This window comes from Thermobia domestica, chromosome 3, assembly GCF_964235325.1.
Source record: "Thermobia domestica chromosome 3, izTheDome1.hap1.1, whole genome shotgun sequence".
NCBI lineage: Eukaryota > Metazoa > Arthropoda > Insecta > Zygentoma > Lepismatidae > Thermobia > Thermobia domestica.
The window spans coordinates 332,128,479-332,200,567 of record NC_137456.1 but is presented as its reverse complement, the minus strand read 5'-3'; the positions used below and the strand labels follow the sequence as shown (position 1 = coordinate 332,200,567).

Here is a 72,089-nt window from a genome sequence, read left to right as displayed (position 1 = left end):
CCTCATCCAAGGGGATAAATTGAGCCAAAACCAAACACGTGGTTGTACTAAAATTTGGCAATTTCGTACCCATCAAAGGAAACGTGGTGAACCACCCAATTTATCATAATACATGTTAGGGTCCAGTACTATAATACCAAATATATAAAATGAGCAATTTCTAAAATTTAAGGGGTGGGCCAAGGTACCCCTCACAAATTTTAAAAGGAGTGCACAAATGTACCTATGTCTTATGATAGGGAATAAACCCCTATACATAACCATATAACCATATAAGGTAATAGGACCTCATCCAAGGGAATAAATTAGGTCAAAAACGAAACATGTGGTTGTACTAAAAATTTGGCAATTTCGTACCCATGAAAGGGAACGAGGTGGACCACCCAAATTTATAGTCATATATATTCTCTAACATTGTTCCATATCTCCTTTGTCTTTTATGGTTATTAAGTAACCAAGTTAAACTCTTACTATCAGTATATACTACAAAGGGATTTGCCAAGTAATACTCAAATTTTTCCAAAGATAAAGAAAGAGCCTTAAGTTCTAATTCGTATATATTTTTACTCCAATCAGATTGTGGAATTGCCTGACTAAACATAGATACAGGTCTAAGATTCCCTTCCGAATCGTATTGGCTGAGAACCCCAGAAAAATGACGCAAAGAGCTATCACAATGTATTACGAAGTTGGAATTCATATCTGGGACTTTCAAAATGACCTGACTACAAAAGGCATCTTTTAATTTTTGTAGGGCTTCATCATGAACTTTAGTCCATTTAAAAGGCTTTTTTACAGATATTAATTCTTGAAGGGGAGCAATTAACTCTGAATACCCATAAATAAATTTTGAATAGAACGAGAAAAATGAACATATTCTGTTCACTCCTTTTCTTTTCTTTGGTTTTGGTATCTCCTGGATAGCTTTAATTCTCTCAGGGTCTATTGACATGTTGCCATTTTCAAAACGAAACCCTAAATATTTAATACTAGTTTCAAATAGACAGGACTTCTTTTCTGATATAGTAATTCCCCAATTTCTTAGTCGAGATAATACCTCCTCTAATAGAGCTTTATGACTCTCAATATCTTTGCTAAATAAAATTATGTCATCAAAATATATCTCTAAATTCTTACCAATTAACCCTTCAAAGACTTTTGACATCAAATTACTTAAAACAAAAGGTGATAACACTAATCCCATTGGTACCGATTTATATCGATAGATTTTATTTTTTGTCACAAAAGCAGTAATATTTCTACTCTCTTCAGACAGAGGAATTTGATGAAAACAGGATTTACAATCAAGTTTTGAAAAGATATTATTGTCCGAAATACTAGATATTACATTCTCCATGTTAGGAGAAGGATAGCTGTTTACTATCACCTTTTTGTTCACCTCTCCGTATGAAATTACAAGCCGCCTGCTTCCGTCTGAATTTGTTACTAGAAAGCAGGGTGATGTGTAGGGAGAATAATCTACTTCCTCTATAATATCGTCTTTTAAAAGCTGGGCAATAAAAGAATCTAATTCCTTTTGCTTATGCGTTGGAAGCTGATAAGGTTGCAATCGAATGGGAGTTTTATCGGCAAGTTCAATTTTGTAAGTGAAATTTTTTACTCTACCAATTTTGTTTCCAATAACATCAGAATATGAAGTTAACAAGTTATTAACATATTCCTGTAAATTAGAATCACATAGTAATAATTGATCAGGAACCGTATAATTACCATGAGATTCCTCCGGTTTAGTCTCCGGTGGATGCAATATGGACTGATCAAAAACGAATTCCACTCCTGGGTCAAACGTGGTATTAACTCCGCTGTCTCTGGTTACTGATGTCGATGGAGTCAAAATCTGATGAGAATTACCAAAAGATCTAGGTTGAGGTGTAGCTTTCGGACAACCAAGGTCGCATGGCGGCTGCTTTCCACTCACCCCATTCCTAGAAGTATATGCAGAAGCGAGAGAAGTCTGGACACACAAAAGTTCATCAGCTCGGATCATAGGAACCACTAACTTCCGAGCTTTTATATTATATAAATTACAAGCAATGTCTATTATGGCGTTGTATTTTGCATGAAAGTCATTTCCAAGCAGAAGATCAAACTCATTAGAGTCCACAATGAAAAAAAATTCACTAAACTGATGTCTTCCAATTTTAAAATATAGTCTTACTCTCATATCCACTTTAACTTGTACATTTCCTAAGCCGATAGTCTGAACGTTCACCTTTTCTATTTTTATTTTACATTTTTTTCTAAGTTCATCATAAAGATGTCGAGCCAAATAAGAGTTCGTACTCCCAGTATCAATTAAGCACTTAAAACGCATACCCGCAATATAAACAGAAATCGCCAATAGTTTTTTCAATTCACTATCATTCTGATTTACATCTGAGTTATTTTGAGTTAAGTACTGAGATTCTAAATTATGGTTATGAGAAAATTCCGCCTTATCAAGATTATTATAGTTAGATGGTAAAGAATACATAGCTGGAGAAACTAAAGATTTATGTAAATTTCTTGGTTCACGAGATTGCAACACTACTTGCTGTTTTGTATTCTTCGCTCCGATAAAGGAAGATGATTTACGGGGTGGTACCAAGTCCCGTACGCTACTACCTTGATTACGTAATCGATAATAATCTTTCCTATATCTATGCAAGGCGTCATAGTGTTCTGCAGCTAAATACAATTGATTTAAATCGATAGGCATACCTCTTTCAGCTAGAAATTGATGGGCAGAAGGCGTTACCATATTAGTAATTAAACTACAAATGGTGGCTTCATCAAAGGACATATCAAGTACGTGAATAATCGATAATTTATTATCAACGAACTCATATAATGATTGCTCCTCCCGCATGGGAACGTAGAAAAATAGTCGCATGAATTGTGTTCTACCAATAGTGGAAATAAATCGCACCACTAAATGTCTACAAACTGTTTGCCAAGGGGAAGCGTCCCCAATACACGATTGTATTACTTCTTGCATTTCTCCTTTAGTACGAGAAAGACAAGCTACCAACACAAGATCTAAAGGCAAACCCTTACCTCTGACAATACTATCAAGTTTTAATAAAAACTGAAATGTAGACTCAGTATTGGTACCATCTATTATAGGTAGACTATTAATATCATGCAACAAAGATTTATAGATTCCTTCCGAAGCAAATTTCTCAAAATTTAAATTTAATGAAGCTGCCATATTAAATGGTCGGTTTCTATATTTATTTTGAAAGCTCAGACTCCCTCCTGCTTTTAAATTAGGCGAGGAATTCGCAAACCGTGTACTGTGTCCCACATTACTTTGTGGATCCACATTATAATTTTGATCCTGAAACGGTCTACTTTGACCACCTAGTAAAGGTTCGTGAGGATTCACTTGAATATGGGCGGAAGGCCTTAAATGATCAAACATAGGATTACTAAATTCATAAGAATATCCAAGAAATTCATCCCCACTAGAACTTGAAGAATCCGAAAATCTAGACTTTACATGCGTTTCCTTTGACTGTGCCATCCTTACAAGAACACCACAAAATATTAAGCTCAAAGAAACCAAAAGGATAATTACTATTAATTTTACAACCTTACCAATAATTATCTGCTTATTACACAATGACCTACTACACCATAAATTTTGTATCCGACCCCGGCAACACTGTATTAAGTATTTTACGTTAACATTCATATACAACATTTATATTACTCAACAAGAAAAGCATAGTATAATGAAAATATGTTATTTAATTTAGAGGTTAATTTCACCAAAGAAATACACATAAATTTTAGAATATAAAGGGGAACACTTTTGCTGGACCTCCCCGAACCGGACCTCGAAGCCAGCATAAATTTGCCTTTCCAGGGCAGTGTATAAAATTTATTTTTATTTAAAAATTATATATGTAACGGATGAACGATACACATATAATCTTTAAATAGCCCCCACTACCCACAGTCCTGCGAGAACGGACGTCACCCCACTTCCCCCTTTAGAATACAAGAATTTTAAAAGGAGAGAGAAAGGAGAATTCCACTCCCCCACGGCTGAGAATAATGACGACGTGAAGAGTGAGGTTCAATACTGGAAAAGGCTTATACTGTATGCAAAAAATATCACTATTAAGATAATCAGGAATTTGTCTACAACTACTTGAAAAATGTAAAAAAGTTTTCTAACAAAATGGAAAATTTTATTATAACAATCCGAAACGTGTTATATAAATAGTAATATAGAAAACATTCAACAATTTTAACAAGTAATAATATCATTAATCGAAATCGCCGTTAGCAAGTAACATTTTTCCCAAAAGGATTTTTTTTTCCAAGTAATAAAATTTTCTGAAATATTATTATAACCAATCGTAAATCCAAAATATAGAATTTAGAAACCTATATAACAATATAATCAAAAATGTATGGAACTCGAAGTTACTGCAAAGTGGCTTTCTTTGGAATGAAAATGTGGGAGGAAATGATTTCTTAAATATGGGTCAAAATGCATGAATTACGAGCAATAGCTCAACTGTAATTCTATAAAATCCTTTCTTTTTTTTTTTCCTTTTTCAAAGCGGACCTAAGACATAAATCATTCATTTTGAAGTCTCCACTAGCCTTAATATTTTCCGTAATTTCAATATATTAAACTTCCTGACCAGCGACTTTACTTTAGTTTTAACAAGGAAAAACAAGAATCAACATGTTTTAACTCAAGGCATAATCTGCCTACACAAAACCAGTAACATGAACTATTCAATTAACATTTTTTTTCCTTTCTTACTTTTCCTTTCGCAATATTTTTAGAAATATGTGCTTCCAAAATATATTGAATAATTATAATGTTTCTAAATAATAACCATAGTCAGGAATTGTTATAGATTTCAAAAGAAGTTAACTAAACTATACGATTATACGGAAAGAATATTAATTTAAAGACCCATTAATTCATTCAGAGGACCTATCACTCTTACCTCATTTTATACCCTGCGAAGCGCTTCAGTCTTAAAGCCAGAACCTCGGCTGCCACGTGACGTCATCCCGATCGACGACTCACGCAATCTAACCGAAGGTTAAGCAGTGCTTCCAACTCCAAGAGAAATAACCGACTTAACAGTAAACTGGAGTTTCATCTCACAAAATTTTCCTTTTACAAAATTTCATTTTATTATGAAACTTGGGTGGGTTACAGGGTGCACAAATGTACCTATGTCTTATGATAGGAAATAAACCCCTATACATAACCATATAACCATATAAGGTAATAGGACCTCATCCAAAGAAATAAAATGGGCCAAAAGAACAAACACGTGGTACAACGTATTGCTTACGTTTATATTTTGACAATTTTGTACCCCTAGAAGAGAACGAGGTGGACCACCCAAATTTATCATAATACATGTTAGGATCCGGTACTATAATACCAAATGTTTAAATTGGGCAATTTCCAAAATTTAAGGGGTGGGCCAAAGTACCCCTCCCAAATTTTTAAAGGAGTGCACAAATATACCCATATCTTATGAAAGGTAATGGACCCCTATACATGACCATATAATTATATAGGATAATAACACCTCATCAAAGGGGATAAATTGAGCCAAAAACCAAACACGTGGTATAACGTATCGCTTACGTTTATATTTTTGGCAATTTTGTACCCCTAGAAGGGAATGAGGTGGACCACCCAAATTTATCATAATAGATATTAGGGTCCTATACTATAATACCCAATGTTTAAATTGATCAATTTCCAAAATTTAAGGGGTGGGCCATGGTACCCCTCCCAAATTTGTCAAGGGGTGCATTAATATACCCATGTCTTATGAAAGGTAATGGACCCCTGTATACGTCCATATAACTATATAGGGTAATAATACCTCATCAAAGGGGATAAATTAGGTCAAAAACCCCCGAAATTTGAATTTTTGGCAATTTTTTACTCATGAAAGGGAACGACATAGACACCCAATACTGATAGAGGTACATACTATGGTCCTAGGCTACCATACCAAATTTTTAGATTTGGCAATTTCCAAAATTTAAGGGGGGTGGTCCTATGTACCCCTGCCAAAATTTAGGGGGTGGGCCATTGTACCCCTGCCAAAATTTAGAGGGGGTGGTCCTAGGTACCCCTAGGTCATTGACCCCGGGCCAAGGTCATTGACTTTTGACCTATGACGTCACAAAGGTCGGGGTCAAAGTCCAAAGTTAGGCCAAGTCATGCAATTACTACTGACTCTTCCCGAAATCATGGATGCAATATGTGACATTGTTCTTGAAAATTGCAGCATTTCAGTCAGTGGTGGATATAGCCCGGGGCCGGAGGGCCTAAGCCACTCCAATTTTTGAGTGACAAAAATAATTTAAGCTATTGTTTATATAGTTTTTAAAGTGTATAGTAAACTCACGATATACATATTATAGTCTGAGGTCTGGCTGCACCCCGCTTTCTCAGTTTTTCCTTCTCAGCAAAACTTGTGTCAGAGATTCTGGGCATTTCTTTGGAACTCGTCGGTAGCATAATTCAGAATGGCTTGGGTATGCTCAAGTTCTCGACATAATGGGTTCCCAAAATATTTGTCAGGAGAATAAAAGAGGTCGCTCACGAATAGTAACCATAGATGAACTATGGTTGTACCACTATGATCCTGAATCGAAACAACAGTCAATGGAGTAGTAGCGCTCATTTCTCCAACGCCCCAAGAAGTTCAAGACACAGAAGTAGGTTGAGAAACTGTTTGCAACATTCTTTTGGGATAAGTATGGAGTCGTACTCATAGACTACCTCCGCAACGGTCAAATAATTAATCCAGAATCTCTACATTACTTACAAAACTGAAAGAAAAATTCAAATTTCAACGCACTGGAAAATAAAAAGAAAGGAATTCTGTTTTTTTTTTCAGGAGAATACATCTGTCCATCAAGCCCCTGCGAACACAACTGACATTGCATAATCTAAGATTTCAATGTCTAGATCATCATTATTATTCCGCAGATTTAGCTCCGTCTAACTATTACGTGTACTTATTTCCCAAACTTAAATAACACTTGAAAGAACGCAATTTTAGATCTGATAGGGATAGTGCTACGAACAGTGGTGCGAGGAAATCTTCAGATTTTTTAACTTTTCTGCAAAAACTAGAGCAGTGTACAAGGTAGTATATTGACTTTCGGGGAAAGTGTAGAAGAAGTAAAACTTTACCATTCCACGTGCACTCCTGGGTTGGGCTACGAATTTTTCAGCAGCTCCTACTCAATATGGTAGACGTCACGTCAGTACTTTGAAACAAAATAAGTAAGGGAGCAATAGTGTAAGCCAATTACTAACTAAAGATCAGCACCCTGACAATACGTTTTATTGGGAATCAATTTAATTCCATAAATTTATTATTATCATTTGCAGGAAGGGAAAACACAACTCATTTTATCCCCTTCAAAAAATTAAGCCCTGGTAGTTGCAAACTAAGCTGTTATAAGCACATCCTCTGAATATTGAAATCTGTGAATAATGTTTCAGAAAAAATAAGTATAGAACCTTTAAATAAAACAAAATATGAAACTGAAAACTTCAAACCTGGATAAATACAAACAAGTTACGTAAGTGGGTTTACCTTTCTTTTGTTTCCAATCGAAGTTGATCCAAAGAGAAGAAAAGAAGTCGACCAAATCTACTATTGCTCGCTAGGCACAATAATTAAAAATCATAAGAAGTATAACTAAAATTTACCTCAAAAGGCGCTAAATTAGAAAACAGAAATACTCAGCCGCTCAAAGAAGAAAGCTTGAGGACTTATCTACCACATAGTAAATGCATGGAAAGTACAGTAGACTACAATTTGACAATGAGATTGGTTATGATACTGATATAAAATACTACATGTAGAATGTTTAAAGATTGTAGGAATCTTGGGGGGGGCAGTCTAGATAGCAGTCAGGGGGGCAGAAGTAGCTACTAGGGGGTGCTCGCCCCCTTGCCCCCCCTCTGGCGTCGTCACTGTTTTTCCCCCTCCTTTTCTGACGAAAAAAATCTAAGCAGATATCAGTTCTGGTTTTGGTGAGAGGATCCGTCTTGCAGCCATAAATCCATTTATCCTAAATTTATGTTTACGGAAAGAAACAACTGCTTTATTTTGACAAAAAATTTCCTTCTTAGACAAGCCAATAGGCCCTTTTTCTGCCTTCATAAAACAAGTTACCGTAAGAAATCAATTTGGTGGGCAGGGGGAACAATATATATAATGCATTGAAAATAGGAAGAAGAAAGTCAGAGTGTCAGAGACAGACAGAAACAGAGAGAGAGAGAGATAGAGAGAAGATATGGTATCCTCTGACCGAAGCCTCGAATTTCTGCACTGAAGGAAAAATCAAAGCGAGCCGTATATTTTTGAACTAGGATATTTTTACCGAGGGTGCAATAACAGAAGACCGGAAACCGCAGCCGCGAATATGCAATATTACCTAAGTTCATTGTTTCGACAAAATTTTCCGAAAAGACAGCTTCCAAATATGTCCTCAATAAGGAAATAAAAAAAATGCATTGTACTGGTGTTTGCTATCCTGCTTTTATGATTTGTCAAGATGTTGTCTCATCATCAGGAGGAGGGTGGATACACAAGACAAAACGTGTCGTTTTTTCCCCTATTTTCCTCCCTCTCCTCAAGAACTTTATGACCAAAGATCTTGGCTCACGACCCCAAAGAGAAAATAAAGAAAACAGTGTAGATAATGGAAGGATCTATTTTATTACATTTTGGGAAAGTAATGACAAAGAAAAACTAACACAATCTTTATTTCTTGAATCTTTTGTCATGAGGAAATCTCCTAAAATAACTAGATTTTGACTAACCTTGTTAACTTAAACCTATCATGAAATCAGTAATTGTGACAACCTGACCAAACCATTTCAAGAAACAAGAACAGCTAACTAAGCAACTATCAGTGTTGCCGAAAAGTCACAACACTTACCCCGTTAACTAGATACTTTGAAACTACCAAAATAACAGTAAAACATAAAAAAAGTCAATACAAATTTCATAATACAAAGGAAAATTGTATTTTTTTTATTTCCACTAGTCGACATAATTTATAGTAAATGTTCAAATAAATGCTAGCCCTAAAGTTTAGAAATAAACTATTAGTTACTGACTTGCCTTCGTCTGCGATTGTCTCTACGATTTCAGGTGATGATGTGTGGAAGGGATGTTTCGATGAGAACCATGCACTTCTAAGGTATCAATTTTGTAGAACATTAACATCTTTGGGGAGTTCATAATTATGACAGCATTGTTCCTTACTGCAAAGTACAGCACGAACGCACAATATTGATTTACCTTTTCTGGTCCCATTCTGTTCGAGGGTTGGGGACGAGCAAGTTCAAAAAAAATTTTCTTTAAATTTGGCTTCATTCGAAATAAAAATATTTTATATCCACTCGAGAACTCGGCTCAAAAAATCTCCAATTCGACTCGATATTTGCTCAAGTTTCGAGTAGTGTCGGGTCCAAACAAGTTTAATTCTATAGTATTAGTAGTTTTTATATTAACTAGTGATGCTCACGAGATGCGACAAGAGGAAAAATTAGTCTATCTTGAGACGTCGTTAATGTATTATCTCGAAACAAATGTGAACTGTTTCTTGAATATCACCAGTCCTGGTCACAAGGCGAGACAGATTTGATTTTGTCTCGCCCAGTCTCTATCTCTCGCCTCAAAAACAAGATTAAACAAAACAAAATACGGAAATTTAACTGTTTGTTTAGGCAAATAGTAAACATTTTCACTTTCGGTATGACCAGGCCTGAATTCAATTTATTTTTGGTGTTTATTTAGCGTGGTAATGGTACAGGAGGAGTTATATAAAGAATAAATACGCGAAATCAGTGGACAATTTACTGAAGATATTTTCATCGAAACAAATGTTGTTGTTCTCCTTCTTTTGCGAAAGCTTCATCCTCAACCATATAATTGTCTACACGTTCAGCCGAATCTTTATCGAATTCATCGTCTGAACCGTCTGAATTCTTGTCAGCTTGTCAGAATTTTTCTCGAAACTGTTTTCGTATTGAAAACATGGTAAGTTCCAAAGGCTTTTGGCAACAACAGATCCTTTCATTTCTTCTTTGGGCAAATCATTTCATAAGAAAATGAAGAATTTGTCATCTGAAGCTGTAAACCTTTTAACTATTTCCAACACGGAAGCTGAAAAAAATTTAGACGACTCAAACGAAGGTGATGAAGGGAATAACTTCCATGGAGATTCGGCTGAACATGTAGACAATACCTATAGAGTTATTCCATGTGGAAACGACAAATTATGCCAAAATCTTCGTGCGGTCGAATTCGAGATTTGAGTGTTTGTCTGAACACTTATCAATATGTGATAGGAAGGAAAATGGAATGAAAATGAAATGAAATCTTTGAGTTTTACGTCCCACGGTTATGCCGGTTAGACTAAAGGAGACGGTGATGATGAGAGATGAGTGAAATGGTGGAATGAAGAAAGTGGGAGGAAACGGGAGCACGCCATTCATGTTGAAGATACGACCATAGTTGAATCTTAAGTTATGTTCATTTTCTTGGAGCTCTATCGAAAATGAATAAATAAATAAATAAATAAATTCAAAATTGCACTATAGGTATGTGGACAGTCTTTTTTTTTTTTTTTTTTTTTTACCACGTAGTAGTGACGACGCAAATACACATTTTGGGTTACGAAATATTTGGATCTTTTTAGTCCAAGTCGATGAATTAAACCATAATTATATTTTCGGAAGAAATATTGAAAAATTTGTTGTGTCAAAGGGAACGCAATTTTGAGAGAATAATAAGTATCATCTGTACTTTCTATAGAAAAAAATCATCTTTTGTGTTTCTAATTCCTATTAGTGCTAGTGGTATATAGTGCATAGAGAACGGATGCTGAGCTATGCCCCCTCTAACTTCTTATCGGAAATGACTAAAACACTCAAATTTGTGTTTCTGAGCCTCACTAAAGTATCTGTTTTCATGTTGTCACTTTATATTGTTGTTGTTGCTCCAAAATTCAAAAAAGAAGAAAGAAAGAAAGAAAGAAAGAAAGAGAGATAGATAGAAAGAAAAGAAAGCAATACATATCAATCTGTAAAACAGATGTGACCATTACAGCCTTTTGAAGCTCCAACGCTACATCAAGATTGTTGTGTTGTCTGCATTCCAGGGTCTGAAACCGCTACAAACAAAATCAAATTTTGCAAACAATTACAAACAATCGTGAACTGAGTCTACTAAAAGGAGTGAAAACAGAAAAACACGACTCTCGTTTGTGATTGCATTCCTTTCTACACCCGGACTTTGTTTACAAGAATGTTTTTGTGGAATTTTACAGCTGCTAAGAAACGTGAAGCCACATAAACACATGCCGGGACAGAAGTAAGTTGAAATACAAATTGAAATTTTCACCACTTATGGAGGAAGCATATTTCTTGCTGGAATCAAAATATTGTTAGTATTCCACTGTGCGTTTTTGTTCCACACGGTTTAGAACTTTATATATATTTCTGGTTATTATAATTCACATAACCGACCGTCTTGCTCGATTTTTCGCTTTCAGGTGGAATGACTCTATACGGTTGAGGACTAAGCTTTCGAAAAATAAGGGGGAGAAGAACAATTGTTTAACTGAAAAATTAAAATGACTTCATTAAGTTATATTTTAATTAATAAATGACTGGTAGATTGACTCTGTCCTAGCTACTGAAGTAGACAAAGTATCTTTCCCTCTCGAATCTCAAACTTTTTCAGACGCAGTCCGCTATATGGATCCGCAATTTTGAATTTTTAAATTTTAATGTCAAATTAGTAAGTTTATAATCAACAAAGTCAAATGCACCAATGTACCAAGTCCAGTTCGCCAATTTTACTTTTTCCAAATTTGGCCCTCCATTTTTTTTAACTTGATGTCAAATTGATAATTAACAAGATCAAAAGCCTCATTATAGCACTTTTTGTCCATTTTTACTGATTTTGAATTATGACCACGTTTCAAGCATTTGATCCATAGTTTATCGATCTCTGTGCGTCGCCCTTTTGGACCGTCGCTCTCCTGGCTGTCGCTTTCTTTGTGCGTCTCCTTTTGACCCGTCGATCTCTTGGCTAACGCTCTCCTGGTCGTCGCTCTTTTGCCATCACTCTCTTTGCTGGGGCTCTACTGTCGGTACACCCATGTTTATTACAAAACTCGATCCTGACATTATTAACTATCTTCTTTTCAATATGTATGATGGTACTTGCAAAAGAATACCATATCAATATCACAAATGTAAACTATGCGAGACCGCGAGAAGTCTCGCGAGACTTCTCGCGCGAGACTTGCTGAAGTCTCGTCTCGCGTTCTCGTCTCGCAAAAGATATCAGGTCTCGTCTCGCGTTCTCGTCTCGCAAAATATTATAAGTCTCGTCTCGCGCCCATGCCTATAAATAAGGCACCACTACCTTTTTATTACCACTACCTCTTTATTATTAAATAAGGCAGTGATTCTCAAACTTGTTGTTACTGCGACCCACCTTAAATAATAAAAGTACATTATGGCCCACCTACATTTATTCAAATACACATAGACATTCTTTCTCAATAACTGTATCATATGAAACTGTACGCATACGTAAAGAGAGTTAAAGTGTTCCCATAGTAAGGTAACGAAGCTGACACTACTCCCGACGCAATACCCTACCCCGTGACAGATTTTGACTCAACCATTCTCCACCCTAACCCAGCATCTCTACTAACTGCACAACAGGGCCCGGTTCTGAGTAACCACTTAACATACTCTTTACCTCATTAACTAAGGCCTCCAATTTTCATTTTCTGACTAGTACTTCATAACATATGTTTCTGCATCAAAATAAAATTTTCTAATTAAAAGGAAAAACTTCTCGCAATCCACCAAAAAAACAGCCCGAAACCCACCAATGGGTTGCGACCCACACTTTGAGAAACACTGAAATAAGGGGTTCCCATCCTTGAATTCTTGAGGATTAAATGTTAGTAGAACAACCTACCACTGTTCCCCTCGCGTCGAGACGTTTAGACTGAAATTTAGTGACAAGTTTCTGAAAGTTGAGAATGAAGGGGTGGAGATATTGAAACTTCAAATTAAGTTTTCCGCTAAACATAGAAGGATTCAAGGGGATGAGGAATCTTTCGCACACTTTTCCTTGCCACAAAAGTGTCCTTTATCTGCCTCTGCCCTTAAAGAAGTATAGGCTTACATATTTCAACTTACATACCTGTTTTCTCGAAGGTATTGTCTTTTAACGTTAGTGTCTTTCCTTTGCATCCTTCAAACAATTGCTTATTATCCTAAAGATATGGTGTTACTTTATTGCCCCAAAATCTCTACATGTTAGGTAATTTATTCTTTTAATGAGTTTGTTCTCTTTGTGCTTTACTCAACAACGATGTAGGCAGTTTTGTTCCTAAATAAATATATATTATTGTTCTAGTAGCTTGATAGTATGCAATAGCTCACTTGTTCTGAAATGGTCCAGAAAGGTAGAGATCCTCGAGTGTTTCTTTTTCTTTTCTTTTCTTTTTTTTTTTTAAAAAAATATTCAGCAGAATTTGTTCATATTTTGTAGATAATATTCCTTTAGTAACGTGGTAGTAGGGAATAACTCATTTGTACTGAATAACGCGAAAGGGATAATTCATAATCGGTTAGGTCTTTTTTTTTCTGGATGATCTTTCCATATGGAACTCCGGCATTTTTGCTCACATTTCGTAAATAAAAGTTCCCTGATGATAAGGCATAACTCAAATGTACTAAAAAGTATACATTATTTCATAATTTATTCTTTTGATGTGTCTTTTTTGATGGGAGGTTTTCCAGGAATAGCTGAGGTAATCATTTTCATATCATAACGGTATCAACTTTATATACTCTATAGAACATTTCCTTTAGCCTTCGCATATAGCCAAACCGTGCAGGGCTCGTTTCGTTCTGTCTTTGCTTTCATAATAAAACCATTTGACATTACGTCACACTCGGGTGATGTAACTTTGATGTCAGGTTAACCTCAAACCCAAATTACAAATATAATTTTATGGTACCAGATCTGGAAACAAGAAATCACTAAATTAAGAGTAAGTTTCAATATTTCGGTATAAGGTTAAAAATGTAAGCATCCGTGAGAAATGACGAGATTTTACAGTCACGGGATATACCTTCAAAAACTCTTGTCCACCATTATTATGACTGAATGAATTTTGATGCGAGTGCTAACCATTAGTCAAAAATAACTGTATAAAATTTTGACAATGAACAGAAATTAACTTGAAATTTAGTCTTCAGCGTTAGACATAATCGTTTTACACATTTATGTTCACTGGTAATGAGTGTTGGAAAATACCATCTACTCAAATAGTTATAGGAAAGTTTTGAGTTAACGATAAAACGTGGCTTTCGCTAAATACTTCATGGAACCAGTTCTAATGGTTTTCATTATTAAAATGTTTATCAGGCTTTATAACGATCAGAGTAGAGCAACAGCATATTCAAGCTGCTCAGAAAACATTCATGAACGGTTTTTGCCACTTACTATGATGTCTTTAATTAGCATGTTACATGGTCCAAAGTGTGGTTTACAGTTGTTTTCGACAGCATTGTTATTGTTCCATCTCCCTGTTTGCTGCTGCAGTTACGAATACTTTTAGCGATTAATTTATTTCGTCTAAATGCGTTTTCTTTATGCGGTCAGATAAGCATTTAGAAATAAAGTGATGAATAGTAAGTTTTACTCAGGAGCAGACGTTGACTAAGACCATAATTTAGTTTTGATGAAGAGCAAACTCGGACTTAAGCAAAATACAGTGTTAGCACCAAACAAAAGATGGAACGCACTCAAACTAAGAAGAGATGAAAACACGGAAAAGGAATTAGAAAGTGCGACAGACAAAGAGACGTCAAAGTTAGCTTCAGTGGATGATGACATCAACTCTAAGTGGGAAGACATAAAAATAGGGCTTATAAAAGCAGCCTAAGAACACATAGGAAGAGAATCGAGGACACAATACAAACCCTGGATAAAAGCAGAAGTGTTGGAAATGATGGAGAAAAGAAGACAGTTCAAGACAACAAACAATCAAAAGAAATAGACAAGGTGGAGAAATCAAGTTAACAGAGAAGTAAAGAACGACAGAGAAAACTAGATAAACAACTTGTGCAAGGAAATTTAGAAAAATATCAGCAAAGGTAATACAGAAACGGCATATAGAAAGTTAGAAAAGAGATCGGTGAGAAAAGGAAACGCACAAACAGTATCATAGAGAAGGACAGGACAACGCTAGTAGAAGAGGAGCAGACAACAAGAAAATGGAAGAAATACATTGAAAAACTCTACCAAGGAAAAAACGTCAACGAAGAAGAGATAGAGAAGGAAGAATACGTCGACGAAAATGAATTAGGACCATCAATTTTATAGTCGGAATTTGACAGTGCGTCGGAGAAAATTCGACATGGTAAAGTCCAGGAATAGTCAAAATACCAACGGAAGTGATTGAGAATCTCTGGATAGCAACAAAAAAGAAATTATTTATTATTATTAATGTAATGTACGTTTCGGAGAAAAGTACCAAAAGCAAATTGGTCTCTATCCATAAGGGAAAATGTGTACGGAAATGCGAATAACACAGAACGTTAAGCTTGCTTTCCCATGCATCAAAAGTACTGTGAAAAATTATTGCACAAAAAATGTAAATGAAAATCGAAGAATGGTTATCGGAGTATCAGTTTGGATTCAGAAGAAAAAGGAGATTTGGGAAGGAATGCTGAGTCTCGGGTTGGTTATGGAACAGAACATCAGAATAAACAAACCAATTATTATAGCATTTGTAGATATTCAAAAAGCTTTTGACAACGAAGATTGGAATATCATGTTCAGAGCGTTGAAGAATCTGAAGGTGGATTACAGAGACAGAAGAATAAGATATCAACTTTAGAAGAACTAGATAGCTGTTATAAGAAGAGGTGAAAAGGAAGCAAGAGAAAGTAAAGGAGTAAGACAAGGATGTGGGCTTTCACATCTCCTGTTCAACGTCTATATAGAAAAGAGGCCATGAAAGAACTTTTTGAAGAAAACAAAAAACTGGAAGAAAATTAAGTTGAATTTTTATATGATTTCAAGAATAAAAAAAAGGTACGGGTCAGCGCACTAAGTTTTCCTGCTCCTTTTTCTTATACTAAGTCATGTTATGCAGCAGTTATAAACGAAAGAGTTTCTTATGAAATAAGAAACTAATTTATAGGACTTTTGTGCCAAAATAAACTCATCGTCAAAAACTAAACTAATCCTTTTAGATTTTTCATAAGAGATTATATATTCCATTTGTTAAAATATAAACAGAAATATTTGTTTATGTAATATCGGTTATATTTGAGAAAACAGTGAGCAGATTAAACATTCAGCATGAAGGGTAAACTATCTATTGTGGATATTCGTGGAGGAAGTAATTTATGCACCATTGTTAAGTTTTGAATGCAAAGTTTATTCATAATATAAGAATAAAATCGCTTGATGAAATACTGCGAGCAAAACTACTACCTCTCGGGGATTATTCAGAAGAAATATGTTGTCCGGTTAATATGAAATCTATATTTATGAAAGATAAACAAAATCATCTGAATTTGGTGCAAGAAAATCGTCCAAAAAGTACTCACTTCCATGAATATATTGTGCAGTCGCCCCTTGTCGGTCTGAGAGCTCAGATAATGCGCGTATAGATAACGTAATTGGGGATGTCAGAACCCACAAGTTGCGCCCAGGATTTTGTATATGTTGAATTTGACAACGTAAGGCATGGGATCTGACCTGGGTTGCATGTAAATAAAACCGAACATATGCAAAAAGAAACAGATTGTGATGTTAGAGGGGTTAAAAAGGGTGAGAAGGGAGCAACTTTTAGGACAGGTTAACTTACTTGCACTAACTTGGAGATCTTGGTGTTGCCTTCTTGATGATTCTTCCAGAGAATTGACGTCCGTCCATCTTTCTATCTGGTTGGCTGGTCGCTCAAGTAGTTGAGAGTTAAGGGTTAGCGAAACCCGGACAGGAAAACCAATTTTATGAAGACCGCAAATTCAATCAAAGCTGAAATTCCATTTTAGAAAACAATACATCGTGGTTAACAGCTATGTAACGTTAGCTGTAATAAAATGCTCTTTAGGACAGAGCAAGGCTAAATTTGTCGTAAGCTTGAAAATGAAGTTTGCGTTCTACATCTTGACTCGTTTCTATTCCCATATCGACTGCCCCTTCCAAAAGTCGATCGATCGTTTTGTTTAGCGTCCCTTCCGGGTTCCTATCCTCGGTCATTAACTATGTTTTCCGTCTTGATGAAAAAGTGCGTGCTCGTAGATTAACCAAGGTAAGATGATGGTAGGAATGCGGACTGAGAAGCAATCTGTTGTTTTTATTAATTCAGAAATTACAAGTGTAAGAAAGAAATGACAGACAGCAATAGGACTTCCTAGTAGGAAAGGCAAATGAACTTAGAAAAAAAAATCGAAAAGTGATTTAACATTTAATGAATTATTATGCTTTTCACTGTAATGTTTTTTAAAATAAAATGTCCCATAGTTCAAAATAAAATATTTTGTTGTGTCTAAATACACATATCTTCACAATATTACCACTCGTAGAGCTTTCACTAAAAATGACTTACACCACAGTATCAGTGTTGCCAACAACTACTGAAGGAAATAGGCTAGATGGCCTTCAGAAATAAGCTTTTTTATGCACAAAATGAATAGATTTTCAACTGCGAACCCATTATTCACATTGCAGATTTTGAATCTTTTTTGTGTGTATATGATTATAAGTGAGTTAAAGTGAAATTTGAAATGTTGAATTTTATTGGCTGAAGACTAACAATCAACATACATGATTTAAATTACAATAAAATCCATCAACAACTCATCTGATGTGTGAAAGTCAACAACAATATTATCAGTTGAATTGAAATACGTTATAACTAATGGCGCAGCTAGCCGAGGTGCTGGAACTGGATGCACCATCGCACAGTGGGACGAAATGTCGAAAACGTGGACAAAAGTCCAAAAATTAAAGGTTCGATTTAGTGATTTTTATCTTTTGGGTTGGCTAGAGTATTGTTGGCACTACTGAAATCCGGCAATGGGATCGGTCAGCTGTTGTTTGTTGAAGGGACGCAGGAGGTCAAATGTGGAGTTCGTTTATTAGTGTCGCGTTAGGATATATCCACGAACAATAAAGTGCATGTTCAAACGTGGATACAAGTTTGCAGTCAACACTGATTCCAAATATTGAAAATGGAGGGTGTTGAGCAAGGTATGTACTGAATTATAAATGCATAGTCACTTGTTATATGATGTATAAACCATTGTTATTTGAATTAAGAATTATATTGAAAAATAATTTTTAAAAATCATATAATTTAGTTTAAAGCAAGAGATAAGTTAAAAGTTCCACGGAGTTCCACTCAGTTACCCTTTTTTTTCTAAGCTAGGCTATATTAACTTCAAGATAAAACGACAAACTCCTTCTACTAGCTTCTATTCCGTCAATGAACAACAGATGGAGACACGGCTGCAATATTTCATTTTTTCATATCTATATTTAAAAGTGCAGGAAAATTCTTAATAGTGTTCAATTTGGACGAAACTTGGTTTTGTATAGTAATTGACCTTGAAGATTACGAATATGATGTCAAAATTTGAAAATTCTAAATGTTGAGCCCAATATGAAGTAAATTGCAAAATTGATATACAGAAGTAGAAATTTTTGGTGAATAATTACGCGATATTTTATTCCGTTTTCTAATGCTATTGATTGTATGTTATGATATGATGTTGAAAGCTTCATTTTCTTTTCAATTTCTGCTAGTGACACTAATACCATGCAGTATTCCAGAAAAGAAATCTTTTTGGAAATAAAGCAGCATTTAAAGTGCGACATCGTCGTCATAGTTGAGAATCTGGAAAAGTCTCTAAGTGAAAAGAGTGGGCATCCTGTTAAAATACCGGAAACCATGAAGTCGACTATTGAAGTGTTATGTACCAAACTAAAGACTAAATTTTGGGAGGCGAAGGGCCGGGAAGATTATTTCTTAACGAAAAACGAATCATGGCTGGATGCTAAGCTAGACTTCTCTGTGACCAAGACGACTGAAAAGCGTAAAGCAACTGGACGACCACCAGCAGAATTTGATAAGATTTCAGATAAATCTAAACGCAGAAGGACGGAAGATATTCGTGCAAATTATTAGATATATAACTCATTTTCTAATTTTTGTCGTATTGTATCAACTATTTATCCTTTTGAATTTTGAACATTCCCTGTACGATTCATCATCACCTACTTATCAACATATAAACACAAGTTTCGGACTTGATTATTAATTCTTTTTTAAAAATTTTGACCGCCATATTGTATCCACCGTTTTGAATTCCCCAATTGTAAAATAAAATTCATAATCTGCATGCTCAAAAGCATGTAAATACAAATTTTGGACTTATTGATTTGACTTTTTTGAATGTTTCCCGCCATATCAAATCCGCCATCTCGAATTTTGAAATTTGAACACCAAATTCGAAATCAGCATGCTTGGAAACATATATTTACACGTATTGGACTTATTTACACGATTTTTTCAAAAATGATGTCCACCATATTGGCTCCGCCATTTTGAATTTTGCAATTTTGATATCATATTCGTAATCAGCACGGCCAGTTACTATAAAAAGCCAAGCTTCGTCCAAATTGCACAATAATTAGACTTTTGTCCACGTTTTCGACATTTCGTCCCACTGTGCATCGTTGGATTGTGGATTGGTTGTGTTTGTGTAGACTACCATTGTCCAAATTATCAGTAGTTCTTCTTTTGGCAGATCATAGTCCTTACAAACACTTCTTATATCTCCGTACACTCACATGAATCATCATGATTGCATTGAGAGTTTTGAAGCTAATAAGATATCCTATTTGTTTCCTTTAATAAACAAAAACAATCTCTGTGGCTTGAAACCCGCACAGTTTACTAAATTTGTATTACGAACTTTCATTTTTGCAATGAAATACGAAGATTAAAATAATTAAAAGTACTGAGCGGGGCCGTTACGGAAGCGACATTAAAATTCCCTCTCAGTCGATAAGTGTTGTTAAGTACTTGCAAATATACTAACAAGGTACTGTACATCCGCGAAGTGTCCCCTCGGGATTCGTCTAAAATTGATTAAAATGCAAAGTTCTCCGCAGCCCAATGAGTATTGCACTAATTTTAGCGGCCCATATGGGTAATTTGCATATTTATGGGCCTTCATATATCCAGAATTCTATCATACAATTCTATAACGCTCGGTCATAAAATTGCTTTAGTTTCTTTAGATGTAAGTGGACATGAATGTGGGTATATGTAAAACAAATGGGATCAAGTACTGCTTCTCTGACACGTGTTATCCATCCCGGCCGCCACCTTGGATCCGCCATATTGGATTCAACTTTCGGTTTTTCAAATAGGAACAAGTGCATGTTATACATAAAATTCATATGAAAGTTTCTCGAAAATTCATTGGTGTAGTAACTTTTACCGTAGCTTGCACCGTTTGCAAGATATTGCATGTCAAATGTCAGGTACTTCACGAATATTGAACCAAACAGAAAATTTTTGTATAGGGCCCCGTGTGTGTGTATAATCTTTTGCATGATTCATCGTTGACGAAATATTCTCTGAACGTACATACATACAGACACACAGATGTATATACAGAAATGGTAGGTCTTCACACAAATGTGGTCGTATTTGGATTTACATTAGGCATTTTACCGTAACACAATACTTCCTTTTATAGTATAATATGGAAGTAATAACAATTACTCACAGAAATATAATAAGATTATACCAATGTTGTAAAGAGTTTATACCTACAGTATTTTTCCAGTTAAAAATTGTTTAGATTTGTTAACATCAAAAACGTAAGCATAAGTGATATTACACTGCAATGTCTATTCGCGAAGTGCCTGGAGGGATTTAATATGCAATACCTTCCAAACGGTACAAGCTACGGTAAAATTAACTACACCAGTGAATTTCCGAGAAAATTCTATCAGTTTGATGTATCACTTGCACCCATTTCTGTTTGAAAAACTGAAAGTTGAATCCAATATGGCGGATTCAAGATGGCGGCCGAGGTGGATTGCATGTGTCAGAGAAGCAGTACTTGAACCAATTTGTTTTGCATATGCCCACATTCATGTCCATTTATATTTAAAGAAACTAAAAGCAATTTGTATCAGAGCGTTTAGTAGTTTATAATCGAATTCCGGATATATGAAGGCCTATAAATATGAAAATTACCCATATGGGCCGCTAAAATTAGTTCAATACAGATTGGGCCGCGGAGAACTTTGCATTTGAATCAGTTTTAGACGAACCCCGAGGGGGCACTTCGTGAATGTGCCTTGTAAGACACCACACTTTCTTGATATTTCCTAGAACAATGGTTTCACATATTTTAGAATTATTAATAAAACACTGATAACTGAAATATGAACAAAATCGTTACAGCCGTTTTCAAGAAAATACAAATTATTTTGATTTTTACTCTTCAGTAAATTTCCCTCATTGTTTGAGGTAGAACGGAAGTTCGTAAAGCAACTCTATGGAATCTCCCAGAACAATTAAGTTTAAAATTTGTTGTTATTAGGTATGGCCTCTAGGAGACTGAGCATAATTACATAGAGACGGACGGACGGACAGATAAACAAACACAAATATCCAAAAATGTTTCTCGGTATGTATTGGCTATGAAACTTAGAAAAATGTTCAAAACTATAATCTAATTTTTTCGCGTTCACCGTTTTTTATTTTCTACTATCGTTGCTGGAAACTAAAAATGAATAGATATAGAAATCTAATGTTTATTTACGGCACACAGCAAAAAATGAGGTGAAACAACACAAAATGACTACCACTTTAGCGTGTTACTTGTGTGTCAATTCAACACCAAGCACATCGTCTTAGAGCAGGAATGTAATGGAGAGTATACGCGGGTATACGGCGTATACCCACCTCTGAGTTTTGGAAACTATCGTATAGTCATCTAAAATTCAGGAAGTACGTGGGTATACGCTACATTCGGTTCATGGTATAGTGACTTAATTAAAAAAAACTACTACGTTTCATGTACTGTATTTCAAAACAAAAAATCAAGGGCTGGTCGTCAGGTTGTAGTCGCGAATGATGTGTAATTTTTAAAAAAATGTTTGCGTTTTCGGGTTATGAGAATCGAGTTTTCTGAGAATCCCTTCTATAATGAAAAACATCACTCTAAACCTGCAATGGTTTTTCAAGATGTCACATGCCCCGTCCTTACCTTCTGAAAGCTGACCTCTGGTACTATAATAAAGCCAAGCTGTTTCTAAATGTTTTTCTTGGTAACTCCTAGAAACTCTTTTTTTTTCTATAGTTCAGTGGGAGATAGAGTTGAGTAGTAAGGAGGGTAAGGAGTAGGGCGTATATCCAGGTGGTGACATTGAAGTTGTTTTGTTTTGACATAGCAATGACCACAGCTTTCACACCCTCTTTTTTTTTAAATCCAAATTCAATGTCTACCTATTAAATACAATTTGAGCAAGATAGTACGGGATGGAACCAGGTCCTTTTCAATCGTGTAAGAAGGTTCTGAAAAATGACTCTTTACTTAAGTTCAAGGGTTACGAGGAAATTAATGAATATATTAACGCGAAGAAATCGTTGGCCATCACAAAAATAACAAAACAACGTGACCTATTGTCGGTCTAGTTGAAGCTTTCATCGTCGTTCCCAATACCATCAAATACGACAGCGGACTTCGGATTAGTACTGCTCAATTGTAGCCGCAATTGACATAAAAGAAAGTGGCGACTGATTTTCATAAATACTCAGCAGCTAGTACTAGCAGTAGTTTCTCCGCAACCTACTGGGCAAAACAACAACAAAAGACGAGATAAAACTAAAATTTTTCTTTGTTGTTTCGTGTTCGTTCAGATAAAAAAATATTTGAAGAAAACCTTTTAACAGAAGGAGGTGGAAAACAAAAGTCAGGAAAGACCTAGGGTATGAGCATGTCGTAGCAATTTTTGAACATTTCATTTCTTTTTGGGTTGACGAATTAAGAGTTGCTTCGCAATTTGCAAGATGTCCAAGGAGGTGTTAGAAAATTGGTTATAAAGGAAAAGAGACAATAGCTGTGTAAATTCCGTTCACGAAAATGTAAAAGCAAAGATATCTAGAAATAAGGAAGACAAATCCAAAGAACGTATTAATTTGCAAGCTACGAATTCCAGAAAAAGATGTAAGTATTTATTTAATAATATATTGATTTCACATTATAAAGGTTGTAATGGCACCTTCTGCTTGACGACGGTGTCAGAGGAATAAGGTCCTTCGTTAAAGACATTGCAAAATGATTGTTTTGCTTACAGAACGAGGCCAACAGCTTATATTATGCATACTCAACGAAAGTACATGAGAACATCCCCCTGTCTTGTCCAAAATTAAAGCCGTGGTATTTGTTCATTATATGTACGGTGCATGGTCTGACCATAGATACCAAAGGGCTTTAAGATAACACTCAAATGTACGGTTCGCTTGAAAAGTGGTAGACAGAGAGCAGACCCAACAGCAGGCCTGCATATATGTATAAATTAAGGACATTTTTAAGGCATAATCCTTTTTGATAATTGTAAAAGCGAGGGTCACACATAAAAGAATGCCCCTATCAACACAATTAACTTAAGGTAATGGGTTCACTCGAGCAGACGGTTCTACCAAATAGAAAATTTGTAGCTAAAATATACAGGTTAACTTTACAACGCCCGCTCCAGGAGGTATACTCACTCAAAAATGAGAAATTACACTCAACTAATTTTACGAAAATGGATCAAAACTTGCCTAACCTTAAGCTAAACCGTTCCTAACCCCTACCCTACTTATTTCTATCGTACTCTACTCTACTATACTTTTTAAAAGGGCTCTATTTATCGATGCGCAGCTGGAGCGTGTCATGTAAAGTTTACCCAAATATACTATGTGAACCTCTTTTCGTGAAGGATGAGAGTCTGAATATGAGTAATTACTGTCAATGGACAGTCTTTGAAATGAATTTTGGGCTTTACTCGAGCAGAAGGTTCAACCAAATTTTCACACAGTTAGTGCATTTTAAGGTTTCTTTTAAATGAGGAGCTAGTGCATAAACCATGAACCAACTTTTGCTAGGTGGTCACTAAAAAGTACGAATGCTATCTAACCGAGTCAGACAAGAGCGCAGCAGGGAGACCCGAGCGGAGGGAGGGTGTGCGTCGAGAGCAGGCGCGTCAGCAATAGAGGGCTTACGCACTAGCGAGAACAGTGGAAAAATACATAAAATATTTTGTAGTTCGAAAAAATTATGTTTCAATTTTTTGGTTCGAAAATTTTTGGATTGAAACTTTTCGTTTAAATTTTTTTCGTTTAAAAATTTTTTAGTTCGAAAAACTTTTAGTTTTGAAATTCTTTTAGTTCGAAAAAAATTAGTTTAAATTTTCTTGCACTTTGCGGAACCGTTTCGAAAAGAATCGGAGCAGTTTAGGTAAGAAAATCTGGCAATACTGTTTCCATTAATGAAGCGCGTACTGAGCAATAAAACGCTCAGCGTTTAAAAAAATCGCTTAAACTCACAACAATGTGTTATAAGAAATGTACAAGCGACAAGGATGGACCCCTCTTTCACCATTGTTAAAAAAATGTATCCTTTCAGAGACATAGGCTACTAATTCAAGGACAGGATCTCCATTCGTAAACATATAAGGCGAGCTGTCTCTCCATCAAGGTAAGAAAGCTGGTAATCATCTTATCTGTCAAAGAGAACGATAATATTTAATGTAAACTTCAGTACAATATCATGATACCTAAAAAAGTTATTTAAGGAGGAGGTTGAACCCTCCATGGGAACTTTAAGGTACCAAAAAGGATAACCATAAAAGGGAACAAAATTCTAAAATCCAGGTCTATGGTGATCACTAGGGTTAGGATCTTGATAATTTTGCATCTTTTTTCTGGATTAGTATAATCATTGCTCGTTGTGTTATAAATCCTGTTTTATTAAAAAGAAGTAATTTAAGACAAACTTGTTTGTGCATTTTTTTGCATTTTTTGCCCATTTATGTGTATAAGTGCATTATTTAAAGTTTTTGGGCATTTTACGTGCATATTTAGTATTTATTCGTACTTTTAACTGCATAATTCTCATTTTTCTGATAAAAACAATAAATTGAAGCAGAATGCTTCCGCCTACACAATTCTAGTTCGAAGATTCGTTGGAGCAGGCGTGGCCAATGTCCGCAGACTGCAGTTTCTGGCGATTAGTCACATGAAGCCAAGGAGCGAGAGTTCAGTGATCTTGGCATTCACTGTTTTGGTGAGCTGTTGGTAGACTCCTAATTCTGCAGTTTATCTGGTTAAAATGCCGAAGATAAAAGACAGTACTGCTTCCAAGTTTAAACCATTTGTGAGTGAATTTGGAGCTGAAAAGGTATTTACAACAGATGGAAGCGTTCTCTACTGCAAAGTGTGTGATACGGCAGTTTCAGCCGAAAGAAAATTTACCGTTGAACAGCATGTTTCAAGGGACAAATACACACGGGGACTTAAGTTACGTGCGAAGCGAGAGGCAAACGCATTCCAAAAATCATTCTGTTATTTTCGAAGATTTGTGTGAAGCATTTATTTGTGCTGACATTCCGTTGAACAAAGTGGACAACGTGACATTGCGTGCCTTTTTGGAAAAATACACTTGTAAACCCCTCCCCGATTCTTCGACATTAAGGAAAAATTACGTGAACAAACTTTACGAGAAAACAATGCAGTGCATTAGACAAGAAATGGCCTGAAAGAAAATATGGGTGTCCATGGATGAAACTTGTGATTCGGAGGGACGAAATGTAGGGAATGTTGTTGGAGTGATGCATGAGGGTGGGCCGGGTAAAGCATTTCATTTGAATTGCGAAGTTCTGGAAAAGGTCAATTATTCCACGATCAGTAAGTTATTTGATAAATCAATGCATCTCTTATGGGCTCATGGCGTCCTTTACGAAAACGTGCGGTTTTTTGTAACCGATTCTGCACCGTATATGGTAAAAGCAGCGAACTCACTGCAGGCGCTATATTCGAAAATGATTCACACTACGTGCCTCGCGCATGGTTGCCACAGAGTGGCTGAAGAGATACGTGTGCAGTTTCTTGATGTTGATAAACTCATAGGAAGTGTAAAGAAAGTGTTCAGTAAGGCCCGACCACGTGTAGCTGCTTTTAAGTCGGAGCATCCTGAACTCCCTCTACCACCTAGCCCCGTTCTTACCAGGTGGAGAACGTGGCTAGAAGCCTGTAAATACTATTGTCAAAACTTCGAAGCTGTGAAGGAAACGATAGACTCTTTCGACTCCTCCGAAGCTTCCGCGATTCGAACTGCACAAAAGATACTGGTCAATCCTGAAATTCAAGGTAAGTTTGTGCACATTCAATCTAATTTTGGATTTCTACCAGGTGTGATTACTTCTTTAGAGAAATCTGGAGAAAAGTTGACTTCAATTGACTCAATCAAAAATGCAGCAAGTGCATTAGAAGGTGTTCCTGGGGAAGTAGGACTGTACTGTCAAGAAAAATTACAGATGTATCGAAAAAAACTAAGGGTTATCATGTTTTGTGCGATAGTGGACATTCTTTCAGGCAGAAAATGTGTACTGCTCAAATTAGAAAGTAATCTAGGAATTAGTGATATGGTCTATTTCGAATATGCTACGGTGGTTTCTGTAGAAACTGAAAGAACCTTTTCAATGTACAAATCGTTATTTGCAGACAACCGCCATGCATTCCAGTTCGAAAACCAACCTTCATATTTGTTTTTGTTGTTTATTGCAACTCAGTATTGGGTGCAACTTTTGAGAAAAACACAACAGAGTAGAACCACATATATAGGTAATGCATTAATACATAGTAACGGATGATTCTCTGTAAAAGCATTTTCTTCAAATTATAGTGCATTTTTTTAGATTTTTAGTGCATAATTGCATTTTTTATTTTGCATTTTCCCCGCATTTATAGTGCAATAAAATCCTAACCCTAGTGATCACCGTCATATCACTCTGTATTTCCCTCATGGGCTGGGGGCTAAGATCATGTGACTTCTATCAACCAATCAAAATTGAGGTACCAAAACATTCATCTTATCCGTAACAGGAAACAAATGAGTGAGGTATTTCCCCCATGTTATACCATGTAACCTGTTCACCGTGTGGCGGGTCTAAGATCATGTGACTTCTATCAACCAATCAGAATCGAGGGATACCTGAATTTCAAAAATCCCAAGGTCTAAGATCACGTGACCTCTACCAGCCAATAAGAATCAGGTATCAAAGCACTCATCTTACCCGTAAAAGGAAACGAATTTTAAAATCTCAGAGCTTAAAATCACGTGACCTCAATCAACCAATAAGAATCAGGTATCAAAGCACTCATCTTACCCGTAAAAGGGAACGAATTCAAAACAAAAATCCCAGAGCCTAAGATTACGTGACCTCTATCAACCTATCAGCATCGTGGTACCAAATCATTCACGTTACCCTAAAAGGGAACGAATTTCAAATTTCCCAGGGTCTAAGATCGCGTGACATCTGTTAACCAATCAGAATCAGGTATCAAAGCACTTATCTTACCCTCAAAAGGAAACAAATTACAAAAATCCCGGTCATAAAAGAGAGTGAGGGTGAGTCATTCGCGCCAAGAGGGGGGCGTACTACTTGGCCCTCAGGTATACATTGGATAAAATGGACTTCAATCCTGTTTTACACTGGATAAAGCTGGAAACTATGGTTTAGCCCTTCCCTTGATCATATCCAGGATCTGCCACTATATATATATATATATATATATATATATTGGTGACCCATTTTAACCTTTCCACGGAGATATCTCGAAAACGGGTGAGTATAAATGAACCCAACAAAAACTCAAATGTTAAATGCAATGGGACACATCAAATATTGTTGTCGCGGTTCCCCCAAGGTCCAACTTTAAAATTTTAAATGGAAACGTGCGTTGAGTGATATCTCATTCGATAGATCTTCAAACACTAAACAGAGATGTCCAAAAGATTTTTTGTGTCAGTCATTGTATTCAAAATGGTCGCCAAGACATGGCGCCTGTATCAGATAAAACGTCCAGTACACTAATATGAAAACGGTTTTAGATAAATGAACAGAATGAAAAACGAAACGGGAAAATATCATGGGGAAGGTGGAATGATGTTGTCGCTGTGCTGCCCAAGGCCACACTTCATGCGGACCCAGGGCCTAACACAAATATGAAAACGGTTGGAGATAAATGATCACAACGAAAAACTAAACAGAAAAATATCATGGGGCACGTCGAATGATGATGTCGCGGTGCCCCCAAGGTCCAACGTTACACTTTTAAGTGGAAACATGGGTCAAGTGATACCTCGTTCGATAGATTTTCAAACACTAAACAGTGTTGTGGCAAAAAATGTTCATATCTGTCACCGTTTCCGAAATGGTCGCCAACACATAGTGCCTGTAGCAGATAAAACGTCCAGTACGCTAATATGAAAACGGTTGCAGAGAAATGAACAGAATAAAACTCGTATAGGAAATCACCGGGAGTTGTTGTTCGGTTATTTATTTCAACCGTTTTTATATTATTCGTACTGGAGGTTTTATCTGATACAGGCACCATGACTTGGCGGCCATTTTGAATGCGATTACTGATATGAATTTTTTTTTTTTTGCTACAACGCCTCTTAGTTTTTAATGATGTATTGAACGAGATATCACTTGACCCATGTTTCTATTGACAATTTTGAAGTTAGGCCCTGGGCCCTCCTTGAAAGGTGGCCTTGGGATCACCGCGACATCATTCGACGTGCACTATGCCATTTTACTGTTTCACTTTCTGTTCTGTTCGTTTATCTCCAACCATTTTCACATTAGTAGTACTGGACGTTTTGTTTGATACAAGCATCATGTCTTGGTTGCCATTTTGAATACGGTGAATGATATGAAAAATCTTTTGTCACAAGTCCATTTAGTGTTTGAAGATTATCGAATAAGGTTTCTATTTAAAATTTTAAAATCGGGCCCTAGCCTTCATGAAGAGCGGTCCTGATAGGCACCTGATTGCATTTCGTATTTGAGTTTTTGTTTTGTTCAATTGTGTTATCCGTGATTTTTAAAGTATAATCCGAGACGCTACAAAGCATTTAAACTTGAGTGGCAGAGCTATTTATGTGACGTTGTCTCAATTTCAGGTAGTTTCTCCTTTTGACAAATGCCGATTGCTATGAATAATTTCAGTTCTTTTTCTTTTCTTGTTAAGTAGCTGTTTCTGATGAGATCGAAATTTTTGCATGGGAGTAAGATAATGTCCCATATCGAACATTTATAAAATCAGCAAAAAATGGAATAAAAGGAATCATGAAATTGATAATTTAATCAGAGCATGAGTTTTTGTACATAGAAGTTGCATTATTTATGTTATCAAATATTTTGGACAGTAAATTTCTGTTTGTTAACCCTTTCACTGTGGAAGGCGACGGAAAAAAAATCCCTAACCTGCGAATGTCGATTATAGTCGACGTGTTAAAATTTGTCTGTATCTTGGTATGGCGATTGTAGTCGCCAAAGGTTTTCTGTGTGATTTCTATTGTTTATCGAAAACAATAGAAAACAAACAAAAATGAACGGTACAACTTTGGCGACTACTCTGGACAAAGCCAAGATACGGACAAACACATTTTAACACGTCGACTATAGTAGACATTCGCATGTTAAGGAAATTTGGTTCTGTCGACAAAAGTCGACTTCCTCTGTGAAAGGGTTAAATTTACAATTGACTGATTCTCTTTAATAGAGAAAATGATTTTATATATGAACTAATGAGCATAAGTTGAGTGACAGAGCTAATTGTGTGACGTTATCTTCATTTCAGGTAGTTCTTCATTTTAACAGAAGCAGGCGTTTTTAAAAATATATATCTCAATGTGACATGATTAACGTTTGGCTTTTGAGTAAAAGAGTGTTTGATATTGACCATTTTAACTCATCTCTCCTTTTAAGGCCATCTTATCCATCTATTATGACAGTTTGCAAACTGGTCAATAGTTTACATTTCACGTGTCGTTTAATAAATGCTACGTTTCGAACGGTGAGATCGTTGACGTAGAAAACATGGAATATCTGATAATATTTATGTGTTAAAATTATCACAAATCTTGAAATAGAAGTTTGAAAATGAAATAATAAAGTTTAACGTCCCACGTTATGTCTATTATGTTCTTTTATTGCTCTTAAGGGATGGTGGAGTGATATTGTTTTAAATGTACATGCCCCAACTGAAGATAAGGATGACGATATAAAAGATAGTTTTTACGTGGAAGTGGAACGGATATTTGACCAACTCCCACGATAAAATATGAAAATTCTATTAGGGGATTTCAATGCGAAGGCAGCACGAGAGGATATTTTCAAACCGATTATAGGGAACGAAAGTCTGCAGAAGGAAAGTAATGACAACGGTGTTAGACTAGTGAACTTCCCACATCGCGACGATCATAAATACACTTGGACATCACCAGACGCAAAAACACATAATCAAATTGATCACGTTTTAGTAGATAGAAGAAAGCAATCTAGCATAATTGATGTCCGGTCGTTTAGAGAGGCTGATTGTGACACTGATCACTACCTGGTAGCAGCGATGATTCGAGAGAGATTATCGTAGAATAAAGGTAATATTCAGTGTCCGAAAACGGAGAGATTTAATTTAAAGAAATTAGAAGAGAGTCAGGTAAGAGAGGAATAGCAGACTGAAGTTTCGAATAGATTCTCGGCTGTGGAAGATTCGGAGTGCACTAGTGTTCAGGATACTTGGAATGAAATTAGAGATAGCATTAAAATTTCAGGAAAACAAAAATTAAGATACGCGGAAATACGTAGGAACAAACCATGGTTCGACCAGGAATTCACTAAACTAGCAGAGAAGAGAAAACATGCAAAATTACGTAGGCTACAAAATCCGAATGAAATAACTACACAAAATTTCGCAAATACCAGGCAGGAAAATTTCAAAAGTTTTAGAACAAAGAAACGCGTTTTTTTTTTTGAAAACTGAAATTAAGGAAATTGAAGATAATAGTAAAAATAAAAACATTCCGAACATGCATAAGAAGATCAGCGAATTTAAGATAGACTATCAATCTCGTGCTTATATATTAAAGGGAGCTGAAAGTATTGTTCCCTCTGATACGAATAGCATGTCAAATAGATGGAAATATTTCTTTGACGATTTGCTGAACACGCAGCCAAATCCTAATGTTCGTGGGGAAAAAGAGATACACACCGCAGAACCGTATATTCCAGAACCCAACCGAATAGAAACAGAAACCGCTCTAAAGAAATTAAAGAAACACAAATCTCCGGGTGTAGATGAAATTCCGGCTTATTTAATTTTAGCTGGTGGCGAAAAATTGTGGAACAAGATACACAAACTCATTCTCCTTATCTGGAACAAGGAAGAATTGCCACAAGAGTTGAAAGAATCAATCATTGTTCCAATTCACAAGACAGGCGACAAAACTGACTGTAATAATTATCGAAGCATTTCTTTTCTGTCAAAATCCTATAAAACCCTTACAAATATTCTATTAGCAAGATTAACCGTCTACTCAATGAAATTATTGGAGAGTATCAGTGCGGATTTAGACAAAATCGATTAACTATCGACCAAATATTTACCATTCGCCGAACATTCGAAAAACAAATTGGGAACACAATACCCTGGTACATCAATTATTTATTGATTTTAGAAAGGCGTACGACTCGGTTAAGAGAGAAACATTATACATCGTTCTTACAGAACTTGTAATATCGAGAAAGCTAATTAGAACAATTAAGATATGTTTAAATGAATCCCAAAATAAAGTCCGGGCAGGAAAATTTTTGTCCACGAGCTTTCACGTCGAAAATGGCCTGAAACAAGGAAATGCGTTGTCGCCATTATTATTTAACTTCGTTCCGGAATACGCTATAAGGAAAATCAAAGATAGCAACCAGGGCCTAGGGTTGAACGGTATTCATCAGGTTATGGCATATGCTGATGATGTAAATTTAATAGGGGATGATAGGAGAACAATAGAAAGAAATGCAGAGATCTTATTAAACGCTAGCAGGGACATTGGTTTAGAAGTAAATGCAGAGAAAACTAAATACATGGAAGTGCATCGGGATCGTAATACAGCAAATTGTGGACGAGTTAAAATATTGAATAATACTTTTGATAAAGTGGATGCTTTCAAATATCTAGGATCAATAGTAACAGAGGAAAATCATGTTCACCAAAAAATTAAATGTCGACTAAAAGCAGGGAATTCGTGTTACTATTCGGTTCAAAATCTCTTGTCGTCGCGAATTCTGTCGAGGAATTTGAAGCTTAAAGATATAAAACGATAATTATGCCTGTTTTTCTGTATGGCTGCGAAACATGGTCACTTACTCTGAGGGAAGAACATAGACTGAAAGCATTTGAGAACAAGATCCTGAGAGTAATATTCGAATCCAAGAGGAACGGGAATGCGGAATGGCGGAAACTTCATAACGAGCAACTACATAATTTATAGGGTTTGCCCAATATTGTTAGGGTCGTCAAGTGTAGGAGGCTTAGGTGGGTAGGTCATGTAGCTAGAATCGAAGAAAGTAGAAACACTTTCAAAGTCTTGACTGGAAGACCCATCGGAAAACGACCATTAGGAAGACCTAGGCGCAGATGGGAGAACAATATTAAGATGGATCTCGCAGAGAAAGGAATACAAAGTAGAAACTGGATCCAATTGACTAAGGATAGAAGTCAGTGGAGTACTTTGAGAGTGGAAGTTCCATAGGCCATAGAATTAGTTAGTTAGTTAGTGTCTAATAATAATAATAATTGTATTTTGAAATTATGCAAATTTTTTAAATAAAAGTTTGAAATATTAGTATACTTATAATCAGGGCTAAAAGTGTATCTTGAAAGGTAGTGTGGCGCATGACGTCACGCTGTACCCCCGTGTCTATCTTCAGTCGCGGCGCTAGGCTCGTAATAGTAGGAGACAAGAGGGAAGGCAAAAAAAGGGGGAGGCTAGGCAACCACACTGTTTTGGTTTAACTATTATTATTAGTCTATTATCATTATTTAATTCTGAGCTTCTACCAATTCAATTTATTTCTGATTGCACAGCTTTATGCTTGTGTGTAGTAAATGAACATCGGCACGTTTCTGGACACACTTTAATATAAACACAACACAGGAACATAAACTTACAACAAATATTGAAAGAAGCATATCATACACATACAATAAAGTGAATTGTAAATGTTAGAAGCACGTATGCCCAAAGCATACGTGCTATAAAAATACACATCATGTCCAAAATGGTTGTCGCATGTCTATAAATATGTTATTGTACGAATACAATATAATTTGATAACGATCCCCTGTATTCTTATAATGTTAGTATGTATATAATCGGCAAAGATATGTATGTGGTAAATTTCATGAGAAAAGGGCAGTAAATAAGAACAATATTACGCAAAAATCTTTCTTGTTCATTTACCAACATTTTGTTTTACTCATTGTAATTTACGTATTTATAATTCTTTTCCTGTGAAATTTACCACAAAATACATTTCTCAGTTATACACGTAGTAACAGTATTAACTTTATTACACATATGTGGCTGCGGTTTATCAATATTTATCAATAGACGGAAGTACAAAGGAATTATAAAATGTTCAACGTAAAACATGGAAACACTCAGTGGTTAGTCATACTGAGTAGGGTTTAATTAATTACAGATTAGAACCTGCATTAAACAATGTGTTAATGAATAAGAGAAGCTTCTATATCTATAAATATGTGAATGAAGAACGAAGATTTCAATGTCATATAGACTTCAGTGGCAAATTCTATAGCAGTAGTTCGTGATTAGGAGTTCACCGGTTGCACGTACAAAAATGGGGGATCGAAGGAGGGGTAAGAAAAAAAATGTGTGTGGTGGTAGCACCTCCTCGCCCCCTCTAGGGCCGCCGCTGTCAATTTTTGCCCATTGTATTATTTTTATATGAAGTGGAAGGTCGACATACATATTTTTTTCGGAGATTGCCCGCATTCCCTCACACTTTTACTGCTGCTTATAATGTGATTGTTGTTATAAAGTTTCTAGTAGATGGCATATCAACATTTAATTTAGATACCCGGTAGATTAAGTATTTACACTTGCACTTGTGTATAGCAAAGTAGTAAATATTAGTGTAGAACAAGTAACCTTCTCATGTCGACTATTAACGACTATATGAATAATTTTCTTCAGATTGTTTGTTTTTTAAATATATATATTGAACTGGAATCACTGCGAGCAAGGGCGTCTATTTCTTTGTAACTTTGGAGGTGGGTCGTTCATATGTGTGTTTTGTTGCAGACAAGAGTCTAAGAAGGCATTTATGAGGTTATTATGAGAAATTAAATTCAAGGTATTAATATAAATAGGTATATGAATAAAATATATATTTATAAAACACATGGGGCATTGGGGAGCCCAGGCCCCTCAGAATTGACGTCCTTGTAGGTGAGTCACGTTGAATTTTTATGCTAGAGACATTAAACGGCTTAATTGGGTTCTTAATGCAGTATTGTTATTAAATTGTATTGAATGAAGCATTAAGACTAATTTAAAAAAGTATAACGATTTCAATTTGTTATAGTTAACTTTAGGTTATTAACCAATTGTTGGGTTTCCCGATACTAATAAGAAATATTCATGAAACTGAAGGCCATCGGTTAAAAAAAAATAATTGTGTAACACTAATTCATGCTGAGGCTCATTCAGTGTCTTCAAATATTCTGCGTACAGTAACTCAACACACATAAAAAAGGAAAATGTCATTCACTACCATCTCCATTATCGTAATATTCTCTTTGCGTTTACGCAAACCGTTACCGAAAATGCCCGTTTTTTTCCAAAGAATGTTTTTATTGGCAGCGAAAAAATTATACTGTAAAATTGAAATTTAAATGGAGCATGATATTCATGAAAACATGTTTTTATTTTAGGCAACGTAACTGTTATCATAAATGTTTTGAAGTGTATGGCAAGTATAGTGTTGCTATAATCCAAACTTTTACTGAACGTCTCCATTGTCATTACACATTCTTCTATCGGGAACAAATAATTTATATCGTCCTGGCACCCTGCGTCTTTGTGAGCGTTTCTTATGAAACTCACTGGAGAGTTCGGCAGTGGCTGTGATAGTGCATGCTTCGTAGCTGGTTGTGCTTCAATAGGAAGGAAGTTAAGTGGGCCCAGTGATTCACCTACACTACACTTACACTTTCTGTTCCATTTACACGCACATACATTCCCTTATTTTTAATATTCTTTCTCTTTTCTATTTTCATTTTACACTTTCCTCTACTTTTTTGCCCTGTTCACCTCGGCATTTCGCCCTCTTTCCCTGTCTGAACTCCTTTCCCGACTTTGACCTTTTCCTGATTTTTACTTTTTTCTCGACTTATGTCAATTCTTCCCGATTGTGTCCTGTATATTATTTTTTTTGTTTTTCAATCATAAATCCTCTGTTTGAGGTATACATTTGACCAATTAACAATATTAGCACATATGTATAGAAAGCTGGTGCACCGACCTATTTGACTGATAATAGTCGTATGAAGAGAGGAAGAGAAACTGACTGAATGTCGTTCTCTGGTATGGGGAGTTAAATCTTTTGTGCTACAGTTTATATTATCATACATACTGTATGGAAATCAGAGTAGAGTCAAGATGAACAGGGTCTTCTTTTCCCGCTAATTTTTCCAAGCCCGTTCCCTTGGCTGTGGTTTCGCTAGATAGTAGATAGGGACAGTGGGAATCTCGTTAATCCATTCATGCGCGTCACTAATTAGATGACGAGGCAATTGGCTACCTTAAGGGAATCTTAGAGCTGCCCTTCCGTTTTTTATAAAAATTAGGAAAATTTACAGGAGAGATGAGGTAAGAAATGATTTCGAGTTCTTATGTGATGTTTGTGTGTGTAGGTTTGGCAATAAAATTATGCTTTATACTAGAAAAGATGTGGAAGTGGGTACTATTTTTAAGACGCGGAAGGTTCGATGCCTCAGCGACATGCCCATTTTGTGTCGACAACAGAAAGCAACGAACCCGTTCCTACTTCTACACTACTACTACTGCTTATACAATGGATCTGTATAGTAAAACTGCATATTTTAATGTACTGCTTTTTTGTAGGATGGAGACTGTAGAGGCAACTCTACACTTAAGCGAAAACTCCTATTGTCAACATTGTGTCTGAACTTCAACGTGGTATTATGGAGAGAAAGGTGTGGCGAAGATGAGGGAGCGTTGAATGTGTGTGACACCTTGTCATAGAAGCCGATAACATGCCTACAATTTAGTTTTAATATAAGAATCCTCCGGGTTGACTTTACAGTGCCCGCTCCAGCTGGTATACTGAAAAACAAAAATTACACTATTAATTTTATGAAAATGGATCAAAACTTCTTTAATTTCAAGCTAACTCGTTCCTACCCAAATCCTGCTTGCCCCTATCATATTCTACTGGCAAGGTTCTAGAACACAGGTCCCCCTTTCCATTTCGTTGTATTAAAGACCGAAAACAACGTGCCTTACGGGCTTCTAAGCCGCCTTCACTCGCTGTCGCTCGCTCGGCAATACTATTTTAATTAAATATTAAATTTTGGTACACAAAGGAATCAACCTATGTCTAACCTATATAGGGAGGACCTGTCTTCTAGAATCTTTCCTATTCTGCTCTATCCTAGTTTAGTATACTGTTTTAAAGCAGCCCTACTCTTCGATTCGCAGGTGGGGCGTGTATTGTAAAGTTTTCCCAATTCTCCATATCAGCCATAGATAGAACGAGTTCTTAATTGTTGGTAGGATCTATATCTGGGACACCAATGTCTTTAACCGCTAGTGCTTTTAGAGAAAAAGAGAAGAAAATATGCTAACTTGAGTTGGTATAATTTCTAAATGCACAATGTGCCAACGTGAATTTGTATATAACTCAAGTAGATATTTTAGAAAGAAATTTTTTATTTCATACAGTTTTTCTCATTGTCCATATTTTTCTCCGTGCCGTATGAGAATATCCTACTTAATATTGATGAAATTCACAGGATCCACCAGAAATAATTGTTGAAAGAAGTAAATACTCTTACGACTTGCGTTTAAATATTGGGTTCAATAAAAGGAGATTGAATGCAAAATAGACAAATAAAACTGTGCTATGTGGCTACCAAAGAGTATGAATGTTATGTACGTAAGTTACATAGTACGAATCTGGTAGATCCCCGCCGCAGTTCGCTTGTACGTTCGTAGGACCATGGGCATCAAAAGCACTGCATTTGCTTATAAGCGATAAAAGTGGTAAATTGCGGCAAAGGCATTCCCATTTTTTTAAGGATGATGTTTATTTGATGGAGAGCAGGATTTGCGTAGAATCATGAAAAGAGTTATAATTCGCTAATTTATATTAATGCTATATTTGATTAGCTTCTAAACATTTGGCCTCTTTCGTCTAAATGACCTTTCTTCTTTTCATTAAAACAATTAGGTTTCTAAACCTAGATACGGAAAAATTATGTATCATACAGCACGTGAAGGTTTGACGTTTCCTCTTTATTTTTTATGTCATAATTTGTAATGGAAGAATATGGCAATATCAAAAATGTCATTACGTATTGCACTAAGTTCACAAAATATAATAGGTTAACGAGACATATATGGAAGAAGGGATCACGTGCACTATACTTTACATATTGTATTTTGTTTATTTATAATAGTGTTAAAAAAATCAGCATTTCACCTTACTACATTGTAACTATTCATGATGTGAACCTTTTATAAAAAATGGAAAAATATGAGCATGTTTCTTTAGAGAAGTAGTGGTAGAATTGTTAGAATTCTAGAATTTTCCATAAATTTGTTTTCGTAAAATTAGCCCAGAAATTCTATATCATGGAAAATTTCCCTCAGCGGTCCAATCCTTTGTACAGTCAGTGGCTCGTAAATAATTTTCATAAGTTGCAAAGAAATAGTTTGCTGCTCGTAGTTTTGTTGTACATTATGATAAAATGGACTAAGAACATTGAAATGTTTTAAGTGGCTCTGTATCAAAAAGATTATCGGCACTTTCATTAAATTTCTCTTTGGCATTTAAGGATATGACATCGCCAGAGACGTGTTTACGCCATTTTATCGTAAGACAACGTGGACGTCGCTATCGAGTAAAAATACCAAGAGAACAATAAGAACTATTTGCGCATCGTGTACTATCCATTACATAAAAATTGGCCCCTGATTTCGCGGTGCTGCCCTGACGTTGACTCAAAACTTATATTGCAAAGACAGACAACTTTTCTTTGAACTGTGTTGTGAAAAAAAAAAAAAGAAAAAAGAAAACGGAATCAATGAAATAGTGCTTATTTTGTTATACTTTTTTCGTAGATTAATGTTTATAGGACTATATATTGGATTGGAAACAATATCACGTTAAATAATTTTCTGACTACGATATGTAGACTGTAAGTGGTGACAAGTTCAGTTTTCATCACTTGATACTTTTGTGTATTCAAAATAAATCTCTGACGCTCTGATTTGTTTTACGGTTGTAGATAGAGAAACGTGGAAAACATAGTTTGAAAAATTGGAATTCTAGTGTTCCAAATATGTGAAACTTTTAACGAAAAAGCATTTACTTTGTAGAGCATTTATTAAAATAAAAAGAGAAGTGTTTATCCCAACATTCTGTGCAGTGAGTGGAGAGTCATATCGCAGCCCAGCCTTTGAATTCCCCGTGATTATATACAGTAACTGGAATTGCGGGAACGCTGTACGGACCGTCTCGTGCTGTTTTTTCGCTTTAAGGAAGCTCGCAGCTGGAGCCTACACCATATGAATGTAATAAAAAAAGAAAGTAAGATATCATGACCTTTCACATCATCTTAATAACAATAGCAATGGATGCATTATCTCAATGAAACATCGAAATGAAACTTTGCATAGCACATCCAAAAATCTATTAATCTAATTACTTCATTCGTTTTCGCCACATGTTTTGACTTATCGCTGCTGCTATCTTTCTGAACATGCATTATTCACAATGGCTCCATTTGTACTTTAAGATCTATCAGTATCCACATTTTGGAGCTTACAAACATGTTAAAGGGAAAAAAGAAATGTAGCCTAGGCAATCACGTTTTCACCCAAGTTGTTCTGCAATCAATTCCCCGGCCGAATGTACCAGATGAACTTGTGGGTGTTTTCTTTTCTTTCATTGAATGAGAACAATATGGAATTTTTAGGTGACGATGGCTGTTTATGGTATATTGTAAATGAGGAAGTACTGATGATGTTTTCAACATTTCCCTACGGTTTGTATACGTCAAAAACGTACACACACATATACTCACATCATATGTGTTGATTGCAATAAAACGGGCAAACGTGCATTTATATTTTCTTGAGCATTTCTCGTGTTTTTATTCAAAAAATATGTCTATTTGTTGTATGAGCGGCGGTATTACAGAAAAAAGAAGCAAAATTTTGAATGATAATCAAATTTCAGGACTGGTGAATGATTCCGACTCAGATGGTTATTAGTTAAATAGTAATGACATTGATGATTTCTTGCTCAATGGTGTATCCGGGAATGAACAAGATAGTACCTCTGGTTCGAGTGAACCTGAGGTTGCGCCGGGAAAGAAAAAAAAAAAACCCTGGTCGCTATATGAAGGCATATTCTGATGTAACTTCGAGGGATGAAATTCGAGTAAAAGCAGAATCCTTGTTTAGTTGTACTCCGGGAATTGATCTCTCTATGTAGTGTTCCCTGTATAAAATATCTCAGCTGGTTTTACGGATGGAGATATATAGTAGAAAAAGGAACGAATCAACACGTAAGACTGCAGATTAAGAAATAGAAAATTACTGAAACAAAAAAGCTTTGTTTTCTAAATGAAAGCGTTTTACTTCAATTGAAAACAAGAAATATTTTACACTAATTATTCACATATGCGTTGTACGGAAGCTAGCTTTACACATTCTTTATATACCAACTGCGGAAGAGTTATTAGTTTGTCTGTCACGTGGTAAAAGATGCCGTTCTTTTCTGCTGTTTGACTTATCACTTGTCAATGCTCACATACTGTACAGGATAAAAGCAGGATAACATATTTCACTTCGAACTTTTTGTGCGAACCTAGCACAAGAACTGCATTCAGCAGGCATTGAACTAGATGGACCATCCCAATCTTCACCCGGTAAAAAGGCTGGAAGCAAATGGGCCATAACCCATACAGGGTTTCCCTAATATCCGCAAATCCTAATAGGGTGGGAGAAAGGGAGATGCAAAGTGCGTAGCACTCGCACGGTGAAAGGAAGTTTTAAAAATTAGCGTTTATTATTTCATATATGACGTTGCAGTTTACGTGGGAAAATGCTTCCAAATGTACGACACTAAAGTGAAGTACTGCGATCACTAGTTGCGAAGACAAATTTCCGGTGAAGTATAAACTCAGTATTGCATATCAACTAAGGTTGTATCATGTAATAAACTTTGTGAGTGCATTTGTTTCTGTGGAAGTGTATTTTCTACTGTGTGCAATGAGTTTAAAAACTGACAAAAAGAAACAAATTTTGGAGGACCACACCCAATCCAAACAAAATAGACTGTTCTTTTCTCCAATTTTCAACAACTCGTACGTTTAATGCATATCTTGTTAATTTCTAGGAAATTAGTTTAAAGTCTCATGTAGATATGATATTTTAAAACTTCCTATAAAACGCGCCGGACAGTAGAAATTTAACTTCCCGTCGAGCTGAGAATAGTAAATACGCGCCAGGAAAAATGAACACACTGCTGAACAAGACTGCACTTGCTTACACGTGACGTTTCGATCTTCTGGCCAAGATCGTCATCAGACGTACACACGCGCCAGGAAAGTATGGCAATGTTCCACTCCATTTAAGCTGCGATAGCGATGACGCAGAATAGAGAAAATCGTATGAGATATGTCATTGTTTGGCTTTAAAATAAACCTATCACTTTGTTTGAAGAAAGACACATAAAGATCCTTCTATGTTTTTTTTTTTTTTTTTTTTTAAATTTTAATAATACATCGCAGCAACTCAGAGATAATGATGTCTCAACTTTCACTGAGTAACATTAAAATTGCTAAGTATTGAGTATGAAATTTTCAGGAGTTAAAGTTAATAGATTGACCTAGATATCGCGTACGGGAAATTATTTTACGATTTCTTTTCCGATATATAGTCGTATGAACATTAACCAACCAAAAGTGTACAATAAAATATGCACTGTTTCATTAATTCCTATTTTTCTCACTACCTAATACAAAGAAAAGTTTCATATGTTAAGTGTTGAAATAACAACATTTCAGCAATAACTAACGAGGTACGACAATGCAATATAAATTTCGAATGATCATCAGGTCAGCATTACGAAGTGAAGGGCGTATCTTTATGAAATGGATAGTAGTAACTAAATTACGGTATCGTAAATCTTGAGTATAATACAAGATTGCTAACTTTGTGAAAGTATTAAGGAAAACATAAAATAAATTTTGATTTGGAACATGCCGCCATCTCCGTATGTTCCGCCACTTCTTATACATACGTGGTTAACGCTCAGTGTTAATATGAGCTCCTCCGTGGCTAGGCGGTTAGCGTACGCGCCTTTGGCGTGGGCGACCCGGGTTTAATTTCTGTCCTGAGCTCATGTGGCTTTGAATTCCCGTTAATCAGTGGGTCCACGTCTGATAAAGCTTCGATGCTGAAAGGGACGCTCAAAGGCAACTCAACTTAGTGTGTTAATATCATTCGAGTAATGAACTGTGGCAGTTGTGAGATCAGATGACCCTGACAGTGTAAGAAATACTGCTGAAACTGGTAAGCCTAGTTGATTCCTATCGGAAAAATCCTTCGTGTTGATTCGTTGTTCCAGGAAGACGCATTCACTATCGTAGAATTAACTTCTTTGACGTTTTAGGAGAATATTGTCTGACTACTATTACACAAAGTACCAAAAGGCGCACATGACTCAAAGCAGTATTTATAAAACATGGGGAAAATACTCTACAGTTGCTTGTATGGTAGAAGGATTGCTTTTCCTATCCAAATAACAGAGATATCTGTTTAAATCTTAAGAAACCTTTTAATATGAGCAGGCATTTATTTTAGTAAAATAAAATTGTTTTAAAATTTTGGTTAAGTAAAAGCATAACACATTTCTCTCACCTTTATATCTCACTTTAATTCACAAAATAATTAGGACCTGTAGTTAGCATATATGACAATAAGACTCTTCGGTGTTAAGATCTTGTGATGTTGATCTTGATGTTTAAATATCGGAAAACTGAATTGCATCGAAAATAAAAATAACATATAATTTTACGAAATGCTTCAGTTCAATAAAATATACCGTATACCTATGCTCTTAGTACTCTTTTCTTTCGTTAATTCAAGGTATTTGTACGCTAGACGATAATAAGATTGTTATATGCCCCATTACATCTCTATTTAACAGCTCTCTAGATGCTCTTTAGATAAGCCTGTACGCCTTCTGCGCGAAAGATTGGTTTATTTCTGGTAAGAACATTTGCTGTTAGGATCCAACATTAACCACTAGGTCGATGTTTCACATAACATTGCTACCAAAATTTACACTAAACACCAATACGCCTAATTATCCGATAAATACCATAAGTTGCTGTATAAAAAATAATCCAATTACAATTAAATTCTCGAAATCGAAAATACCAAAATATTAAAGGAAATTAGAGCACGCAATAACGACGCAAAACAAATTTAAACAGAAATTGCTAGAGCTACATGTATTTAAGGATGAGAGGCTGGAGACAAGAAGTAGATCTGTCTTTAAGATATTATAATACGTCTTGAAAATGTAAACCATTTCTAAGTAAAATTTGTGTAGCATTGCTTTTCATATTTTATTTAAGAAATATAAGCTAGGTATGTAGAGCAGTTGCCTGTCTTCAGACAATACTGATCGTACGTAGAGAATTCGTTACTTTAAGAAAAACTGAGAAAGAAGGCATAAATCGTACTTAAATAAAATGTATTTACGTATAACAAGAAAAAATATTTATATCCATAACATAAACTATTTATTACATATAGATAGTTTTTGTTAAATATAGTTAGTTAAAAGGAAAATAGCTTAGTTTTCGATTTATCAAGAGAGAAAAGAAAGAAAAAAAATCGGATACTGATCAGCTTTTCAGTAGTTCGTTATGGTTCTGTATTTTTGGTAATTAGATCTATCGTTATTTTGTTATTAGTAGCAAAATTTCAAAAAATTTAAAATACTTGTTCCAGTACCTTTTATATCCCTAGTCTGATACCAATCCATTCCACCCACTAACTCAATTTCATCTGAACTGGCATTTACCTTTGTGTTCCCCCAGCTTGATGATAAAGTTAAATAAAACGAATATTTTTCTTATTCCTTTCAGACTTGCTTTTTTTTCCTTTGAACATTGAATGCTGAAAATTTCAAATCTCAAACTTGAACAATTTTCTATATTAACGAAATTGCTTCTCATTATTTCAACGTTGTAATAAAATTGAAATGGAAACAAAAAAACGTTCCTATTAAAGTTGAAGTGAAAACAGAAAACGTGTTATTTCAAGAATGTAATTATGAACTTTGTACTAGTAGCTCTGACGATCATAAAGATCCTCTTGCAATACGCTTGGAATGTAAGGAACGAGAAAGTACAATGGACGGAGAGAATTTCGCTCCAGAATGTAATGAGAATAAAACAATATCAGATTGGAAACTAACTTCTAAAGCAATATGTTTGATCAAGCGTTTGTCAACAGTTGATGTACCGGTAAAGTCCAATAGTTTTCACAGTAACATCAAGCCAAATTCCTCCGATTTAAGAAACAGCACACAAGAGTCAAGCAATCAGATATCTTCCAAAATTGGATATAAGAATGATCACGAAGGGGACGTTCAAGAAAATGATAAGCAAGACGCTGGTAGCAATGCTCATGCTGTCAGGTACGTTTAAATGTTTTATTTAATAAATTACATTTTGTATACATATTTTTTTCAACTTGCAATACTTCGTTAACTATTCTTTCCTTTAGTTTTAACTGAGTAAATGGAATGGCAAACATTTGAATAAATAAGTAAATATATAAATAAAAAAAAACAAACAAACAAACGCATCCTAATGTTTTGCTTATAAGTTCCAGTGAGCAATACTTGATCCGTAACGAAATGTCATCAAGTTCTAACTTTAGGTTTTGTTGCTTCATTTTTTAATAATAACTTGTCACATCAAAGTTTAATGAGAAGCATTGCAAACGATGCTTTATAATTGTTTAATGAGTTGGAAGGCAAATACTTTTTTATGCTTATTTTTGCTGTGGCCTGTTTATTAAATAATGAAGTATTAATTTTTTGAAGGATTGGCAATAAACAGTTGGTTAACTCAAACTATCTTCGTGTGGTGGTTTGAATTGTATTTTAAGGAACATTTGTTGTTCTACTGTTACTGTGAATCAAGGGAACGTTTGTGTGATCAACCATAGGGATTCACACTTCAATTAACAACAAAATGTCAGAGTTCTCTGTGTTCTCTCTCTTTCACCACGTCAAATTCAATTCAATGAAGTTGCGTGTAACTAAATAACACATAGAGAAAATGTGAAGATATGTATGCTCTTTCTCAGCAAATGTTGCTTAGAAGTCGATGAGAGAAAGGGACGGTGGATTACAGTGGTTGCAAAGAGTGTTGGGTCATAGTAATACACGGAGGGTTGAAGGAGATACGGGCTTAGTAGATCGTGGTGGGAAGTTGTGAATGTGATACGGATGAGGTTTCTATTGAACCTTCCCGTCTCGAATATATACATCACTTACATAATCCAGAACCCTTTACGCTTTTTAAATTTACGTATTGACTTAAAAGTGTAGAGTAAGTACTAGATGGATTTTTAGATAAGTTGCGCACAAAATCAAATTAATCATTTAGTTGACTAAAGTTTTTTTATTTGCACAGTGTTTCGTTTGAATATTCGTTTCTTAATTTATTTTGAACAAAACTTACGAATTTGGTTTATTCTTTAACACTGAATCTAAAATATATTTGATAGTTTTCAGTTTTTTTTTTCACTGGTATTAAAATATTAAAGTAGTCAATAGTTACACAATACTAATCTTACACGTTCCAGGCGTTAATAGTAATACTTATTTTTAAATTTGTCATCGATATTTCAGGTACAAACGTCTAACTCCTGTTATTGGGTATTTTTGGCTAATCTCGAGTGTTTGGTTATTGTCATTTTATTGATGGCACTTCGGTGGATTTACTAATGTCTAATTAAATATGCAAACATCTACATTGAACACATACTAACCTCATACGTTGCAGCTGTAATGAATAATTACTGCTAAAAGGAGATAGTAAACTTCTCGCGGGAACGTATACTATTAGCTATTAAGTAGTATTCCTTTTGGCTGGTCGTACTGCTAGTGAGGTATTCTTTCGTTTTATTTTAGGTTTGGACCTAAAATGTTTCTTCCACGTTTGTTGATCGTCAGCTTCCTCATTTAGCTACTCCCAATATCATCTTCTATATAATCATCGATTCGTTGCATTCTCCTTTCTGCTCATCGCTGTCATTCCATCATTCCCTTATGGCGGCATGGAAAAGACAATTTCTTTGGAAGATGTGTTACGTCCAATTGGACCTTCACGAAAGATGGTGCCCAATTGTGCGTAATTAAGAATGTTTTCTACGCTCAATTAGTTATTCACAACAGAAATTGTTAAGTATAAAAAGTTTTACTTTCTGTGCAATTATAGATAAAAGTTCGCAGAAATGCAGTAACTTGTTCTGTACTTTTGGTCTCTAATGTCTATTTTGCGGAATTTCAACTCTACTCTTTATTAGTGAAGTATTACGGGTTTTCAAATGTTTAATTTCTTCATTATTTTTTCTAACAATAATAGGCTTTGCAAATAGCACTGCATGGGTATATGCATTTTAATCCATTAATCTTGCTCCCTTTTCATTCATTTCACTTTTTTAGACCAATGCCAAATATTTTTAGTCAACTCCTCTATATTATTATTATTATTATTATTATTATTATTATTATTATTATTATTATTATTATTAGAAGTACTAGTAGTGGTAGCACATCGATATTTGTGATGATACTGGCTTCGACTCGTTACCGTGTACTTACTGTGCACGACTGTTACGTAACCAAAGCTTTTACTTCCCACCAGAGAAATGTTGGACTTCTTTTATAGTGATACTTTCAGACCCGGAGCTAGCAGGAAACTTATCACGTAATAAGTATAAATATTCTTGCTTATTCAGCAGTAGGCGGAGAAACGGATGTTTAAAAAAATGGGACAAGATGCGTTAAAAATATTATTAATGGGACATAATGCAAATACGTGGTGATTTTTGTCCCCATTTCTGCAAAAAAAAAAAAAAAAAATATTGTAAGTTATATGTCTGGATTGTGGAATTGTATGCGTAAATTGTTATTGGTGTATAAAGTAATAGGTAATAGAAGATAATTGGTAGCATCTTTAAGTAAGATATGCACAGACTTCTCACTATTTTCACGAAAATTTATTTTTCACAAATGTACGAATATTTGAAACCAATTACTTGTTTACCTTTTCCCTTTGGATTTACCTTTAGCCTTGAATTTTAGTTTTACCCCACGCCAAATCGTGCTTCCTTGCATTATTATAGTCTCAATTTCGTGTAAATATCTTTCCGGAAAGACCAGTTCTAGCATTTGTTTCACTTCATCTAGTATTCTTTAGATTTTCGTCCCATTCTCGTATTTCTTTTCCGACATCAGACAAAAATTAAAGACTCATACTACCCACAGAGAAATAAAGTCAGCTAATTTTTAGTGTGATACGACCTATTAGTTTTCGGTTGATAAGAATCCTACCAAAAAAGTGTATGACAAGGATGCTAGAAGTCGTAATACCACAAACACATCTTTAATAAGCAGGGCAATTTCTATTTACGTAACAGTAGTGGTAACTAGTTATGGTAGTCGTAGCTGTACATAGTAAAAAAGAGAATCTATATATTAATTTTCTTTTCAATTCGTTTTAACAACTGCATTAATAAATTAGTGAAGTTAGTTTGTTATCATAAGCACCTATGTCTATATTTATCGAATAATTTCCTAATTAAGATTTTTCTTCTAATAATTTCACTTTTTGTGTTTGGTTATCGATGAATTTACTATTTATGTGTTTAAAAATAAACATACTAGTTCATCATTTCTGGTATACATAAAACATATATTTTAGAAATGCAAAGGTTCCAATTGTACTGCGGTTTATTTTGTGCTAAGTGTACACCAAATTCCAAACAAGATAGATTCATTGATTTTTAACGGAGTAGATTCCCAATATTCTTGTTTGCTAGTGCCATTTTCTGGAAAAACAACACTTTCAAATATCATCATGGACGATTTTTCCGTTATTTTATTTATAGTTTTAAGTAGCACTTTTGAAATGCTTTTTCCAATTAATAAAACGTAACTAAGGACGAATTATCCTAGGATATCTTTGACTTCTTTTCTAATGTCAGACTCTTTCTATTTCTCTGTCTTATTAACCCACATTTTTCCGAATTAATTTTTGTGGCGAATTTCCTTGGTATTTTTACGGAGTACTCTGTGATGAGGAATAATCACTAAATTCTTGAAATAAATTATCTGCATCCTACGTGTACACTTTTCGGAGGGTGGGTCGAAAATGACACATCGGAAATATCGTTCTTAGTCACAGGGGTCGTTTTCGACCCATTGAGAACATGAGGTAAAGTTTTCAATACGTTGTCCTTCCGAATAATTTTGTTAGTCAGTATCAACTGGATTACATTGATTCAAATTTGTTAATTTAATTATCACATTTTCGTCAGAGAGACATTGTTTTGATAGATCTACAATGTTTGAACAGTTTATAGAGCAGTGTTCTCAAATTTCTTATAAGAAACATTTAGATAATAACTATATGATTTATATGTACGTAAAAATAGATTGTACACCATTTTGTATCTATACTGGCGCACCAATGATGCATATTTATGCCTGAGTATGAAACGCATCGAAACATTTGTCATGCAGAAATATTTTGCATTTAACATTTTTCGTTTATGCAAATCTTCAGATCCTGCTTAAGCTTGAAACCATTACTTTATGACGATGTTGTTGTACCTGACTATGGTATCTGAAGATTTTGGAGTAGTAACATCCACTTTAGGCCCAGGCTTTAAATTCCAAAATTTCCTCAAAATTACCTTGCAAATGCTTATGCGGTTTTTTGGAGGGTCTCCAGTATATCCAGCCTTCCTTCCAAGTATACAACAGTTTACGGTAACAACCTTTAGCATCCAGACTGTGAACTGGAAATACCACTTCATTTCACGACTGAAAGAGCGATAGAGCTGCAGGTTTGGTCCAGTTTGTCCGCTCTACGTATGTTTGCATTATATTCGGAAACCAGTGCTGATATTTACACCAGGATCCACTTACCAGACGAAGAAGAACGGATTGATGTTGTCTTTAGTGGTTGGGCACCGCGGTAGAAATAATTGACTTCGTCCCGTCGTGGGAAAATTCTTGTGTGAATTGTAGCTGTTGGTAGGTGTGTATGCGGCTGTAGTCGTGCGATGGGTACCTTTATTTAATACAGTGATAGACTCCGCTCACTGTCAGAGTCCGAAACTTCCAACGGGATTTGGATTTTATGCCAAACTGGGTCGAATTTGGCCTTGGTTACCACGTGTATCTATCGTAGCGTATGATCAGTATGTTGAAGAATTCATGATACTCAGACTCGGTAGAATTTGGCCTTGGGTTGAGTTGAGTTGATTTTAGTTTAGCGTTCCTTTCAGCAGCGAGGCTATATGCGACGTGGACCTACTGATTAACGTGGAATCCGAACCACATGAGCTCCCGCCGGGAATCGAACCCGGGTCTTTCACGCCAAAGGAGAATTGGCCTTGGGTTTCTACGTGAAATTGATTTGTTGGTAAGGCGATATAGCATTTAATGACTATTTTTTGACGGAGGTATTGAGACACGTGATGTGTGTGAGTGTGTGTGTGCATGAGGTCGTATATAATAGAATCACGTGATGAAAAGTAGTGATTGTGAGTAGAATGATGATGTAAACGGAACGCAAAACGTACACGTATGTGTATGTGTATATCATTCCGTTAGCAGCTGTTGTGAAGAAAGAAAAATCGAATTAAAGATGACATCGTCAATGAATATATTAGGTAAGCTTACTACACAATCATTAGATCCCTTTAAAAAAATGCGTGATTTAGAGATTTGTGTACCATTTTGTATTGTAAACTTTAAGGTAATTTCAGTAATTAATGGAAGGAAGGCATGTGTCACATTTCAACGAGGACAAAACAGTAATTTTACCAGGACGCTGTACTGAAAAATTGGAAGATAATGGTGCATTTTTATCGTATTTGCAAAGTGGAATGATGTGTTTAACATGCAAAGGAATGAAGATTAATTTATCTGGACATACCATGCACGATCTTGAACTTATTGAGATTGTATCTTGTTCATAAATATATGGGACGTGTTCAAACAAGACAAAGCATGATTCTTCCACTTCTTCTTCTTCCCTGCCGATCGTACGTGCACGGATATCCGTATGCATAGTGACATTAGTCTGTGTTCATAAGCTACTGAAATGAAAGGTCTATGAGTATTTGTCTACCAACTATGCATACTAAAAACGAGTACTTACTAAATGGTAGTCTTCAACGGTTCTTGAATATGGTCTTAATTCAATAGAAAACGAATTACACTAATTTGTATTGGATTGGATAGTGACACATTTGAATCCCGATTGAGGAATTGTGTTTGGAGTAAAGTTAAATTTGGCAGAATGTGAGAATCTAAAAATTTGACACCGTTTGTTTATGACTATTTTAACTTTCAAGTGAAAATTACATTTATAAAATCTCTTGGACAGAATAACAAACTGGTGTTGCGAAAAGTATTGGGTGAAAAATTAGTGATGTTACAGAAGAAAGGAAAGCTTCATGCTGCTCGAAACAGTGCAAAATTGAATTCAAGTGATTGGCTTTACTTCTTGGAAATTTTACCCTGTATTTTGCATGCTGTGAAAAACAGTAAAGCTTCCAGTGTTGTGCTACGTGAATATTTTGACTTGTGTACAATCGCAGTGTCTTAGAATCAGTACTTACTAGAATTTATACATGTGTGGACGCAGAGAGTATTATAAATGAAATGAACGTCAGTTTTCCAAGAGTGTCTCTTCATAATAATAATAAGGAAGGTGATATGAACATGGATGGTGAAAGATTAAAATTGGAAATGAAAGTATTTGGCTAACAAAAACTCACAGACTCAATAACGAGTGAATTTGACAGTGCACAAACACATGCCTTTGAGTGCACAGTGCACAAACACAAACATGAAAGCCTTTTGTAAAGAAATCAACTATATAATGGTTCACTTCATACATATGATCGTCAGTAATAACAATATGAGATCCACTTTCAGGTAAAAAGTTTTGTTTGAGGTAATCCTTCAACGAACTCTAATTTCATTGAAATCTCTATGTATTTTGTAACTCTTCATAGTACCAATAAGTATTACGAAATGTTGAATTAACCATGCGTGATTAATTAGAAGGTAGTCGTGTTACAAAGGAAGTTTTTCCACATGCATTTGGTTCTGCAACAAGACATGAAAACAAATATTTCCATGTCGTACTTATGTTAAGGAGTATGATAGTTTTCTCTGCAACCATATATTTATAAATGTTTTTATTATATTTCTCTTTTGAATTAAGGAGTGTGTCGTACAGTTCGATACGCATTTGGAATTCTAGGTCGTTTTACGTATTTCGTTTTATATACATTTATTTCCGGAATGCTAACGATAGTATGATCTGTCCTTTGGCACATTTTTTTCTCATTTGTAATTTTGCCTTCTGTGGTTAGTGGCGACTCTTCTTTTTTTCATCCTCATAAACTATCACTTACTTCGTCACATCGAAATATAACTCTTTGGAAGAATCATAATTTAGTGAAAATCCTTGTATTTTACGTACTTGATACTTCTTATTCGTATTGTGGTCAAAAATACGTAACGCATAATTCTTCGAACCAGCTGATACATATTCTGCGATATACATTTCTTTACTATTTTCGAATAATCCATTTGTTAGATCACCTAAAATGTCACCAGTTGGGATAGTGCTTTCACCAGGTTTTTGTGTATGAATTACTGAATCGGTGTCAAAATATAATACTTTTTCTTGTAGCTGATCTAAATTCTTATACAATTCCAATCTAGCTTCTGCCGTTGTATATGCGGCTGTGACGTTTACTCTTGATAATGAAAGAGGGACTTCGTCTGACTATTGCCGATATACTTATAACATGCCGTCATTTACTATAAATATTTGATGAACTTCTAAATCATGATATGTTATCATAAAATTCCTTGGGGTCATTAATGACGCTTACTTGTCACATGTTCTCACGTTGACCAAATTTTTCAGATATTGAATTTAACATTAACTTAGATATACTCCTAGGTACTAAATTATGATTTACTTTCTATATCTAGCCGTGTTCCTTCATTTTCATAAAATTGTTGAATGTACTTCACTTTTAGCTCATCTGTCTCACAACATGATGACCACCCAGTAGCTTACATTATTGCTTTTACATATTTATGTTTTGTGCAAACAATCAACCACTTTTTGTATTCTCACCATATTGAACATCATACCCAAATCTCATGAATATCCATTTGTATCATTTATCCAATGATTTCGTACTTCATCTGCTGCCCACGTACCATGTAGTGATGAGCATTGGGAAAAATCCCGGTGGGAAGGAATTTAAAAAATGGGAATATTCCCGGGTTTATTCCCTGTCCTATAAATTCCCGGGAAGGAATTTATTTCCATTTCTTTACTTTATCTTTGAAATTATAAGAACCATATGACTAATTACTTTATTTTAATATATTATGATTCACTTCTAGGTTTTAAAGAATTTTGAGGTTAAAAAATTTAAAATTATTTGACGATACTTTATATACCTAATATAATTTGTTAAAATTTCATTTCCATTTGCACTAAAAAGTAAGGTAATTGTATAGTATTGGGGAGCCAAAACTAGCAAAAAGTAGGAAAATTTACGGAAGAAATGAGTTGATAGTAATGCTTAAGTAGTCAAGAAAATATCGAACACATTTTTTGGGGGGCATTAGGAGACATATACCAATCGGAAAGGTAAGTGGAAGTGATTTATGCGAGAAAAGAAAGTGAATTGTTGGTATCGACGATAAAAAACAACGTGCCATGGGGGGCTTAACCCGCCTTCATTCACTAACGCTCGCTTTGCAATGCTGTCTGAATTTAATGTTAGTAACGTAATTTAACGTATGAAACCATAAAACAACCGTATCGGAATAGAATATCGCAAAACACCAAAGTAGGTGCAATAGCTGGGCCCCAATGCTAAAGAACAGGAACAATTATCAAAGTACTAATTTACAAATGATGAAAAGGAACCATTTTGTAAAGTAATTTAGAATTATGTAGAAATAGTGATGAAATGCTATTAATAAACTTTGAACCACCATTAGTAATCGACGTCGGTCTGTCTCCTCTCCTTGACTCGAATTTCTAAAGAGGTACTCGGACTTCTCTTACATGTGAATTAGCGTATAACATTTCGAGAAATAGGTAGATTGAAAGCCCTGTATGTCAATGTTATGTTCTAAAATATAAAGATAAGTAAGTATGTTGCAAATTTTTTTAATATAAATATGTATGCGCAAATGTGGATAAATTGGTGAGACATGTATCTTCTAGCATTTACCAAATCTAATTGGTTTATATCATTTATAAATTTAATGTGTTTATAATATCAGTAATAGAGTCAAGTTGAGCAAATCCACTTACATATAAATTTAAACTCTTACTATATAATTTACTATATATTTTTAACACACTTTTAATTGATAGAACATTTTGTAAATAAATATAAATTTGTGCGTACTCTCTAAATATAATAAAGTAACATAGTATCGTTTAGAACATACATTTTAAAGAATCCTCTGTGGACAACAGTAATAATATGCTGTGATATTAAAATTAATTCAACTTTGAAATTATAATATAGTAATAGAATTCAATTTTCTTTTTGATTGTACATAAATTCCCGGATAAATTCCCATTTTGGGAATCCTCCGGAGAATATTCCCAAAAAATATCTTCCCGGGAATTTACCCATAACTAGTACCATGTAGAACTCATTCTTCATCACTGTGATTACAAGTTCACTCATTTCATTCATCACAACATGTATGGCAAAGGGGAAACATTAATCTGTCATTTCAATTGTAAAGCAATATACAATGAGTTTTTGGAGGAAAACTTAACAAATCATTCTACCTCTTCAATGCTGGGAAAATTGGGATCTCCAAGCAAATAGATTGTCGAATTGCAAGTTAATTACTTTTTCATACGAATTGGTACAGTCCGCAACAAAAAAACCCTGGAAGATGAGCATGTAGGTTTATTGCCAAATTACGCATAACAGAGCAAGGAATCAACATAACGTCTAAGTGGCACGAATCACGCGAAGAGAAACCTGGGCATCCTCCCCTGCTCGTTTATTTTTGAACAAGAGACTTCGCCGTTTCACAATAAACTTACATTCTTATGTTGCATGTTTCTTCAGGATTTTCTGTTTTATGATACAAATGTATGGCATTCACACGCTCTCCATAAAAAGCGTCACTAGTATTCAATGGTATTTTCTTGGTATGGGTGGTTTATAACATATTTCTTCATCTCTTCATTTCCTACCAACTGTTTTTTAAATCCACAACCCCATATTTCGTGAACTTCACATCCAAAATCCTTTAATTTTTGAATCATCTTTGCTGCTTCATATCGAAATTCCATGGTGTCTGTAGCATTGTTATATATGTTTATCTCGATCATTATGTTAACAAAAAATAAAAACGTGTGTGAAATACACTTCATATTCCCACACGTGTCTTCTTCCTGTGTCGTCTGTCCATTCACCATCTACCTTGATTGATGCAATTCGTTTTTCCTTACTACGTGCAGTATTCGTAATTTGAATTTTGTTGTTTATTCTTCCCTTTCAGTCGATTGCAAATCTCTCCCTCGATTCCCGTTCTTTGGTATCATACTAATAGTATTGTAAAGTTCCCAAAATCCTCACATGTATTTTGTAAATTTATTTTGTTTATTGTAAAACAAGAAAGCGATATTCAAAATGTTTAGGAAAATAAAAACATATAACATAGACATCACACCACAATTATAGGAAGTTTTGCTATACGGAAATAACAAATAAGGCATTTCATAGTGAGACCTGATCTAAGCTCTACGCTACAATCAGGAAGTATCTGAATCCCGGAAAAGAATTGTGCTGGTTGAGTACGGGTAGTGGATTGGATATTTGGAATGAAGATCGCATAGTGAAAAGACATCGATTGGAGATTTTCAAAGCTAAACTACCTGTCCACAAATATGAATTTAGTAATTTTAATAACCATCAAGACATTTGACCTTAATAACTTAGCACATTAGAAGATATGTATAAACAGCTCAGCTGAATACTTTTTATAATGTAATGTACGAGGTAAATAAAAATTAGCCATAGTGTAGCTGTAAATTTTCTTATATTGTTCATCCCGACATATGTCCTCGTTTATTTTATTGATATGCTCATGTAGTTATGCTGTAAAGGTTTGATCTTATTTCGTCCTTTTTTTCCCTTTCGTTGCGGATAGTACATAGCCGCGTCATCAGAAGTTTGTACTAAAGAGGAAGAACAAGTAATGTTGCAGGTTTTGTGATCGGAATATGTATCAGGAGCCGTAATCCATGAAAGCCGTGCTTTCGGCACAATTCGGAAAGTATGTCTTCCTGCTGAATAGTATTTGCAGATGGATTGCAAAAATTAAAGAATAATCGCACAAATACGCTCAATGTTGACAACATTTGTGGCCCTAGATGGTTGTCCGATTCTTTCCTCGTGCGTAACACCAACGGGGCGATTTTTGAATTTTTGAATCCTTTCCCAAAAACTGCGTAGCATGAGGATACTGTTCCCGTAGTGTTCCGAAGGTTTCGGACGAATTGTGGCCTCTGATACACTTTTGGACCGCAAAAACCGGATCACTGCTTATTGTTACTCTTTGCTGCAAATTTCTAATGATGCGCCGATGACCTATCTGCAACAAAATAAGGAATTACGATCAAACGATGACCACAAGGGGGTAGCAATAAGATAAACGGGCGGATGTTAGTATGCACAATGCAAAAAAATGTATAGCTAAATCGCGGATATTTTTTTGATTTATCCTCCAATTTTCGTCTGCTACATTTCTTTTCATAAACAGATTGGGGCCTTTTTTACACGCAGTTTTAACTTTTAAAATAATAAACAATAAACTCTGACTTTTTTCAGGATGCAGACAACTGCCGGGAACATCGTTTGACATACCATGCAATAATAGTGTTGTAAATTCGATATAGAATATTATTTTCTTGCAGTAGCATGGCATCAGCTTATTACGAAGGTCCTATTTGGTTTGTCATAAGAACCAGATTGTGTCACATGATCAACTCAAATGTCGCATTTCGTGCTAAATCGAGCCTAGACATTCGAAATCCAAATCTGAGATATTTCAAGCACGTAAGCTTCCCGAGAGGTGCTCTGGACAAGTAGCAGAAGATGCATATATTTTATAATTATTTTTTTAAAATTATTTTTCTGAAACAATCTATTTTTCAGAGCATTCTATCCATTTTTACTCTACGTGCTATACGTCGGTTTTAAGTTTTTCATTATGTGCTTGCCGTAATCTTTTAATTAGCTATCCCTGTATTATATTTGTGGGGCTGAGAGAGAAATTATGCCAAGTCACCTTTTTGCCCGAAACTGAGTTATTATAATTTTCTTACATTAGTAGGAGGGACACTAAGAAGGTTTTGAGCTGTAGACAACTGCAAAGCAGGAAGTGAAAAATTTTTTCCTCAATAAACAATAGACAGTGCAACAAAATATTGTCTTGAAAATACTTTTTCACTTCTTGTGTGAAATTAATATTTGATGATTTATACTACTATACTTTTTAGCCGCAGACTTTTTGAGATTTGAGGACCTCTTTTTTCATTGATTTGCTGTTGAATTTAAAATTCATGATTCGTTGATTTTTTTGAATGTTATAATATGGAACACATTTATTTTTATGTGTTGCAAATTAGGTAGGTTACGTCATGATAGCATTGGAAATTTTGGAAGTCTCTAACAGTAAGAAGCCAAGATAGACAAACTTTTCGCATTTCCTCATTACCTTAGCATCGTATTCTACAATTATAATATCATGTACTTGTTATAATTTAGTTAAATATTAAAAAAAAAAAACATTTCTCAAATAGTTTTATATCGGGACAGTGTTTAGATATGTATCACAACTAAACACGTAGATATATTTCAATAGACGTGAATGTCGTAATATGGATTAAAATTTGATACATCAAAACATTCTAAGGATAATAGAATCACTTGTAAAGAATGGTAAATTGCCTGAAATGATACATCTGCCCAAACATTAGGAATTGTTATAACCTTTTTATCTTCATTTTAATACTAATTGTTTTGGTCGTTTTACTAACTGTTTCTGGTAGTTGTAAAAAGTAAAGGTTCTCGTGATCAGTATCGTGCCATTGCTGCTGTATTTTACATTTGAGAAATGTCCCTTGTTTTTTCGTTCATGTTATTTTTATGCATTTCCTTTTTAATTAATTTCTTACTGGTTCCATAAACACACTCTTTGCAGAAAAGCGAATACGGTTTTTACGCGAAACGAGGCAATTTTTCATTCAGATGAGAAATCTGATAGTAGCAAAACATTTTGTAAAGTATTAACTCTATCGCATATGACAGGATCCGGTAAAAGTGAAAAACATCGTAGGTACCAAAAGTATATAAAACGAATTAATAAAAGAGCACACATCTTACTAAATACAGGTGAAGAACGTGAAGTGTGTGGAAAAAAGTTTACTGCAAAATCAAGTACGGAAACGCACACAGTTAAACATACGTGTGTTAAACCTCGTATGCGCCAAGAGTATGGCAGCGGATTTTGTCAGAGTTCTAGTTTGAAAGCACACATCTTAACACATACTGGTGAAAAATCTCACCAGTGCCAAGAATGTGGAAAAGGATTTACTGATAATTCTAACTTAAGACGACACATCTTTACACATACTGGTGAAAAACCTCACAAGTGCGAAGTATGTGGAAAAGGATTTACTCTTAGTTGTAATTTAAGAAGACACATCTTTACACATACTGGTGAAAAGCCTCACAAATGCCAAGAATGTGGGCGTGGATTTCGTCAGAGTTCTAGTATGAAAAGACACATCTTAACACATAGTGGTGATAAACCTCATAAGTGCCAACTATGTGGAAGGGCATTTACTCAAAGTTCTAACTTAAGAAGACACATACTTACACATACTGGTGAAAAATGTCACAAGTGCCAAGTGTGTGATGTGGAATTTAGTACGAAATCAATTGTGAGATCGCACATGTCAGTTCATATAGGTGAAAAATCCCACAGGTGCCAAGAATGCGGAATAGGATTTAATCATAGTTCTACTTTAAAAAAGCACATCTTTACACATACTGGTGAAAGACCTCACAAGTGCCAGGTGTGCAAAAAGGAATTTATTACCAGGTCACAATTGCAAGCGCACATGTTTAGCCATAGATATGGAAATGTTCCCACTTGTAGAGAATGTGGAAAAAAGTTTAGTCATACTTGTACTTTGAAAAGGCACATCCTAACACACATGAGTGAGAAACCTTTTACATGCGGAGAATGTGGAAAAGAATTTAATAGGAAAGATAGTTTGAAAGGTCACATCAGAAAACACACAGGTAAAAAATCTCACACGGGCTAAGGGTATTGAATTGGATTCAGGAAAACTGCATTTCAAAGCACACATCATACAATACATTGGAAAATTTCATATTCCTAAAAGTTTTGAATTTAATCTTAAAACAAAATTGCAATTTATTCAAGTTTCAAGAATCCGTACAAGAATGAAAAACGTAATGGTTTAATCTATCATATCACAAACATGACCTCCGAAGAAATAGTATTAATAAAGTAGACAGAGTTTTTTTTTTTGCTACTGATAGACCGTCAAGCGCGTCCGAATGAAAATATAACACTCAAGACTTCTGGCTTTCTAGTTTACTAAATTCTGTTTCAAATTATTTTAGTTTTCCAAGGATTTTACTTACCAGTCATTATCTGATATTTCAAAAACCAACAAGATTTTCAAAAATAATGAAATATAACAGAAATTATACAAAATAATTTGGAATAAAATAAACAGTAAAAAAATATTGAGTTCACAAAGGAACTTCCTGTATAACATTTATTACGAACGCTTTTACAATACGGCATGCAGGAAATTTTAGTATCAAATTCTAAGAAACCAAATTTCATGTAGTAAGATATTCTTCTTGCTCTTGTCTACGTATTTCAATTCTTGATAACCTTTCTCAAATAGTACAGTCATGTCCATAATCATTGTCATGTCCATTAGTCGTTTAGATAAATAGTAGATATTTGATAACTAATATTCATCAAATATATATTTAGTGAAGTTTATTTTGCAAAATAATTTTAAATTGAAGTTAATATTTTTTCTTTAGAGTTAAAATTGTAGTTTCTAGTTATAAACAAATCAAAGAGCGGAATTCAATAGTTAATTGTATGATTTTTTTAAAAAACGTAAACAGGTGAAAGAGAATATGGTGTTAGTACCCTTATACTTGAAATGTGGAAGAAAGATAATGTGCAAACAGTATGAGCATTTCTGTCATAAGCGAAACGCTAGTTTGTGTGAAAATAACCCTAATGAATTTGTGAATCCTGAAAATATGCACGAAACAATGCCTCTTTCTTGTGTATTATCCCATCAGACATTGATTTTGTTAGATAATTTATCCTTTTGGATCAATTGTCACACAGTAGCAAGCTAACTGAATATATGTCAGGAGTCCCCTGGCTGGCAAGAGCCCAAGATCTCCCTCCAAATACTGGTTATTGATGAGACCTATTGTGCTGATCTCCACTTTCGTATATTCTACACAATCTAACTTTCTTCCTTTGAAACCACTCCCATCAGAGATCATCCAAACCTAGCCCCCTATGCTAATTTTTTAAAGATTATAAGCTTATCGCGAATTAATAAATGAATACGAAGAAATAAGTGTGTATCCCTATCATAGAAATTTGTCCCAAATAAGCAATCTATAAATGATATTGTGGGGATTGAATTTATTTCCTTTTTGCAAGGCGCTTACCATTTAGAAGTCAGTGGCAAATTATTACATGATCAATTTTATATACTGAAAACGTGTGAAAGAAAGCATTGAGGTTTATCAGGAAACTAATTAAAATATATAATAAAAGTAATAGCGGGAGAAAGATCAAGCTATTGACAAAATAACGGCTGGAAAAGGAAGAAAGGCTTACAAACGAAACTGAATAATGTTTGAGCATTAATGATTCAGTCGCTACTATTGTGGCAGATTACATTGAGCTTAAAAATGTTCTGACACAAAATTTTCAATTCGAGTCTTTATTACATGGATATGTTTTTTTTTTGTGTGTTTGTGTGTGTTTGTGAATAAATAAGATATTTAAAACAACATATTTTACTAATATGTTGAAAATTATAAAAATGTTGATAATCAGACACTGGTTTGTAAATAATAATTAGTCATATAAATCATCTAATTACTTTCATGTCTTCATTTTCTATATTTTGTTTTTAATGATTTACCAATCAATATTTCAAAGGAACGGTTGAATCCATTTATTGATTTTTAGAGTATATTTAACATGATTGGGAGTCTGTATTAGATTTCTAGAAGTAATTGTTAACTGTTACTCAATGCTACAATTTTTTTTTTAATTTAGTGCCCATTTTTTGAAATGATATGTAAAATTCTAGTATTCGTATTCAAAGCAACGGAGAAAAGATACCCCTTCATTTGTCCTCTGTATTTTAGTTTTAACTGTACCACATTTAGATCTTTAACCCATTCTCAGATGGGTAATCGTCCTCCAGGAGAATTAAACGTTGAACCAGCTAGATGAACTTTCATCCTTTAGCAGAGTTAAACGTTCAGCTAACCAAATAAACCTTTATTCGGTATGAATGTTAAATATTAAAAAAAAATGTTTTACGTTACGTTCATTCATCTTGTGAATGTATCTGATCTGCATCCAACATTTGGATCAACGTCACGGATTTACCTTTTACACTGTTCTCTCTATCTTAGACCTTATTTCATATAATATTGTCCCTTTTTTATCATTCGTAACATCTAACTTGAATTTTGTAGAACTACCTTTTCATCCGACATTTGAAATGGTTTTTATTCCATTTTGCATAATGTCAGCGTTTCTAACCCAAACTTCAGCCTATACATTTTATGATACTGTTTCCTGATTTTTTATTCAAAGCCGCACGGAATATTACTTCACCGTTCCATTCCTCATTTCGCCATACCTATTGTTTCGTTTGTTCCATGATCAGAGTTTGCACTTCACGTCTTCACTAATAATGCTCCCTAGCAATGGCGTCCGCAAGATTTCGTCGCTTAATATTCAAGGACGACCCGAGAAGTTTCCCCAACGGAGTCTCGTAGCTTCTGGCTACCCCAAAGATAATCACTGGTTGCAATTACTATTGGGCTTATCTCAGATACTAGGTTCTTAAAACTTTTTCTCGAACTTTCCGTCTTATTTTCCCTTAAGATTCCGCAAAGAAAGCTATGTCATCTGCAAATTTTGTAAATCTAATATTTATATCGTCTATCAAAATACCGTCTTCGTTAGTATCTCTTCTTTAGACCCTTCTTTAGTATCTCTTCTATATATAATTCTATACAGGCTGACAGATTGATCTAGCTAGAAACTTCAAGTTTTACACAGAAATTCGAAGTGCAAGGATGGACGTGAATGAGAACCGATTATACTAACAAGCTGTCCACATATTGAAGTTTGTTAAGGTTAAATACTAAAATGCAGTATTTGGACTTTAAGCTTTAATGAACATTTAGCTTTTCTCTAAATTCAACGCCAGCACCATTTGCCACAACTTGAATTAGTTTTATTTTTCATTGCACGCAATTTGCCTAATTTTTCATGGGCATGTTCATTAAGAAATTTAAGATATTTCTGTAAGTTTGGTCTGGTTTTCTTGGGCAGTTTGGGCAGATCGAGTGGCGATGTCGTGGTGACCTCGGGGCCGCTCTTCAAGGGGGCCCGAGTCCCAACTTTAAAATCTTAAATGGAAACATGGGTCGAGTGACATCTCGTTCGATAAGTCTTTAAAAACTAAAAGGCGATGTGGCAAAAGATTTTTCATATCCGTCACCGTATTCTAAATAGCCCGCAAGACATGTTAACTGCATCAGATGAACGTCCTGTAGTAGTAATATGAAAATGGTTGAACATAAATGAACCAAACAAAAATTCAATTAAATCCACGGGGCAAATCTAATGATGTTCTTGCGGTGCCCCGAAGGGCCGCCTTTGATGCCCCGAAGGCCCAGTCCCAACTTAGAAATTTTAAACGAAAATATGGATCAAGTGATACTTCGTTCGATAGATCTTCATACACTAAACAGCGTTGTAGCAAAAGATTGTTCATGTGGATCACCGTTTTCAAAATGACCGCGAAGACATGATGCCTGAATCAGATGAAACATCCAGTACCATTAATATGTAAACGGTTGAAAATAATAACGGATGAAGAGAATAAAACTCCTACAGGAAATCACAGACGGTATTTATCATTCGAGGACTCGAAAATGTTGCAACAGAGGAGAATATGCTTAGAGTAAATGTTCCATAATGCAAAGGAGGAAATCTATATCAGGCCTATATTATATATACAGTGGCGAATCCAGGATATGATCAAGGTTGGGGCTAAACCATAGTTTTCTGCTTTAACCACTGTAAAGCAGGATTGAAGGTCATTTTATTCAGTGTATACTTGAGCGTCAAGGGGGGGTATAGCCTCTATAACCCTTCCCTTGGATCCGTGCCTATATGTAAACAAGCAGTGTTACCAACGATAAATAAAGTTGTATTTTCTCAAATTGCACTATGTAAGGTATTACCTATTTCTAATTTAGATGTTAAATAAAATCATAATACCACATACATTATTCAGTGTAATAAAGGACAATACAGTATCATTAACATCAACATTTTGGAGATCTCTAATAACTCAAATAGCATAGACGTTGCATTGCGCATCATTTGTATCTTAGCGTCAAATACTATGATTATGGTATAATGTATTTCGAATGAAGGAAGGAACAAAGTTACTAGAAATAAAAAATTTAACTTTTTCTAAAGACTTTACTTCCAAAACGTACTGATATATCACCTCTCATCTTGTAGATGCTTCCAAAAGACTTGAGTGATCATAATGACATTTACAAGAATTGTTATTTCAAACCGTTTCACAGATACCAAACACATGGATAGTGATTGTTTTATTGCTTAAAATGACGCATTTGTGTTAAGTTTTTATAATGATTGTTGTTTTAGTTTTCTTCTACAGCATTACAATAATAGTTTTTGGTTGTTTTAATTACAACAAGTTGCAGTTTCTTTATTTTAAGCAGTGTTGCCAACTTAAATAAATTGCTAAATATTATTCTAAGTATAGTGGAAACAACGTAACTAAGCTGCAAAATATTTTAATAACACGTAATTTGCTTTATGGTGCAAGAATGGTTTCAAAAGACGACATTTTTCATAGTCTTGGGGCTATTTATAATGTTAATGACATAAAGTTTCCGTTCCAGCAATACATGTAAATGCAAATTTAACTGAATTAAATGTAACTTATAACTGAATTAAATGTAACTTGTAACTAGTGATGGGTAAATTCCCGGGAAGATATTTTTCGGGAATATTCCCGGGAAGATTCCCAAAATGGGAATTTATCCGGGAATTTATGTTCAATCAGAAAGAAAATTGCTTTCTATTACTATATTATGATTTCAAAGTTGAATTAATTTTTATATCACAGCATATTATTACTGTTGTCCGCAGATGATTCTTTAAAATGTATATTCTGAACGGTACCATGTTACTTTATTAACACTTTATTATGTTTAGAAAGTACGCATAAATGTATATTTATTTAAAATATGTTCTATCAATTAAATATGTGTGAAAAAATTATATAGTAACAGATTAAATTTATATGTAAGTGGATTTGCTTAACTTGACTCTATTGCTAATATTATAAGCACATTAAATTTATAAATGTTATAAACTAATTAGATTGGGTAAATGCTTTAAGATACATGTCTCACCAATTTATCAACATTTGCACATACATATTTATGTTCACAAAATTTGTAAGATACATAATTATCTTTATATATTAGCACGTAACATTGCCATACACGACCTTTTATTCTATCTATCTTTCGAAATTCCATACGTTAATTCACATGTAAAAGAAGTCCGAGTACTTCTTCAGAAATTCGAGTCAGAGAGAGGAGACAGACAGACATCTATTACTAATGGTGGTTTAGGGTTTATCAATAGTACTTCACCTCTATCTTTACATAATTCTAAATTACTTTACAAAATGGTTCCTTTTCATCATTTGTAAATTAGCACTTTGCTAATTTTGGCTGTTCTTTAGCATTGGTTGCCAGATTTGCACCTACTTCTTTGCGATCTTCTATTCCGATGCGTTTGTTTTATGGTTTCATACGTTAAATTACGTTACCAACATTAAATTCAGACAGCGTTGCAGAGCGAGCGTTGGCGAATGAAGGCGGGTTAAAGCCCCGCATGGCACGTTGTTTTCTATCTTCGTTACCAACAATTCACTTTCTTTTCTCACATAAATCACTTCCGCTTAACATTCCGTTTTGTATAAATCCCCTGCTGCCCTAAAAAAATGTGTTCGATACTTTCTTGACTACTTGAACATCACTATCAACTCATTTCTTTCGAAAATCATCCTAACTTTTTCTAGTTTTAGCCCCCCCAATTCTAAACAAGTACGTTACTTTTTAGTGCAAATGAAAATGGAACAAAAAATATATTGTAAAATAAAATGTAAATCATGATCTCTTACTCAAAAAATTAAGCTTTTATGGTATAAGAGGAACTACCAATTAATGGATCGAGTCATACTTGAAGGATAGGTATCAGATAGTTCAAATTACGAACGAAAATAATGGCGAAATGCATAAGTTTAGTAGTTATAAAGGTACAATACTAACTGCTGTACCTCAAGGATCAGTGCTTGGTCCATTGCTCTTTCTTATTTACGTCAATGATTTGACACATGAAATGTTGCCTAATAAATGTGTTTTATTTGCTGATGACACCAATGTTATTATTACAGGTAACTCACGACATGATATTGAATATAATCTAAACAATGTGTTTTCACTATTAAGTAACTGGTTAAAGTTCTATACAATGATAAAACTTCCTTGCTAAATTTTTGTTATCCTCTTCAAAATCATTTATTCCTTACGTAATGGTCAATAAAAAAAAGTCGACTTTTCTATTTCAACTAAATTTCTTGGTGTCACCATAAGTTCGAAACTAACTTGGAATGAGCATATTTCTCAAATCAACAAAAAATTAAGTAGTATTTGTCTCGGCCTCCGTAGACTAAGAGGTAATGTCACAACAGAGGCCTTAGTTTCGGTGTACTATGCAAAATTCCATTTTAATAACATACGGTATTATTTTTTGGGGTTATTCTATTGAATGTATTGGCACGTTTCGCTTACAAAAGAAAGCACTAAGGGTTGTGTTTGGATTGTCACCAAAGTCTTCTTGCAACCCCATCTTTCAAGGACAAAAATATTACCATTACCTTGTGTGTATCTATATAAAATTATCTTGTTTACCGTAAGTAACAAACACTTATTTATTGAAAACAGTAACGTCCATAAATACAATACTCGATTCGCTAATAATGTGCATGTTATCCCCCAATATTTCTCGTTTTTTTTTTCAAAAAAGCGTATATATTAAGTGTACAAAAAATTTCAATAAGTTACCTGACTTCCTAAAGCAAAACAAATCATATTCTATGTTTAAATCGGATCTACATGAGTTCTTAGTAGATAAATGTTACTACTCGGTAAATGAGTTTTTTGAAGACAATATATAAATGTTTTTTGTTAATTATATGAATGTATAAGCTTATAAAAGTCATAGTTATGTATGTATTACTTTATTTGTAAGTTTTTTCATAGTATATATGTAATTATTTTGTAATTTTGTAATGCTCGAGAATACACTTATTTGTATGCAAAACAGACAAATAAATAAATATTATTAGTTATATAAAGTACAGTCAAATAATTTTAAATTTTTTAACCTCCAAATTCTTTAAAACCTAGAATTAAATCATAATATATTAAAATAAAGTATTTAGTCATATTGTTCTTATAATTTGGAAGTTAAAGTAAAGAAATGGAAATAAATTCCTTCCCGGGAATTTATAGGCCAGGGAAAAAACCCGGGAATATTCCCATTTTTAAATTCCTTCCCACCGGGAATATTCCCACTGCCCATCACTACTTGTAACACTAGTTGTTCCCCTAAGCCTTAGGCCTGATGTACACAAAATCATGCTTAATTAAAAGTTCTAAATACACCCTAGATACATTTCACTTGTTTTAGTTTGACTACCGACCATCTCAAACTCGATCAATACCATATAGCTATATGCAAGTATTCAAGGACTTACAGTTAGTAATACGCATTGTGTTGATTTTTGGTTTGGTTTTAGTATAGCGTCCCATGATTATGCTAGGGCGTCTAAAGGAGACGTGGAGCTAATGATTATAATGGAATCCGAACCACTTCGGTCGTTCAACTGTACTCCCACCGGAAATCGGATTCGAGACTACGCGAACCGAAGTGAAGCATGCTAGCCGCTATACCAAATGGAGGTCTTCACATTGTGTTGATTTAAATCATTCAGTCAGTTTTGCAAGATTCGAAGATTAAAAAGTAGCGTGCCTGTGCTCCAAAAGTAGCGGATTTGAATTATTTGTAGGAAAAATATTTACAGTAGAAATCAATTATTTGACAACTAATGACTGGTATAGGAGGGGGTGCAAATGTAGAAACGTAAGGGTAATGTGGAAACGCAACGTATATTGACTGCAGAGAGTTTTACCTTAGCGGCAATTGCCGTAAACAATCACCGTCGTCCCCATTGGTCACGGCACAAAGTTATGAAGCAGTCAACCAGTGTAGTTAATCGTAGTGCTTCGATTGTTGTTTACACTTTTTCGTGAAGTTTTTGGAGATAAGTGTGTAGTAATATTGAGTGTAACGTATCATAGATGTAGTGTAATACATATCATAGTATTGTGAAAGGGAGTTATTGGGAAAGTATTGGTGGACTTCAGTTAATCACAAGCAAACGTGTTTTTAACTTAACTCGTACAATCCAGTTTGGCTACAGTGCCGGTAACTTGGAAACATGTGGATGAGGAAAATATGGAAACTTTTCAACATTTCCCTCACCTAACGGAAGTTGCATTGTTTTATTATTAGTAAATAATTTATTGAAGATAAAGCGCGTTTGAATCATACAAGTATATGTTAGACTTTTTATTGTATAACAGCTCGAAGAATCCTTATTTAAGAGTGCGACTAGACCTAAACAGAAGCCGCCTGCAGCCGGTAAGAAATCTAAGAAAATACCCAAAATTCGTCCTCCAATTAAAAAAAAGTAGTTAAATAAGGGGTGGGATACTGACGAGACCAACAAATCCGTCGGTCTATTTTCAGGAGAGTCCGATCTCGATCTTCCAGTTGGAGTAGAAGAGCCCACCGAAAAAGATGCCCTGTGCATATTTTGTGGAATTCATTTTAGAAAGATATTCTTGGTGAACTATGGATTCAATGTCGATCTTGTGTGGAATGGAGTCATTCTGAGTGTGCGTGTGTGGAAACATATATTTATATTTGTGATTTCTGCAAATAGAACTTACCTACATAATATCTTTGTCTGTTGACAACAAAACCTTGAATCGAAATTGATTTACTTTGTAACTTTCAGCTTTAGTAACTTTGTAATTATTTAAAATCTTTTGTTGTGTTTGTTTCATCTACAGATAATGGTTTTTGTGATTAAAAATATGCTATGTTCCAACAAGTTTATGTGTTTATACATTCATTTACTGTAATTTTAGGGCGTTTTCACATTACCCTCAGTTTTTTAAAAATCGAAATATTCTAGTACATGTGCCAAATATTTTTTACGTAAATGGTTCTTGCACTTTCGAATTATAGTCCCAAACAACCAAAAGATTTTGTCGATCAACGTCGCTCCAATATTATACTTAGTAACTACACAACGAAACGAAACGAAGACCAAAATCCTCCTCGATAGGAAAACCTCCCCGTTTGAGAAATGAACAGCAAGTCAGCAAGGTAAGAATCCTTGGTTGACTTGTTACTTCGGCAAAGCGATAACCCCGCCCCTTTCGCGATAGCTTTTTCATTTCTCCAGCAGACTCCAACTCATCTGAGATAAAAATTACTGTTCCACCGTTTTTTAATTTTTACTTATTTTAAAAGAACTTTTAACCAACAAATTGAACCAAATATAACATTCAATAGTGATTCATAGTGACCCTAACATTACCACTAAATAAATTATCATAATATAAATTATTATTTTTCTTCCAATATTTTTCATTCCTGCTTGTTACGAGTCCATTTTCGTGGGCCTCATACCGGACGAAACATGGACCGTTACACAGTGCAATTAGCACCTTTCTAAGTAATAGACAAAGCATGACTCTATCTTTTCTATCTAGAAACACATTGGGTATTTTATCAACGAAAGGCCAGCTACGTATTTTCCATAGCGACTCCGAAGCAGATTTGAAAAAAATGTATTAAATCTATATTAAGAAAGATCTCTGTGTAATGAGCGTCTTTCTGAGAAATTGATTAACCCGCGATATTATCTTTTCTATTTACAAATACATTGGATATTTAATCCACGATTTATATCGAAAAAGACCAAACCACGAAATTTCGACCGCAATTTCAATTTTAAGAGAGGTTTCTCCGTGTAATTAGCGTATTTGTGAGAAATACACTAACGCGTAATGCTCTTTTCTATTTATAAACACATTGAATATTTTATCAACGATTTATATCGAAAAATGCCAGTCCTGAATTTTCCACATAAATCTCCAAACAGATTTGGAGAAATAAGTTAATTATTATATTAAGTGAGGTTTTCCTGTGAGTAGTGTCTTTCTGAGAAATTGACTAACGTGTGATAGTACCTCTTCTATCTAGATATACATAGGACATTTTATCAGATTTATATCTTAAAAGGCCAGCGACAAATTTTCCACAGCGATCTCCACCCAGATATGGAGAAATAAGGTTAATTCCTTAATTGAAAGAGGTTTTCTGTATATTTAACATTTTTCTGATTAATTGAGTAACGCGTGATACTATCTTGCCTATTTAGAAACAAACTGATATCTAATCAACGATTTATATCAAAAAAGGCCAGACACGAATCTTCCACAGCGATCACCAACCAGATTTTGAGAAACTATGTTAATTCCTATATTAAGAGAGGTCCTTCCGTGTAATTAGTCTCTTTCTGAGAAATTGACGAACGCGTGATAATATCTTGACTATTTAGAAACAGATTGGATATTATATCCACGATTTATATTGAGAAACGCCTGCACCCAGAATTTTGACTAATGGATATCTATAAATATACAAAAACAATTATTAGAACATATAAATAATATATACAATAAAATTTATTTACAAGATTTGAATGAAAATTCGGAATAAATATTCGATAAATAATATACAAATACAAAGACTACACATTATATACAAATACTTCAAATTAATATAATACACACAAATGAATTTAAGAAATATTTTGGTAATCACAGCCGTAATTACACTAATAAAATACCTATTTACAATTCATTCCTTTACTTAATTCAGACAAATTACCATATTAATAAGATGAATTTTCTATTCTCTCTTCCAGCACTTTATTTAGATAAACTAGTTTCTAGGAACCAGGTAAACTTTTAATTCAGAAACATGGCTCTGTTTGTATGAATCAGGGCTGTCATTCTCATCCGAAATTAAAACAGTATTTTGCGTTAAGAACCTCCTGACAATAAATGGGTCTTGCCATTTATCACTTAACGATCTTGCAACCTTATCCTTTAATGAGGATTTAATATGAGTACGAATGAACACTTTATGACCTATGCTGAACACAACTTCACGTCTTTTCTGCATCGTGAGTCTCTTTCTCCTGATCCAGCTCTTCTCCATGTTCATCATGGCTTCTAGCCATAAATCTCTGGTAGAATTTCCGGCAATATCAGCTTCTGTGATGTCCCATCGATTTTCCAGAGGGGTGTAAGAGGGATGTCTTAAGAATATTTCGATTGGGCATATCTTAAGGCCGGCATGCTCATTATTTTTTAAGGTATATTGGCGGTCTGGTATCAGGGATGCCCACAAATGTTGTTCATCAGAGAAGTACGGTCTTATAGAGAATTTCAAGGTTTTAATAAATCGTCGAGCAGCGTTTCCTTCAGAGTGATAAGGACAAAGACTAATGTTTCGTATCCCCAAACCGAACAAGAATTTTTTAAAGAATTCTGAAACAAAAACAGAAGCATTATCTGTCGAAATCGCTTCTGGGTACCCCAATCGGTTGAAGATATCCGACATCTTGTCCACGATCAAAGCTGAAGATAAAGATCGCAACTTTTCTAGCACGACAAAGCGGCTAGCATTGTCAACCCCGATCAGGATGTATTTGTATCCCCTGGAATTAGGAACACCAATGATATCAAAATACCAATAACATCCGATTCGTTTGTTATACTTTGAAATAAGCAATCTCATTTTTTCTATTTTCCTCCTTGGAAAGCTGGCATCTAATGCAACACCGGACATATTCTGTAACTTCCTCTTTCATATTTCCCCAAGTGAAACGTTTCATAAGCTTCTTAAGAGTCCGATAAGCCCCAGAATGGCCACCAATGAGCTTATCATCGTGATAATATTCAATCAGGACTCTTCGCAATGCTTTGGGGATAATAATCTTAAAGGGATTGTGAACAATATTCGTTCTTTTCATTAATATCTTTTTATTTATAACATATCCTGGAATATTGTCGCCATTTTCCAATCGATCGATGATCGATTTTAATTCTGGATCTTCTCTTTGAAGATCTTCTATGGGTTCTTGAATCAGAGGTAATCTCCATCTGTGTGCAAGACGCAGTTTGCTATCGAAGGCCACTGAACACAAAGGACCATCTATTATATTGATTTCAAACCGGTCGTAAAACTCTTGTAAGCGTGTCAACTATAACATTGTCGGATGACCTGACACGTTTGATTTTAAAGGAAAACTGACAGTGTCTCTACAAGAGTACCGTACTTCAATAGTCTTTTTGAATTGCTTAGGATCCAGGTAAGCGCCTTGTTATCAGTCAGGACATCCAACTCTACGACCAAATAATGTTTAAATCGAGCCATAGTCTTAACAAGACTTATAAATTCAATTTCATAAATACTGCTATGCTTGTCTGCTTCTGACAATTTTTTATTGAAAAAACAAACGGGTTGAAGCTGTCCGTTGCTGTTTTCTTGTGACAGACAAGCAGCTATGCTCTTCCCTGATCCATCTACATGCAAAACGAAACGCGTATTTAAATCTGGGGTCTATAAAACATTTTCCACAAATTTCCCTTTCAATTTGTCTAAAATCCGTTGATGTTCTGGACTCCAGACAAATTTATTCTTCGGTGATGTCAGCTCGCTAAGAGGTCCCATTAATTCCTGGAACTGACATAATTTTAGCATAATTAAAAAACCCAAGATCTTCATGAGACCTCTCCTGTTCCGCGGAAGTGGAATATATTTGATGGCAGAAACCCTATCCGGGTCGATTTCCATTTGATCCCCGGATATAATGTACCCTAAGTAATTAATCTTCGTTTGAAAAAACAAGCACTTGTCCGGAGATATAGTTACATTGTATTCTCTAAATCTCTGGAGTGTCTTTTTGATAGTAGCCTTATGCTCTTCCCCTGTATCAGAAAAGATCAGTACATCGTCGAAATATGATTTAATACCTTCCCCCTCCAAATTACCGAGTATTTTGTGCATCACACGATTTAAAATGTTACTCTCCGTTTCAATTCCAACTGGGACTCTAGTATATTAGTAAAAGCCCTTCTGAGTAATAATTGTCGTGATGTCACGTAAGCTGTCATGCAAAATAATTTGAAAATATGCTTTTTTGAGATCATATTTCGTGTAGGATTTCTTACCAGACAGTCCGGCCAAACATTCTTCGATGTTTAGAGACGGAAGGGGATCATTGACTATTAACTAATTAGCTTTTACGTAGTTTCCAAGAATTCTAAAACTTATTTTTATTTTTGTCAAGAAACCAGCTACTTGCATAGTTTGAGTGGTCTTCTTCAACAAGAATTTCCTGTTTAATCAACTCTTGAATTTGTTCTTCAAATTCCCTTTCTTTATTTTTTGGTACCTGGAACGGGTTCTGTTTAAAAGGCTTTTTCTCAGATAAATAAATTCTGCCTACGAAACCTTTAATGCATCCGACTCTATTCGTTTTGACATCGGAATATTTTTACCTAATCGAATCAA

At 34.8% G+C, this 72,089-nt stretch overlaps 1 protein-coding gene across 1 annotated transcript; it reads left to right on the top strand.

Moving 5' to 3' along the window:
• The first annotated feature begins 35,521 nt into the window (after positions 1 to 35,521).
• Positions 35,522 to 65,717, top strand: LOC145681218 (uncharacterized). The gene is made up of 3 exons (XM_081752756.1): positions 35,522 to 36,121; positions 43,666 to 44,219; positions 57,117 to 65,717. The coding sequence occupies exons 2-3, from the start codon at positions 43,933 to 43,935 to the stop codon at positions 58,243 to 58,245; spliced, it is 1,416 nt and encodes a 471-aa protein (XP_081608882.1). The 5' UTR covers positions 35,522 to 36,121; positions 43,666 to 43,932; the 3' UTR covers positions 58,246 to 65,717.
• The last annotated feature ends 6,372 nt before the right edge of the window (positions 65,718 to 72,089 follow it).

Bases quoted from the DNA above. Each gene is read 5' to 3' on its own strand.
- LOC145681218 (XM_081752756.1), top strand. From the start codon at position 43,933: ATGGACGGAGAGAATTTCGCTCCAGAATGTAATGAGAATAAAACAATA. The intron at 44,220-57,116 runs GTACGTTTAAAT...CACTCTTTGCAG, and splicing joins AGCAATGCTCATGCTGTCAG to AAAAGCGAATACGGTTTTTA.